The sequence below is a fragment of the Artibeus jamaicensis genome, unplaced genomic scaffold (assembly GCF_021234435.1).
Source record: "Artibeus jamaicensis isolate MK-2021 breed Jamaican fruit bat unplaced genomic scaffold, CSHL_Jam_final scaffold_1019, whole genome shotgun sequence".
Taxonomy (NCBI): Eukaryota; Metazoa; Chordata; class Mammalia; order Chiroptera; family Phyllostomidae; genus Artibeus; species Artibeus jamaicensis.
The window spans coordinates 26,431,419-26,503,507 of record NW_026522025.1 but is presented as its reverse complement, the minus strand read 5'-3'; positions in this window follow the sequence as shown (position 1 = coordinate 26,503,507).

The window sequence follows — 72,089 nt, the reverse complement described above, 5'->3', positions numbered from 1 at the left end:
GGTCCCTAGGACAGGGTACATGACAGGCAAGCACACACTGATGTTACTCTCCCTCTCTTTACCTCTCTAATACATAAACAAAATCTTTTTTTTTAAGAAATATGGTAGATATAGATAGTTAAGTTGAATATGCTGCTGAATAACAAAGTTAGTTTAAGTACGAACTTTTCAAAATTAATGTACTTTGAAAAGTACTAACTTTTCAAATTAATGTCATTAATTTGAAATTCAAGCGCCTTATTTTTATTGAAAGATTAAAGACAATTTTAGGTTAATATTTTCAAGTTATGTTTTAAAATTAAATTACTAAAAATAATAAAGAGATAACTCATGTATCCTTTATGCAATTTCTCCTAATGGTAACAACTTATCAACAACAGTAGACTATCACGGCCTGGATATCAATGACATTGATATAATCTACCAATGTTATTTAGATTTCTCTGGTTTTAGTTGCACTCGTGTATGTTTCTATTTAGCTCTATCCAGTTTTATAACATGCATGTTTCATGTATTCACCACCATAGGCAACATCTGGAGCAGTTCTATGACCTTGAGAGGCCCTCATGTCGCTTTTTGTACTCATCCCCCTGTCGCCATCTCTGACTCCTCACCCCTAATGCCTGGCAATTACTAGAGTCCTTCATGCATAAAGTATTGTTATTTTAGTGATTCATATAAATAAAATACATAGTATGGAACCTTCTGAGATTGCCTTTTTGGACTCAGAATAATCCTGGGCATATCTACCCAAGTTTTTGCCTGTTATTGACAGTTCTATTTTATTTATTTTTTGTTTTGCTGAAAAGCATTCCATGGTATGTACATTCCAGATCTCTTATTTCTAATAATAAAGTTTTATTTTAATTACTGTTTTGATATAAATAACTTTCCTCAGTTTATTTCAAATATTTCTAATTTTCTTTTTCCAAAGTTTTTTGGTCATTTGGTTTTAGTGTATGAGTTTTGTACTGGTACTTAGAATTTTCTTCTCATAGGTTGGAGTGAGGACAATTTTAAACCATATTGAATAGATTAAATCATAGATTTCTAAACGATAGAAGATGGAGAGCACTACTGTGGATATTGTTCAGTCCCCTTCTCTGTCCCTATTCCCATTTTTCCAACTAACTAAGGGTAAAGACTGCAATGTTAAATTTCCTTTCCCCTTTTAAAAGTAAGAGAGGGAGTATTTGTTACATAATAGATGTTTATACTATTTGTTATAAATATGAATAAAAGGTATATTAGTTAATATTATATGAAATGTGACCTCATCAAATAAAAAATTTAAATAGTGGTAGACATCTTAATCAGAATTTTCCCAAATGCAAAAATGAAGAGCTTACATACAGAGTCAGGGAAAAGTAACTTAATTGTTGTTAGTATGGAAAATAATATAAGAATGAATAAATAATAAAATAAATTGTGTTTCATATATTCTCAACTGTAAAACTACTTTTACCCCACCATGTGGTTAAAAATGAGGCAAAAACCAAGATGTTTCATCAAACGAAACATGCCAAACGAAACAAATGATTCTCAAGTATAACAGTTGTTATATCTTGTTCATTTTTTTCCTTCACATTATTTTTGGCATCATACATAATCTTCAGATAAAAATGAAAAGTTATAATTTATTGAGTTAATTCAGTGTCAGAAACTTTACTGATAGTTTTCACAAAATATGAGAAAGCAATTCTATGTTTATTTCTATAGATGTTACAGTACAAGTTCAGAACAGGTCTGGAACACAAATATAATTAGGTATATAGGTTTTAAAAAAAATTATACCTACCCAGATTAAAATTTAGTTTTTCTACTACTATTAGAACATATATAAGTTATATAAATTCTCTTGAACTCCAATTTTCATATCTGTATCATGGGGCTAACAATACTTGTCTATAATATTTGTCATATATAGGTTTTTATATATATGTGTAAATAAAAATAAACATATGTATGTGTATACACATAAACACAAAAATAAACATATGTATATACATATATATATATACACATAAGACACTCAAGATATTGCCTGAATGACTTCAGTTTCTAGAATTTAAAATAATTTTAAAAATCATAAATATTTTAAATTAAATTAATTAATAACATTTAAAAGATAATAGCTGGAAAATTGCAGAGAACTTCAAGTGTAGATCTACCTATATATCAGGCTGAGTTAGGTTTAGTTGCAGTCACAGCTTGCTCTAAATCTTGGTAGCTAGAAATAACAGGATTGTTTCCTCCTATTGCTGCATGTTTACCTTGGGTCAGCCTGTGTTTTCTGCTCATTGAAGTCACTTAGAAATATAGTTGAATGGCACTTCCAACATTTTGAATGTTACCAGTCACTATAGCACAGAATAAGTGATTTTAAGAAGTACTTATTGTCTATTATTACAGTCTACAAATGACTCTTCACTTTTGTTCATATTTTATTGGTAAAAACAAATTATATAACTACATCTGAAATCAAGAGACAGAGAAGAGCTATCTTATGATGTAGCCAGAATGTAAAAAAACACTGGTAATTTTGTTAATAGTCTTAATACCCTTTTTTCATTATACTGTAATAGCTTCACAAATTTTTCTATTTCTCTCTTTTTCAGCCTACTGGCAAAGATATAGAACATTACTAATTTCAATATGGTACATTTTGTGGACACTAAGAATGATGGGGAAGGTAATTTAAAAAAATGAAATTATATTTTCTTTCTTCACCTCACATATATGTATTTCTATATTCTTAAAACCAACATTGAGCCCCTAATATGAGCCCCTAGTAATCACTAGATCACTCAGCATTGTCATGTTGCAAGTCAGCGCAGTTAATATTAATTGCATCGCTCAGGTAAAAAAAAAGGGAGACAAAAAGTGAAATCCAATTTTTAGTGAAACAACAGGCAGAAAAATAGACAACAAAACCCCAAAATATATTTTTAAAATGTGATTATGCTTAGCCAACAAAAAGGATGTGAAATAAAAAACATTTTTCTTTAAATCACTCACTGTTGACTACCAGTTCAGTGTTGAAAATGACATTCTTGTCAGGCTACCTGACAATAAAAATCACAGTGTGTCTAAGTGAAATCTTACTGAAAACCCTGCAACTGAGAGCTAATTAGTGTGTTGGCAAAGTTGTCCACTAAGATATATGTATATAATTAGTGGGAAATAAATTTGGGTAGATTTTGAAAGTACATGAATACAATTTGACATCACACATACTCATATACATCTCCTTTAGCTCACACTTTTGAGGAACTATTAAAAGTTGTTGCTTTAATGCGCTGCTTTTACTTGATAAATGGAGACAAAAATATGTTCCTATAAAACAATTCATTCTTTTATTTAAATATATAATATATGCCTAGCTATAAGAACTAGCATAAGTAGGTACATTAAATTTGAAATCTATTCAGAACACAAAGGATGTGCTTGATTACTGTATCTCAAAGGACTTAACTAGGAGATTCAAATTCCTTGATTTGCAAAGGTGCTGAACACAAGCTGGAGAAGATGAAGCCTGTGGAGCCGAGAGTAATGGCAGGGATTTTCACTTGCTAGCTGAATGCCTTAGACTCCAGCACACACAATCACTAACAAATGCAAAAAGACCCTAGAGGTGCAACTGAGACCATTCTCTACTGACCTTTTAGTCACAAGTGCTTATTCAGTGATTACTGATAGCTTTTCACTTTAGATATATTTTTAATCAAAAAACTTTATGAAATAGTAATATCCCAGGTGTAAAGAAGAAGAACCGTAGAGAAGATAAGCAACTTATTCGAGATCTGAAGTGAGTAGTAATTTCAATTCAAGTTCCCACGCAGGCTTCAGCCATGCTGTTGTTTCAGGAACGCTCCCAGCCCTTTGATCCCTAGACTTAGAAACTTGATGAACTCTGAACAGGAAAATTCTTTTTTTTTTTTCCAATTTTCAGCTAAGCTGTAGCCATAATTATACTCATAAAAGTCTTGAAGATGGTTAGGGAAGCATAATGTGATAGAATAATGCTTCCCCCACCAAGATAGTCACATTGTATTTCTCAGAAACTGCAAATATATATATTACATGGCAAAAAGTGTTTTTGCAGATGTGTTAGGTTCAGGCTCTTTAGATGGTAGATTGCTATCCTGGTCAGCCCAGTGTAGCCATAAGTGTCCTTATACGGGGAAAGTGGGAAAGTCACAGAGAGGGGCGAGGGACAGTAGAAGTGGAGGTCGGAATGAGAAGCTTTCAAGATGGGGTTAGGCATGATTCGCTGTGTCTCGGGGGACCCCTGAAAGCTGGAAGCAGATTCTAAAGCTTCAGAAGGACTTCAGCTTTACTGGCACCTGGATTTTAACACGTAACAGGCATTTTGGAGTTTGACCTCTGGAACTGTTAAATGATACACTGTAGTGTTTTTAATGACTAGGTTTCTGGTAATCTGTTACATCAGCAATAGGAAACTAATACACGTAGCTCATCAAAATCTCAATTTATTCCATAAGCCATCCTCACAAAGGTCCTCATAAATAAAAATAGAATACAACACTGAGGTCAAGATTCAGAAGTGAGTTTTTGTGTAGTAAAAAAACAAAACAAAACAAAACGGGAAAGTCCTTGTAAGTGTGAATACAACCTTAATCTGAGACTGTTTTACCTATTTTCTCATGCCTTTCCCTTCTCCTACCTCAAATACCTATATGCTTTAGAAGACAAAAAAGTGCTTGATAAAATCAAAATATTTTAGCTATGAGTCCTTGTTCTTCCACTGTGAGAACCCTGTAGAAAAAGCTAAACCTGAAGTGATTTTTTAAAGTCTCATCTACAGATGATATCAGCACAGTAATAATTTCCTAAGAGAAGATAACAAAGGTCACCTAGGGGGCACCGAAGGCTTATACTACAACATCTGTAAAGGACACACTGACAAAACCCAGGGGGAGGGGATCAGGGGTGAGAGGCTGGGATAAGTGGGGTCCGGGGGAGTGGAGGGGGAGAATGGAAACAATTGTACTTGAACAACAATTTTTAAAAAGTGAAAAAAAAACACATTCCCAATATAAAATTTACTTCTTACTCATGTAATAATTAATTCTGTTGTATTTATTGAATTATAACCTGTCTATAAAAATAAAAAAGCATTACCATACAAATTATATTTGTATACCAATACGAAATTTAAATCTCTTAAATTTTAAGAATTTTCAGTACCCCTTTACATGTATTTTAACTGAAGGTTATTTATAAGTAACCTTTATTTTTTATTTTATTTTTATTTTTTAAATTTAATTATTGTTCTGTCTTTTACTCCCATCCCAGCCCACCCCACCAGTGCTCCCCACCTCCCTCCCGTTTCCAACCCCCTTAGTTGTTGTCCATGTGTCCTTTATACTTGTTCCTGTAAATCCCTCCCCTTTTCCCCTGAGATTCCCTCCCTTCTCCCCTGTGGTCCCTGTCAGCCTGTTCTCTATATCAGTGTCTTTGGTTATATTTTGTTTGCTTGTTTGTTTTGTCGTTTAGGGTTCTGTTAAAGGTGAGATTGTATGGTATTTGTCTTTCACCGCCTGGCTTATTTCACTCAGCATAATACTTAATCATTACAGTCAAATCTGTAGGCTCATTTTGCATTAGTGGTTAAGAACAAGGACTTTGGAATCAAGAAATCCTGAATTTAAATCTCATCTCTACCACCTAATAGACATGTGAACTTCTTAAAAAATATGTTATTAAATTATGATAAGTAACCTTTCCAGTATAAGTAACCTTTAAAGCATTATGGTAGATATTATCCCAAGCAAGCCACACCATAATTTAATAACATTTTTTAAAATTTTTATTTAGTTATTTTTCAAGTACAGTTTTTTGTCTATTTCTCCCATCCCAGCCCACCCCCACCCCGTGCTCCCCACCTCCCTCTCATTTCCCCCCCCCCCAGTCCTCATCCCTGTGTCTTTCATACTTGTTCCTCAAAATCCCTCCCCTTTTTCCCCCTTAACTTCCCTTCCCTCTCCCCTCTGGTCACTGTCCCCTTGTTCTCTATTTCAGTGTCTTTGTTTTTATTCTGCTTGCTCGTTTGTTTTGTTGTTTAGCTCCCTGTTAAAGGTGAGATCATATGGTATTTGTCTTTCAACACCTGGCCTATTTCACTCAGCATAATGCTTTCCAGTTCCATCCATGTTGTTGCAAAAGGTAGTAGCTCCTTCTTTCTCTCTGTTGCATAGAATCCATTGTGTATATGTACCACAATTTCTTGATCCATTCATTTACTGATGGGCACCTAGGTTGCTTCCAGCTCTTGGCTATTGTAAATTGTGCTGCTATGAACATTGTGGTGCATAGGTTCTTTGATATTGATGTTTTAGGATTCTTGGGATATAATCCTAGCAGTGGAATTGCTGGGTCAAAAGGCAGGTCGATTTTTATTTTTCTGAGAAAATTCCATATTGTTTTCCATAATGGTTGTACCAGTCTGCAATCCCACCAACAGTGAACTAAGGACCCCTTTTCCCCACACCCTCTCCAACATTTGTTATTTGTTGCTTTGTCTATTATAGCCATCCTGACTGGTGTAAAGTGGTATCTCATTGTGGTTTTAATTTGCATCTCTCTGATAGCTAACACTATTGAGCATCTCTTCATGTGTCTCTGGATGTTCTGTATGTCCTCCTTGGAGAAGTGTCTGTTCAAGTCCTTTTCCCATTTTTTAATTGGGTTAGATGTCTTCTTAGAGTGGAGTCTTGTAAGTTCTTTGTATATTTTGGAGATTAAACCTTTGTCTGAGGTATCATTGGCAAATATGTTTTCCCATACAGTTGGTGGTCTTTTTAATTTAATACTGTTTTCTTTAGCCACGCAGAAGCTTTTTATTGTGATGAGATCCCATTTGTTTATTCTTTCCTTTATATTCCTTGCTCTAGGGGACATATCGGTAAAAATGTTCCTGTGTGGAATGTGAGATTTTCTTGCCAATGTTCTCCTCTAGGACTTTAATGGTGCCACAGCTTATATTTAAGTCTTTTTTCCATCTTGAATTTATTTTGGTGTATGGTGTAAGTCGGTGCTCAAGTTTCATTTTTTTGCACGTAGCTGTCCAGTTCTCCCAACGCCATTTGTTAATAACATATTTTTTAAAGTTCACATGTCTATTAGGTGGTAGAGATGAGGTTTAAATTCAGAATTGCTTGATTCCAGTCCTTGTTCTTAACCACTAATGCAAAATGAGCCCACACATTTGATTGTAATGATTATGTAGAAATATCTTTTAAATGTTTGACAACAAAAATGCTCACAGTTCTCTCGCATTTTCACAAAAGAAAACCATAAGTTGAGGAACCTAATCATCAAAGGTAGGTTTCAGGCTGGTGTTCTCAAACTCTCTGTAGGAAAGAGTCAGGTTTTTGTTTTTCCAATCTGTTGCAAGACCAATGTTTTGTAAAACATTGTAAAAACAGAATATATTCAAAGTTTGGGCTTGCATCATTGTTGACTGGTAAAAAAATTATAAATGACACTGAACTACTCTTTCTGTACCACTGTTTTGGACAATATAACAACTCACATAACATGTATGTCAGTGTATCTATGTAACCAAGATTAACAGGTGTCTCTTACGGCTGACCCAATGTCTGAAGCATACTCAAAGAAACAGCACTTGATGCTAGAGCCCTTGCTGAATATTATGGATACCTACAACTTACTATGGGGCAGGGAGTGAGAGACACAATTGCTTAGAAGTCCACATGGAAAGTTTCCTAAAATTTCTGTTTAAACTTTTGTCCTACTCTTTATTTATTACAACTTACAGCAGCACCTAATATAACAGCCTCTGTCCATGTCACACTCCATTTATAACTTTTACATCACCTTGCATCACCCCTCTCCTATAGCACAATCACAAGAACTTGGTGATTCCATAGCTTCCAGTCCAGGGTCGTTTCTCTTTATTTCTCAGTTTCCTCATCTGGGAAAAAAAAAGGCATAAGAACTATGCTGTATTTGGCACAGGACAAATGCTATTTAAGTATTAGGTGGTAACATTTGTTATGAAGAGAAGCCAAAGTAATTTTCTGGGTTGGATAGATTATTTAAAACAAATTTTAAAAAGTTCTTACATTTTTACCTAATCTTATTTTTTTTTAATTTGTGGTATTTAGAGCACTTACTTACCTTTAATATAATTGTTAACGTGGTGGAGTTTAAATCTACCATATTGCTCTTCGTTCTTTAATTATCTCAGTTATCAGTTCCTCCTTTCGCTCATCATGCCCTCTTTGGCAGTTAGTATTTTTTTGATTCTTTTATTTCCTATGTTGGCTTACTCTTTGTTGTGATATTTTAATGGTTGCTTTAGGATAATCTATTTTCAAGTGATAATATAAAATTTACAATAGTGTAATGATATATTACAATGGTATATAAGGGGGGACTCTAAATGCCCAGAATGGCCTTGGCTGGTGTGGCTCAGTGGATTGAGTGCCAGCCTGCAAATCAAATTGTTGCCGATTTGATTCCCAGTCAGGGCACATGCCTGGGTTGCAGGCCAGGTCCCCAGTAAGGGGTGCACGAGAGGCAACCATACATTAATATTTCTCTCCTTTTCTCCTTCTCTTCCCCTCTGTCTAAAAATTAATTAATTAATTAAAAAACAAACCAGAGGCCCTGGCTGGTATAGCTCAGTGGATTGAGCGTGGGCCTGCAAACCAGACACTCGCGGTTCGATCCCCAGTCAGGGCACATGCTGGGGTTGCAGGCCGGTTCCCTGCAGGCCAGTTCCCAGCAGGGGACCCACAAAAGGCAACCATACATTGATGTTTCTCTCCCACTCTCCTTCCCTTCCGCTCTAAAGATAAATAAATAAAATCTTAAAAAAAAAACCAGAAAGTATTTATTAAAAATTGTATATATTTTTATATGTTTAAACTTTAGTCACCTTCAAAGTACTCTCCATTTGATGCAATACACCTATCAAGACATTTTTTTAACTTCTCAAAATAGCTTTTGAACTCATCTATTTTGATACCTTTTAGTGTTGCTTGTGTGTTTTGTTTTACCTCATCACATCAGCAAAACATTTCCCTTTGAGGACCTTTTCATCAGGGAAATAAACAAAAACATATGTCATTCAGGGTGACACTGAGTGAATAGGGAGGGTGGGACATGGGGGTCATGCTGTTTGGGGTCTAAAACTGCTGAACACAGTGTGGTGTGGGCAGGTGCGCTACTAAATCCAGGAATGGGCCAATACGTGGAGTCTTCTAAAAAGAATTCACTGAACCTGATGCAGCCTCTCACAACAATGCCAGCTGTTACACTGATACAAATGGATTCCTAAAACAGTCATTTAGCCAGAGAAGCCTGTGCTACGAGAAGCTCACCCTCCAGAAGATAATCCAGTTTTATGGGGTCCCCTCTTATTTTCATCTCTCCCTCCCAAATTTTGTGTTATTGCTATTAGGTAGTATATTTCTGCATATGTTTAAAACTGCAAGATACAATGTAAATATTTTTGCTATAAGTAATAAATAATTCTATAAAGATATTATAAAAACTAAGAAAAAAACTTTTGTACTAATCTTTATAAATATTATTCCAATGCTTTGTCAATCCAGACATCCCTTTGGGGTCATTTTCTGCTGCCTGATTAAATTTATTTAGCATTTCTGATAGTGCAGATCTGCTGGTGATAAAGTCCTGAAGATTGTGTATGTCTAAAATGTCTTTATTTTGCTTTTGTTTTTGAAATACATTATTGCTGAGTCTCAAAATGTAGCTTGACAGTAGATTTTGTACAGTGTGCACAGATGCGGCTGTACTGTCTCTGGCTTGCATTTTCTGAAAAGAAATCTGCTATCAGTCTAACTTTGTTCTCTGCCCAAATGTATTTTTCCTCTGGCTACTTTTAAAAACTTCTTTTGGTTATTGTCAATTTGAATATTCTTTGTCTTGTATAGTTTCTTCATGTTTGTTGTACTTGGATTTATTAAACATTTTAATTTGTGATTTATATTATTTATCAAATTTGGGAAAATGCAGGCATTATATTTTCAAATAATTATCTGACTCCTTTTCCACTCTCTTTTTAGAAAAATAATTACACATATATTGAAGTACTTGAAGTTGTCCCCCAAGTCAATGATACATTTAAAAATTTTTTTTAAATTCCCTTCTCTCTAATTTTTTATAAATACTTTCTGTTGCTGTGTCTCAAGTTCAGTATAATTTCTTCTGTGATATCTAATATGCTGTGAATATTCATCACAGGACAAGTTATATGTAATTGATAGGTAATTTATCTATTTCAGCCACTGTATTTTTCAACTCTAAAATTTTAATTTGTGTCTCTTTTATATCTTCTGTGTCTCTTAAATTTCTGAATATATGGAATACAAATATGATAACTATTTTAATGTTCTTTTCTGCTAACTCTTTAAAAAATATTTTTAAGTCTATTTTTAGACAGAGGGGAAGGGAGGGAGAAAAAGGAGGAGAGAAACATCAGTGGGTAGTTGCCTCTCATGCACCCCCTATGAGGGACCTGGCCCACAACCCAGGCATGTGCCCTGACTGGGAATTGAACTGGCAACCTTTTGGTTCTCAGACTGGTGCTCAATCCACTGAGCCACACCAGCCAGGGCCTTTTCTACTAATTCTAATAATGATACCTGTGTCTGAGTTTCTGTTGAATGATTTATTTCTTTTGTACGTTTTTTTAAATTTTTATTTTGTTGTATACCTGGAGAGTTTTAATGTGTTACCAGAACTTGAGAATTTCACCTTGTTGAGTACTGGATATTTTCAAATTCCAACAAATATTCTTGAACTTTGTCTTGGGATACAGTTAAAATACTTAGAGATATTTTGATTCTTCAGTGCTTGCTTTTAATCTTTGTTATACAAAGACAGAGCGGCATTTAGCTAATATCTAACTTGTCTCACTACAAGACTATCAGCTGATTTTTCAAAAGAAACTTTGTAGGCAAGAAGGGACTGGCAAAGAGTATTCAAAGTGATGAGAAGTAAGCACCTATATTCAAGATTACTCTATCCAGCAAAGCTATGATTTAGAATGGAAAGGGAGATAAAAGTGCTTCCCAGATAAGGTCAAGTTAAAGGAGTTCAGCATCACCAAGCCCTTATTACGTGAAATGTTAAAGAGAGTTATCTAAGAAAAAGAAGTAGATCAAAACTATGAACAGTAAAATGACAACAAACTCACAACTATCAACAATGGAACCTAAAAAAAGAACCAAACCAAACTAAACAAACAACTAGAACAGGAAGAGAATCATAGAAATCGAGATTACATGAAGGGTTACCAGTGGGGTAGGGAGACTAAGGAGAATGGGAGAAAAGGTACAGGGAGTAAGAAACATAAATGGTAGGAAGAAAATAGACAGGGGGAGGGTAAGAATAGTGTAGGAAATGGAGAAGCCAAAGAACTTATATGTATAGCCCATGGACATGAACTAAGTGCAGGAATTGCTGGAAGAAATTGGGATACTGGATGGAGGGGGGCAAAGGGGAAAACTGGGACAACTATAATAGCATAATCAAAAATATACTTAATTAAATTTTAATTTTAAAACTGAAATGTTTTTAAGTGTGATTGGAACCACTTGAGTTTCTGAATTTAATTTTTCTTGTGTGAATTTTATGAACTCTAAGTACATATTAATATAAAATTTATAGTACAAATTGAGATGTACTATAAGTTTTAAATGGATACCATATTTTAAATACTTTATAATGAAATATATTATTATAATTATTTTTTCACCTATTTCTTTTTCCTCTTTTTACTGTGGTTCCTGGAAAAAGTAAAATCACATAGGAGCCTTGTATTATATTTCTATTGGACTAGTGCTGACATATGTTTGATATGTACATAAGTATTCAATTTATTAATAGAGGCTTTGGAAAGTAAGCATAATTCTATGATTGGCAATAAGCTAAGGAAATTGAAACTATCAGAAACTCTCAAATACAAGGGAAGTCTTACATACTAAGAATTTACTGGAATTGCAGATCTGAAATCTGTCACTGAATTTTGATACTTATGCAGGAATTTTTAAGTGATGCATTATCACCATAAATCAAATAATTTAAAAAACATCAGACAACCTGTCTGTGCCTTGGAAAACAGAGAGAGAAGGGCCAAAGTATCATCAGTGCTCTAGACACTGCTAACCAACAGTTTAATGTTCAATCATTTATTCAGACTCTGAGTCCTTACATAATTTTACTAGGTGATAAACTACTTTCCACATTAATTCTATAAATATGAAAATAAATAAATCAGCAAATATACATTGAGTACCACCATGCGAAAAACATATTTTAAAATGTATGTTTAGGGAAGGAAGATTACACAAAACAAGTTGTGAACAAACACATTATATGTGACAAGAACTCCTTGAGGCACAATGAGATCGCCCAGAATTTGATGTTTTGGAAATGTGAAAAGGTAAAAGCGAAACTAATTTAACAAAGTAAATGAAACAAAAGTGTATGTCCTTTTTAAGTACTATCTGGCCTATCCAGGCTTGGGGTAGCAAGTACATACTACTAAATAATGCCATGTGGTGGCCAAGGCTAATTCTGTTTTTCTATGTGATCCCTTGTGTGTTGATTATGAATACATGGTTAAATCTAGATTGCTTGCAGTAACCATATGCTGGTTTGTGGTAAGAAGGAAAAATAAATCCAGGAAAAATAATTTATTTTTAAGCAAATCTCATGAAAGTTGCATATATTAAAATGCTCACATACCATGAATGAGAATTTGGTGAAAGTACCAGGAGCTACAAGGGAAGCTGGAAAAATCTGTTCCCAAGTGGGCAGTTATATGCTCAGCTAATTTTGTTATCTTCCAATAGTGGAAATAATGAGGCCTACCAGAAATCTAGAAAGTGGGCTCTGAATGATTATCTAAGAGCATGGACCTCTGTGCAAAGGTGCACGGTGATCACAACATTATGTAAGAATTCAGAATGCCTATTGAGAGTAAATCATTGTCAAATATTTATATGCAATGTGGCAAAACTTTAATAGCAAATGTAGATTTGCTAGTAATCTCTGTTTGAGAAGTTTAAGGAAGGTATAATTTATCCTGGGGAAGGTAATCTTCAGTGAAACCCAAGAATTGTGATAAATTCTAATCTTCTTCAATCTGCTTTCATCATTATTTGTAATTACACTACATTCACAGAGATATCTGAGGAAAATAAAAGGAGAATATACTTTGCAGAACAACATGCTTATTTTATTTCTGCCTCCTTTATTTCAGTTGTCTGATTTCAAGTGAGTTTCTTAGTCTGAGTCTCACTTTTCTTATATGTAAAAATAAAGTACATATTTCCAATACTTTTTGTTGAAGTTAAATGAGAAAATATGTGTGAAACTACCTGTGTTTGATATACACCATTAGTTATGTAGTTGAATAAATCTGGGTAAATGAGAATCTCTAGTTGGGTTTTACACTGTATATTACAATTACCATGAGTATATAGTGCATGAAGAACTTTGCTAAAGAGCCCTGGCTGGTGTAGCTCAATGGATTGAGTGCAGACCTGTGAAGAAAAGGATTGTGGTTCAATTCCCAGTCAGGGCACATGCCTGGGTTGCAGGCCAGTTTCCAGCAGGGGACGCACGAGAGGCAACCATACATTGATATTTCTCTCCCTCTCTCCTTCCCTTCCCCTCTAAAGATAAATAAATAAAAATTTAAAAAAAAGAACTTTGCCAAAGAGTGTTTTATTATTTATTTATAATTTTATTTTTTCATTGATTGATTATAGAAAGAGAGGAAGGGACAGACAGAAAGAACATTGATTGTTTTTTCACACATTTATGCACTCACAGATTGATTTACATTTATGCATTCATATGTGCACTGCCCAGGGACGGAACCTGCAAACTTGGCCTGTGAGGATAATACTCTAATCAAGGGAGCTACTTGGCCAGCATGTTGTAAAAGATCAGACCGTATGTCTTGCAGGTGATAATAAGAACTTTGGACTTTATCATTGGAGCAATAAAAAATTATCGAAGTGTTTAAAAGAATACAATTACAGGATTAAATTGTCATGTTTTACAAAAATTACTGTAGCTGCTATGCGTAGAAATTTAAAAATGTTCTGATCTAAATTGAATGTAAATACAATTTAGTGAAATTTGTAAGATGTATTGAAAGCAGTGCTTGAAGGAAAATTCATAGCATTACATGCATATATTACAAAATAAGAAAGGAGGTGTAGGATTGAAGGTGGGAGGTGGGCATGGCCGGCTAGAGGGGAGCAGTGGATGGGAAATGGAGACAACTGTACTTGAACAATAATGAAAAAATAGAAAAAAATACACAAGAAAAATTAACATACAAAAATTATTTCCTTTACATGATAAGCAAGCGATCTTATAACCCTAAAAATGGCATTATATTCCAGTTGAATTATAAAGGACTTTCATATGTATACCATCTGAATATAAAAAATTATTTTGGTTAAAGGGAATAAAATTAGACCCATTTTACTTGTGTTAGTAGCACCAAAAATTTTTTTGATTAATCTGAAGAGATGATCTTATGTTTGGGATAGTTACAAGATCTGTAGGCTATAGTTTCTGTGATTATGAACTTAGTAGTTATAATTATCTTTCTAATATGGTATTAAAACATGTATCATCTGTGATAATAACAGCACTTACATTTTGTCCACTATCTCATTTGAACCTTTCACAAAACTAGTGGAAAATGTATTATTGTCCCATTTTCTAATACAGATACTGCTATTTAAAAAAATAAAATCTAAAATTAATAATCAATGTTTCTACCTCACGAAACTAGAAAAAGTAGAGCATATTAAACCAAAAATTAACAGAATAAAATAAACAAAATAGTAAAATTAGAAGAAATCAATGAAAAAAAATCAGTGAAACCAAAAGATGTTTCTTTGAAAAAAAATTTTATTAGTTAGCCTGTCAAGGCTAACTAAGAAAGAAAAAGAGAGAACTTATGAATTACTAATATTAGAAATCAAGGAGAACCCGAGATGGCGGAAGAGTAAGTGGAAGCTCCACTAACCTCCTCCCAATACCAAGTGAAAGTACACCTAAATTAAAGAGAAATGGTCCTGAATAACCAACTGAACACTAGCTAGATAGCAGCCTTATAACCAAGGACTTAAGGAAGAAACCACTTCCCCACATCAAAACTAGTAGGGAGTGAGGAGGCGCAAGAAGGCAGGCTGGGCTGCCACAGGTAGCAGCGGAAGTGCTGGAGGGACGTGTCAGCAGCTGGGGAGTTTCCCCTGAGAAGTGTGGGGTCTAAAGAACAAGCCGGGCTCTTCAGCCCACAACACCACAGATAATATCCAGCTGTGAAAAGCAGCATGGTTTCTGTCTGCCAGGAAGAGAAAGCTTGAGATGCAGACAGCCTTAAAAGTTAAAAGGAACACCTGGCTGGTGTAGCTCCGTGGACTGAGCGCAGGCCTGCAAACCAGACAATCGCGGTTCGATTCCCAGTCAGGGCACATGCCTGGGTTGCAAACCAGTTCCCTGCAGGCCAGTTCCCAGTAGGGGACGCACGAAAGGCAACCATACATCGATGTTTCTCTCCCTCTCTCTTTACCTTCCCCTCTAAAGATAAATAAATAAAATATTAAAAAAAAAGTTAAAAGGAACAACACAAAACCTTTTGTTTAAGTTGCTTACCTTGGGTCTTGCAGAGATAATGGCGGAGTAGACTAGAGATGCATGAAAGGGTCTGGGTTTGTTGGTTCTGGGGAGGGAACTGAAGGAAGAGCTGCCAGGATCCCTGTGCTGAGTCATTCCCTAAACTGGAGAAGCCATCCTTGTCAACAGCCTGAAGGGAAATAATAACCTCACCCTCAGGAATCCCTCTTGCCCCACCCTGTGGAGCTTAAGCCAAGCTACTGAGTACAGCTGGAGGCTATTCCAATAATTAAGCTTAACAGCTAAATCCTATCTCCCTGAGCTCTAAGACTTTAGCTGACCCTCCCCCTGGGCCAGTGCTAATAAAAGCTTGGCCTTGGTGCACAGCCTGGTTCTTTCCACACAAACAGGGCCAGCAGAGGGAGCCACAGACTGTGGATTCCTGATAGCTCCAAACAGGTTGCCCAGGGCCTGTCACAGTGTCTGACATAGGTCTGCACCAGAGTCTTTGCAGATCTACTGCATACATAGAAACAAATACGAAGAGGCAACCAAAATGGAAAAACAAAGAAACAGACCCCAAATGAAGAACAAGGGAATTCTCCAGAAGAAAAACTAGATGGAATGTAGGTAAGCAATTTATCAGACAGAAAGTTTGGAGTAATGACTACAAGGATACTCAAAAGCATGAAATAACACACAGAAACCATAAAAAAGAACCAGTCAAAAATAAATACTTCAGTATCTGAAATAAATAATACACTGGAAGAATAAAACATAGGTTAGATGAAGAAGAAGATCGAATCAGTGATTTGAAAGGCAAAGTAGAAAAAAACACCCAAGCAGAGAGCAAAAAGAAAAAAGACTTTAAAAAAATGAGAAAAGTTTAAGAAAAATCTGGACAACATGAAGTATAACAACATCTGAATCATGGGAATAACAGAAGGAGAAGAGAGCAAGCAAGGTATTGAGAATCTATTTGAAGAAATAATAACCTCAAACTTCTCTAATCTAGTGAAGGGAAAAGACACACAAGTCCATGAAGCACAGTCTCAAACAAAATGGACCCGAGGAGGCCCACACCAAGACACATCATAATTAAAATGGCAAAGTTTAAAGACAAGGAGAGAATCCTAAAAGCTACAAGAGAAAATCAGGTAGTTACCTACCAGGGACCTCTAATTAGACTGCCATCTAATTTCTCAACAGAAACACTTCAGGCCAGAAGGGATTGGCAAAAAATGCTCAAGGTGATAAAAAGCAAGGGCCTACACTCAACACTATTTTACCTGGCACAGCTATCATTTAAAGTTTAAGGAGAAATAAAGGGCTCCCCAGACAAGAAAAAGCTAAAGGAGTTTGTTAACACTCAGTATTGCAACAATGTTACAGGTCTTGATTTAAGAAGAAGTAGAAGAAAAAGAAAAATAAACAGAGGAAAATAGTTAAAAATAAATGGCAATGAATATGTATCTATCAATAATCACCTTAAATGTAAATGCCTTAAGTGCTCCAACTAAAAGACATAGGATAGCTGAATGGATAAGAAAACAAGATGTACCTTACACTGAAAGATACACACAGACTGAAAGTAAAAAGATGGAAAAAGATATTTCATGCAAATGGAAGAGAAAAAAAGCCCAGGGTAGCAATAAGTATATCCAACAAAATAGACTTTAAAACTAAGGCTATAGTAAGTGACAAAGAAGACACTAACTAATGGTAAAGAAAACAACCCAACTAGAGGACATAATCCCAGTAAACATGTGTGCACCCAACATAGGAGCACCTAAATATATAAAGCAAATCTTGATGGACATAAAGGGAGAGAATGACAGAAATACAGTCATGGTAGAGTATTTTAACACCCCACTGACTTTAATAGCTAGACCTTCCAGACAGAAAATTAACAAGGAGACAGAAGTTTTGAACAAAACACTACATTAAAATTGATTTAATTAATATTTTCAGAGCATTTCATCCCATGTAGCAGAATATACATACTTTTCATATGCACATGGAACATTTTCTATAATAGACCACATGTCAGGACACAAAACACGTCTTAATAAATTTAAGAAGATTGAAAACATATCAAGTATTTTCTCTGACCACAGTGCTATGCAACTAGAAATGAATCACAAGAAAAACACTGAAAAATACACAGACATGGAAGCTAAATAACATGTTAAACAATAAATGGGTCAATGATGAGATAAAGAAAGAAATCTAAAGATAACTTGAAACAAATTAAAATGAGGGCACAACAATCCAAAATCTGTGAGACACTGGGAAAGCAATCCTAAGGGGGAGATGAAGAACATTACAGACTTATTTCAAAAAAATAAGGAAAAGTTCACATAAACATTCTAACTTTACACTTAAATGAACTTTAAAAAGACCAACACACAAAGCCTAATGTGAGTAGAAGAATGGAACTGATAAAGATCTGAGCAGAAATAAATGAAATAGAATCTTAAAGATGATTTTAAAAAGATCAATGAATCTAAGAGCTGGTTCTTTGAAAAGATAAACAAGATTGACAAACCTGAAATCAAACTCATCAAGAAAAAAAAGGGAGAGAAACCAAATTAAAGATAAAATTTAGAGAAATAACAACTGACAAGAAATACAAAAGATTATAAGAAAATATTGTTAACAACTATATGCCAAAATATTATGAAACCTATGAAATTAATAATTTCCTAGAAACATACAATTTTCCAAAACTAAATCAGGAAGAATCAGAGAGTTTGAATACACAAGTTACACCTAGTGAAATTGAAGCAGTAATCAAAAAACTTTCAACAAACAAAAACTCTGGACTGGATGGTTAAAGAGGTGAATTATACTAAACATCCTGAGAACTAACATCTCTCCTCAAACTATTTTTAAAAATTCAAGAGAATTTTACAAAGCCAGCATTATCCAAAACTAGATAAAGACATTACAAAGAAAGAAAATTATAGACCAATATCCCTGATGAACATAGATGTTAAAATTCTCAACAAAATATTAGCAAACTGAATACAGCAATACATCAAAAAAGATTATACACTATGATCAAATGGGATTGGTACAATATTCACAAATCAATAAATGTGATACATGACATAAACATACTTAATAGGCAAAAATTACAAGTGTTTCCCCTTAAGATTGAGAATAAGACAGTGATGTCCACTTTCATCTTTCTTATTCAGCATAGTACTGAAAGCCCAAGCCATAGCAATCAGACAAGAAAAAGAAATAAAAGTTACCCAAATTGGAAAGGAAGATATAAAACTCTATTTGTGGATGACATGGTACTATACATAGAAAACTCTAAAGGCTCCACCCAGAAACTAGAGAACTGATAAATAAATTCTCTAAAGTAGCAGGATACAAAGTTTTTATCCAAAAATTAGTTGTAGTTTTATATGCTAATATTAAACTGACAGAAAGGAAAACTAAGAAAATAATCCCATTCAGGAATATGTCTGAAGAAATTCAAAAAATCAATTTGAAAGAACATGAGTACCCCTGTGTTCACTGCAGCATTATTTATAATGGCCAAGATATGGAAGCAGCCCCGGTGTCCATCAGTACATGAGTGGAAAAAACAACTATGGTACATTTACACAATGGAATACTACTTGGCTTTTAAAAAGTTGAAAATTTTACCCTTTGCAATACCATGGATGGGCCTAAAAACATTATGCTAAGTGAAATAAACCAGTCAGAGAAAAACAATTAGCATATGATTTCACTCATATGCAGAATCTAATGAATAAACTGAACTAACAAGCAAAATAGAGAGTGAGTCAGAGACAGAGCAGGATGACAGGTCTACAGCTCTTGAAGGAGGGTGGGGGTGGAGAGATCAAGCAAAAAGAATAGGACTAATGGACAAGAATGATAGAGTGGTGATAGCAGGGGTGGGAGGGGTATAAGTGGGAAAAATGGTAATGAAAATTTTACAATAAAAATACACTTAAAATGAAAAAGAGTTATTGCTACAGATTTCATAAAAATTAATAATAAAGACATACTATGAACATCTCTATGTCCATATATATCAATCCTGGATGCAATGGACCATTCCTAAAAAAAACACAATCTGCCCAAACTCAAGCAGGAACAAATAAATGATCTGAGTTGGCTTATACATGTATTAAAGAAAATTAAGCAATACTTGCTAAACTCCTAAAACAGAAAAGATCAAGTGCAGATAGGTTTATTGATGAATTCTGCCAAATGCTTAAACAAGAATTTATAGAAATTTTCTATAATTTTGGGGGGAACAAGGATTTCTTATTTTTCTAGGATAGGAAGCAGAGGAAGCACTTTCTAACACATTGTATAAGGCCAGTATTGTCCTAATACCAAAACCAGGCAAAGACTGGTTCTACAACAAAGAAACTACAGGGCAATATTTCTCATGAATATTGGTGCAAAAACTCTCAGTAAAATATTAGCAAGTCACTGTGTCTACACCAGTCTGAATTCCCACCAACAGTGTACTTGGGTTCCCTTTTTCCACAACCTTAGCAGCACTTGATGTTTGTTCATTTATTAATGATAGCCATTCTGACAGGTGTGAGGTGATATCTCATTGTGGTTTTAATTTACATCTCTCTAGTGATGCTGAGCATCTTTTCATATGTCTATGGGCCATCTGTATGCCATACTTGGAGAAGTGTGTATTCAGATCCTTTGCCCATTCTTTAATTGGATTGTCTGTCTTCATTCTTTAATTGGTGTTCAGTCATATGAGTTCTTTAAATATTTTGGAGATCAAACCCTTATCAAATGTATCATTGGCAAATTGTTCTCCCATACAGTCACTTCCCTTATTGTTTTGTTGATGGTTTCCTTAGCCATGCAGAAGGTTTAGTTTGATGTAGTCCCATTTGTTTATTTTTTTATTTCCCTTGCCCCAGGAGATGTATCAGTTATGTGGGATATCTGAAATTTCCCTACGTTTTACTTTAGGATTTTTACGGTGTACTGATTTATATTTAAGTCTTTTATCCATTTTGAGTTTTTCTGGTGTATGGTGTAAGTGGGTGGTCTCCCTTCATTTGTTTGCATGTATCAGTCCGATTCTCCAAACATTATTTATTAAAGGGGCTATCTTTATTCCATTGTATGTTTCTGCCCCCTTTGTCAAATATTAATTGATCATAGAGACTTGGGTTTATTTCTGGGTTCTCTATTCTGTTCCATTGATCTATGTGTCTGTTTTTATGCCAGTACCAGACTGTTTTTATTATAGTGGCTTTGTGGTATCAATTGGTATTGGGTATTGTGATCCCTGCTACTCTGTTCTTCTTTCTCAAGATTGCTGAGGTTGTTCAAGGTCTTTGGGGGTTCCGTATATATTTTTGAAATATTTTTTTTAGGTTTGCGAAGTGTGACATTGATATTTTAATAGGAAAAACAAAACTGAAAATGGAACTGCCTTTTGACCCAGTGACTCTGCTGCTGGAACTATATGCTAAGAATCCAGAATCAACAGTTCAAAATAATTTATGGACTCCTATGTTCATAGTGGCGCTATTTATAATTAGCCAAGTGCTGGTAACAGCCTGAGTGCCAATCAGTAATGAGTAGTTGAAAAAACTGTGGTACATTTACACAATGTAATACTATGCAGCAGAAAGAAAGAACTGCTACCTTTTGTGACAATCTGGATGGAAATGGTGAATATCATGCTAAGTGAAATAAGCCAAATGAAAGATGCATACAATATGATCTCACCTACAAGAGGAATCTAATGAACAAAATAAACTAACAGACAAAATAGAACCAGAGGCATGGAAACATGGAATGGACTGAAAATGACCAGAGGGGAGAGGGAAGAGGGATAATGGTGGAAAGAAGGGGAAGGGACTGGACAAAGAACATGTATGAATGACCTATGGCCATGAATAATAGTGTGAGGATTGACTGTGGGAGCTGGGGTTGGGGCAGATGGAGGAGGGCAAAGGGGTAAAAATTGGGACAACTATAATCAAATAACAATAAAATTATTTAAAAAAAGAAAAAAATATTAGCAAATCAAATTTAACAATGATTAAAGAGAATTTTACACCATGAGCAAGTAGGGGTTGTCCTCGTTATGCAAGGCTGGTTTAATAATTGAAAATCAAATAATGTAATTCATTACATCAATAGTCTGAAAAATATAAATCACACAATCATATGAATAGCCGAAGAAAACGCATATGGTAACATCTTTTATCCATTCATAATAAAATTAGGGGAAATTTCCCTACTTAATAAACAATATCTACAAAAACTTAGAGCTAATATAGCACTTAATATTGAGAATCTTCCCCAGTAAGATCAGGAACAAAGCAAATTATCTCCTTTTACCACTCCTCTTCAGCATCATGATAAAAGTTCTAGCTAATAAAACAAGAGAGGAAAAGAAAAACAGATGCAGAGAAGGAAATAAAATTGCCTTTTTTTATAAGAGAAAGTAACATCTATGTAGGAACAGAATTGCCACAAAATCTTCTCAAACAAATAACAATTATAGCAAGCTTTCAGGGTATAACATAAACATACAAAAGTCAGTTACTTTTCTACATACCAGGAATAAACAAGTGGAATTAGAACATTATGCCAAGTGAAATAAGTCAGTCAGAGAACAGCAAATACCATATGATTTCACTCATATGTGGAATCTAATGAACAAACTGAACTAACAAGAAAAATGGGGACAGACTCATAGATGGAGAGCAGATGACAGCTAGTAGTTAGGGGGCAGTTAGGAACTCAGGAACATGGACTGCAGTGTGGTAATTGCTGGGGGAAGAAGGTATAAATGGACAAAAAAGTAATATAAAAATATAATGAAGATAAAAAAATAAAAAATTTAATATAAATAACATTACATTAGCACCACTACAAAATGAAATACCTAAGTATAAATTTAACAAAATATGTACAAGATCCATATGAGGAAAGCTATCAAACTCTTATGAACAAAATCAGAGAGCTAAATTAATAGAGCCATATTCCATATTCATGTATAAAAAGACTGAATATTGTCAGTGTCATTTCTTCCCAAGTTGATTTATTGATTCAATTAGAGCTTAATAAAAATTCTAAAAAGTTACTTTGTGGATATTTTCAAGATGATTCAAACATTTATATGAAGAGGCAAAGACATAGAACACTCAACATAACATAAAGGAGAAGAACAAAGTTGGAGGACTGACAGTACTCAATGTCAAGACACTGTAAAACCACAGTAATCAAAACGTGTTGTGTTGGTGAAAGACTAGACAGAACAATGTAACTGCTTAGAACTAGAACACCATAAACATAGTCTCTGGCAAAAGAGTAAAGGGGCTAAAATGGAGCAAAGATAGACTTCTCACCAAATGGTTCTGGAACAACTGGACATCCACATGAAAAAATATGAATCCAGACTTTACAACCTTAAAAGAAAATTACTCAAAGTAGATTATGGGCCTAAATGTAAAATGCAAAACTTTAAATCTAGAAAATAAAATAGTAGAAAACCTAGATGCACTTGACAGTGGTGATGACTTTTTAGTTACAAAAGGAAAGTCAGAATCCAAAAAATAAAAAAACTGATATGCCAGACTAATTAAAATCCAAAACTCATTTCCAAAAGATGACATCTAGAGACTGAGAAAACAGCCACAGATTGGGATAAAATATTTCACTAGACAATCTAATAGAGAACTGTTACACAAAATATGAAGGACTTAATATTTTTAAAAACATTTTACTTATTTTTTTTTAGAGAGAGGGGAAGGGAAGGAGAAAAAGGGAGGGAAACATTGATGAATATTGATAGGTTGCTTCTTGCAGGTCTCAAACTAGGGACCTGGCCCAGAGCATAGACAAGTACCCTGATTGGGAATCAAACTGGCAACCTTTCAGATCGAAAGCCAGTGCTCAACCCACTGAGCTACACCAGCCAGGACAGGACTCAATATTAAGAAATCAACCCAATTAAGAAATGGGCCAAAGACCTTAACTGACAGCTCTCCAAAGAAGATACATGGATGGCAAATAAGCATATAAAAAGATGCTCTGCATCGTATATTTTCAGGAAAGTATAAATTAAAACAACACTGAAATACCACTACATACCAATTAGAATGGCCAAAATTCAAAACACTTCAAATTCTGGTGAAGATGTGGAACAAGAATAACTCTCATACATTTCTGGATAAAATGCAAAGTGGTACAGTCACTTTGGAAAACAGTTTAACAGATTTCTTAGAAAACTAAACAAAGCCTTATCATACAATTCAAAAGTCATACTCTTTGGTATTTATTCAAAGAAGTTGAAAACTCATGTCAATACAACGACCTTAACACAGATGTTTGTAGCAGCTTTATTCATAATTGAATATACTTGGAAGCAACCAAGATGTCCTTCTGTAGGTGAATGGAAAATAAACATTACATTCAGACAGTGGAATATTATTCAGCACTCAAAATATATAAAACTTAAATACATATTACTAAGTGAAAAAATAATCTTGAAAAATCACACACCATATAAATCCCATTATATGATATTCTGGAAAAAGCAAAATTGAGGAGATGGTAAAAAGATCAGTGGTTGCTGTAGTTGGTGGTGGTTGGGATATAAGAAATGAGGAATGGACAGAGCACAAAGGATTTTTAAGACAGTAAAAATACTTGGTATTATAATATAGATACATGTTATTACATGTTACTACACATTTGTCCATGCACCCAGAGTGAACTGTAAACTATGGATTCTAGGTGGTGATGGTGTGTCAGTATTGGTTCACTGATTACAACGAATGTTCCACTCCGGTGAAGAATGTTGAGAGGGGGAAGACATGCATGCCTAGGTTCAAGGAGCACAGTGAAATCTTTGTATTTTCTTCTTAATTTTACCACAGATTTAAAATCACTCAAGTTTAAGTCTTTAAACACACACATAAACACACCATGCAATTCCATTTATATAAAGTTCAAAACTGCTCTATGGCATTGCAAAATGCTATTGGTTGCTTGTTGTAAGGACTGTGATGGTGGTTAGGAAGGGTCACAAGTGATTTTCCAGGGCACAGGTTATGTTTTAATTCTTGATCTTGTAGGGAGTTTCCTGAGCTTCTTCATTTGGTGATGATGGGGCTTTCCCTTTAGAATGCTTGCACTTCAATTTAAAAAACAGAGTAAAGAAGACCCTGCTCTTATTTTACTCTGTGTGGAAATTATTATTTAACCTCTCTTCATGATAATAACCTAAGAATTCATGCTTTAAACTGAGAGCATGTCTACATAGAGTGAAAGGCTGTGAATGAGCAATCCATGCAGAAATCAAGGTCCCAGTATATAAAAGAAAGAGAAATGAACCAAACGATTGTTATCTTGGGCCAAAAATCAATGCATACCTAGGAAAATGTACCTATTTTAATTTCCAGGGCCTCTGGAAAATGTGGCATCACAGGCAATTTAAGATTCACAGGATATTACTTACCACAGTCACAGTCCCACTACAATAATTTTTATTGAGAAACATGAGTTTATATCATTTCTTTTGGAAAAAGAGTCTAATTGTAATGAGACAAAATAATGTTAGTATTCATTTAAATGTGTGAACATTTAATAATGACCAAACAGAATTTTCAGTGGGGATTTCAAATGTGATATATTAGGAATTTTTAAGTGCAATAAATTTAATTAAATTTAATTAAATGAAGGTTCCTTGTTTTACTAGGAAGAACTAAGTTTTCTTTATCCTCACCACATACTTAGCAGTGTTAATGTTTTTTTCGTATGGCTACAAACAATCTTTATAAAATGCCTCATCATAGTCAGTCTAAAGCTGACACTTATGTAATTGATTATGGCTACATGCCTTTTAATGACTCATTTGATGGGAATAATCATTCTCTGAAACTTCCCAGAGAAAGTACAAAATCTGTGCAAGGCCTATTTTTTTAAAGCAGGGGAATAAAAGGACTCTTGAAATTTTTCACCTCTGAAGATGTTTATTTACTGTTTGACATCTTCCTGTCAGTAGGTAGTGAGATATAATGTGAAAACCTGACAGGTGATATGTGACATGGTTAATCTAAGTACCATTCAACCTGAGAAATGGGTTCAACCAAGTGCTTTGGTGGTCCCAAACTCATTATTCAGTTCCTGCACTAAAAATACATTGGCTTCAAGACTGGCCTTTAAAGACAGTGACTCAAGATGGCAGCCACTCTGGGCTGGAGAGTGAAACCCCTCATGGGGGAAGAATGTAAAGAAAACCAGAAAACAATAGAAGATGGCAAGGTTCATTGAGGTGTAGAAGATGACAGACAGGACAGAAGATGCACAGAGATGCCAACTAGTCCTTCAAGAAAAACCTATGACAACAGAATATGCAGCAGCTCCTCCGTAAGATTTATAACAATCGTTAATGTGGAGTTAATAGTTTTAATGAAGTGGAGAAATCAAGAGCCATATCAGTCCAAAAAGCAAAATTCATACAGCATCAAAGTAGCTCTACTAGCGATTCAGCACCTAATAGTGTGGAAAGAAAATATGAAACCCCTTGGCCACCTGAAGGACAGTGTTGGAGCAATTAAACAAAAAGAAAAAAATACCCACACAGACTCTCCCCTCTCCCTCTATTTGATTTAAGCTGTCTCCAACTTAAAGTAGTACATCTTATAGATGCATTACATAGACCTTAAAGTACTGGGAAAAAACTTTAATTTGAAGCAGTTTATCTTCAAATATTATAAATGAGACTCTTTGTCCATTTGAAATATATAACTTGTACTATAACAACTCTGTCACATATAATCCCTGTCCACTTAGTTGAACTTCTAGGAGTAAGAAAATATATTTAAATTGGTTTTTAAATCATAATTGGTGAGGGATATCTTACTTAAATGTAAAAAGACACATCACATAATCACCTTGCTGTTAATTATATGGACTGGGGTCTCTGCCTTCTCTTCCATCACCTGACCCTGCCTCTCTACCCTCACTCCCTCTTTTTGAAACAGCCTTCCAACTTGGGGCAGCTTTTATATATGCAGGTTTCAGTTTACAACCTGTGGGACTACTGTTGGGTGGGGGGTACTTTTCTGTCCCATTGGGTTCCTGTTACTTAAAACTTGCACTATGATTACCCCTGAAACTGTTGTCCTTTGCCCACTGTCCTCAGTACCACCCTTGGCTGTAGCCTCTATTGTAAATCCATCACTTCCCTTTGATACTGGCCTTTGGTGAGGGATTTGAGTCTTTTCCCCTATCTTCTCTCTCCTGTCTTTAGAGAGGAGTGCAGCATTTTCCTTCCTCCTTTTCAAGTTCCTTGTTTGCACTGTCACTACTCAACGCGTTTCGTGATACTTTCTCACTCTACCTGGAGGCCATCAGGTGAGGTTGGAAAGAGCCTCTGACTTCCCTCCTTTAGTTTTGGAACCGCATTTAATTACTCTCAGTTAGCCTGCAAGATAAATATCAGGTCATTAGCCCTGCCATGCTCTGCTGTCATCATTAGCTGAGACATTTTTGTTTTTAGCTCAGAGTTTGATATGGTGAAAAAACCAGGGTTACTCAGATGTGCCATCTCCCAAAGTTCTTAGTGGTTAAATTTGGGGAAAGGCCATGTGAACAAACTTATAAGCACAAACAATCCCTCAATGAATTATCTTTTCTTGTGATTTCTTTCACTTTTAAAAATTGAAGAAGTTTTAGGTGTTAAAGTCTTCTTAAGTTGAGAAGTTATAAGCAACATAGCTCTCATGTGGTCAGCCCTGAAATCCATTTGGGTCTAGTTCAGAATCTGACAACTGGAATAAAAAGAACTTTGAATTCAGTGTATGCTACTCTGTTCCTGACTTGCAGCCAGGATTAAAAAAAAAAACTGTGTGCAGGGCTGATCCTCAAAATTGGAGGGCTTGCCTGCCTTTCAGATTCCTCTGTTTTCCCACTTTTCTGATAAGCACCACTAACTGCCGACACTGTGGATACATACTGAAATAGAAGCAACTCATTGTGTTCTAATATACATACACACACATACATACATACATGAACATATGCACACCTGTATTACGTCTTCAGTTACTGGCACATATCTCCTAAAACCCTTATAATATCCTGAGTGATAAGGGAAATAGATTTTCTTTTATTCCAAGGAGGTGACTCTTGTCAGATCTCTACATATCTTCTGAATGAAGAATGGTCACCAGAAAAAAACAAGCCTTAATTAGAAGCTTAGAATTTTTAGTCCCACCCACCAGTCTCTGGGGAGGGAAGAGGGACCAGAGATTAGCTAATGATGTGAGCAGCTACTATTCCCATGTAATGAAACCTTCATAAAAATTCCTAAATGTTGGGGTTTGGGAGGTCCTAGACTGGCTAATACATCTGTGCACCAGGAGGATGGCTCACCTGAACACAGGAATAAAAGCATTTTCTCTGGGGTTCCCCCTGAACTTCGCCATATATAAGTTTTTATCTGACTGTTCTTTGATAAACTTTGTGATAAACTGATAAACATAAGAAAAGGGTCCTCCTGAATTCTTTGAACTTATTAACAAATTTTAAAACCTTGATTTATAGCTAGTCATTCAGAAGAACAGGAGACAAATACCTGCTATTGGCTTGTGAGGAGTGCAGTCTTAAGGGAATGAACCATAAACTGGTGGAGCCAGGCTAACTTCAGGTAATTACTGTTAGAACTGAAATACATTTAAGTAGACTGTGTAAGAGAATTGGAGAGTTGGAGAGTCACATTTGGCATCAGGAGGTAAAATAAAAAACCACAAATAAATGAATAAATAAATATTCCAGGCACACATTTATTCAAAAATCTTAATCTCTATGTGTTTATTTAATAAAAGGCACGTTTTTACCTTAAGCCTTGATTTTTAATACATCATGTTAAGACTAACATAACATTCAAAATTTAATACATCATGTTAAGACTAACATAACATTCAAAATTTAACAATGAATTTACTTAACAAGGAAAGAGTACATTAATATTAAGATATAACTATTAACAATTTAAAGGGTTCTGACTATTTGCACAGAATTACAAATATCTATGATCTTGCCTTTGCTGTGATTAGTTTATTGGGCAGGTTAAATGCTATCAAACAGTTATAATATTACACATAATTAATATAGCAAAGAAACTACAAAATGAAATGAGAACATGTGATACAGGCAACTTAATTCTAGTGGGGGAGGTAGCGCTTAACCATAGAAAAATTAATTAATTAATACAATTATATACAATGTTAGAAGATGTTATATGCTTTGGAAGAAAAGAAGAACAGTAAGCAAGACTTGCGACTTTAATTATTTTGTTTATAAGGAAGGTGTTATATGAGCAAAGGCCTGAAGGAAGAGCAAGAATCACCCAAGAAGTTATCTGGATGGAAAGGATTCCAGGGAGATGGAATAGCGGTGCAAATGCCCAGGGGCTAGAGCCCATGAGGGGTTTCGGAGGAACTGAGAGGAGGCCTGTGTCACTGTGAGACAGCACAGGGACTGGGCCTGGGAACAGAAAATATCAATACTGGACAGGGAGCCAAGTTAAGACCAGGTGCTTGGAAGGAACTTGGGCTAAACGTCACCACCTGTGGCAAACAAGACTGAAGTCATGTTTAGAGCATGTGTAGTAGAGCAACTTAAACAGGTGCCTATCAGAGCTGACATAAACAATACATACCTATAGGGACTGAGGAAAACATCATGTGCTTATTGAGACTGAGAAAAATATGTTTACAAGAGCCTGCAAAAACAACACAACTTTGCAACCAAGAGAAACATAAAAGCAGGAGCATTAGGGCAGTCTGCTGAGACAGCCAAGAGGAACAGAGCAGGGCCAGGCTGTTCCAATAAACTCTGCTCTAGCTGACTCCGAAGTGTCTTGGACTCTGCCCTGCAAGATACTGACTGCTTCTTCTCAGGCAGGGACTCTGATTTGCACTCTTGGGATTCAGGTTTGTTTTCCCTCAGTTCTCTCGTATGCTGTTATTGCTGATTATTTCTGTGGTTATTATCACTGTTGGGTTATTACAGATTTGGATTGAATCTGCATTAAGAAAAGCTGAGTGAGTAGCATAATCACCTATGCTGACCCACTGTTATTATTTTTTGGCTGGGTTACCTATAAGACTGGTGGCTTTCTATTCCTAAGGGCCAGGTCAGAGGACCCAAGAGGGGGTTGAGACCTAACTTACAGGAAAGACTATATTGTGAAACAATCACTGATGACACCTTCCACCTTCCACTATCTACTCAAAAACCATAGAGGCATCTGATTTTGTCTCCCTTCAAACTTTGTTCTAAAACTACTGACCTGCATTCACAGTTGATCAAGGTTTGACCACTATTTGACCTTTGTAAGGTGGTAGTGATGACGAGTTGGCCATCTTGCCCCCAGCTCAGGTACCAATGTAGTCACCAGGCTACCCAGCTGGAAAAAAATGTCACCTTGTCCTATAATAGAAAATTGCACAAGTCTGCCTTCTCCAAAAAGCCTGCTTTTTTGACACAGCCTACTTTGTTCCCAGTTTATGGAAGCAGCCAGCCAGAGCCAGTCCTGGAGCCAATTAGAAGGACAGTCCTTTCCTCAGTGTTACCTTCCTTGTGCTTAAGGTTTGCTTAAAAAAATTCCATCTGGAAATTTCTCTGGGGTTTTCTCTCAATTTCTATCATGGGGAACCCAAGAACCCCAAGGCTGGTAACAGCTGGTACAGAGTAAGCAAGGATGAGATCAGTGGAGATGATGTGAGAGAAGTGATGAAGAGATAGATCTTAAATCATTATAGAATCTGGCTTTTTCTCTACATGTAAGTTTCTTTCAGGGTATTCTGCAGAGGAGTGATAGACAGCTCTCTGGCAGAAACGTTGAAAATGAAGAGTAAAAGGGGTTCCAACAGGAAGGTCACTTAGAGGCAAGTGATTGGGAGGCAAGGGATGGTGATGACCGTCATGAGGGTTGTAGCCATTTGAGGTAGTGAGAAGTGAATGGATTCTGCGTATATTTTAAAGGTGAGAAAATTTTGGTAGATAGCCAAGTTTGTTGTGTATGTGTGCGTTCTTTAGTATTTCAGCACATTGATCATTGATGTGGAGGGAAACTGAAGCACATGCTATTTTCAAAGGGGTGGTGGGATGGTACAGGAATGGAAAAATGTGGCTATTGTTTGCTGAAAGGGATAGTTTGGGAGCCATCCCTGATGGACTTCCAGAAACAGAGTGAGAGACATTCTGAGAATGTAGAGGTGCTACAAGGTAAATAATTCAGGGGAAGTGTTGCTTCTGCATTCTATTCTCTGATAAGATTCACTTAATATACAGTATGTGTACAAAGGAATAAGGGAATTAGTCAGAGCAGTTACTAAACCAGTATAATAATGGCCAGATCATTTTTAACATTTAAACTAAAACTAACAAGATGGATACTTCAGAATTTGATATATGTATACTAAAAATATTTATTTTACATAATTTTCCAACTATATAATTTGTTTTTCATTGTTTATACTCTTTTTATTTGAAATGTTACATATGAAGATACTGTGTTTTAAAATTCATATAACTTATTTAATTTATTAGCATAAACAAAATTTTTGGCTGTACCTATCTTACTATAGTTTGTGACAATCATAAGTTTTTTAAATTCAAAATATGTCAGGACATATAATAGGTTTTGCATGAGTGATTAAAAAACATGATACATAGCAACCACTTGTACCCAATAGTACTTGGATAGTTAAATAGAATATATAAACCATATAAACTTTATGTCAGGTCTATAATTTATATAATCATCCTGTGTGTCTTTCAGTTTTTCACTTCTGACATTTCTGGGACTGGATATGTAGGGAGTTTTCCCACACCAAGCAATTCAGCCACACCAGTGGGTGTCCTACACCTCAACTCCATTCAGACACTAACTCCATTCAGACTCTAGTTATAGAGTGAGCACCAGATCCCACAAGTTAAGGGCTCAATTCCCCAAAACTGCCTCCACCCACCACTTTAGATGCCAACTTTAAATCCGGATTACCACCCATGCTTCTGACCAACTGGATCTAAATTGGAGGTTTTGATAGTCACTTTCTTAAATTCAATTATTTTCCTAGACTTGTTCGCTGAACTCAGGAAAACAGTTTACTTACCAGATTTCTGGTTGTATTCAAAAGGGATAATTCCATCAGGAACAACCAGATGGAAGGCATGCAACAGGGAAACATATGCACCCTCCAGGGCTGGGGTGTCAAATTCATTTTCACCAGGGCCACATCAGCCTCAAAGTTGCCTTCAAAGGGCCAAATGTAATTTTAGGACTGTATAAATGTAGCTGCTCCTTAACAGGTAAGTCAGAGCTCCAGTGTTGTGGCCAGGTTGAAACAAGGTGCCAACTGGATAAAACAAGTTGGAGGGCGGGATTCGGCCCGAGGGCCTTGGGTTTGCCACCTGTGCTCTAGGGCATGTCACTCTGCATCTGCCGGTGTTCACCAATGTGGTGCTCCCTGAACTCTGTCTTTTGAATTTTTATGAAGGCTTCATTAAATATGCAATACAGAGTAAATCATTGGTCACTGGTGATTAAGTCAATATTCAACCCCTCTCCCCTCCTTGGGGGGTGGTGAAGGCAGTTGAACTGAAAGTTCCAACCTTTAATATTTGCTTCCCCTATCAGGGTCTCTCATCCTTAGGAGATTTCCCACAGTCACTTTGTTAATAAAAAGTCAGGTGTGGTTCAGTGGGGTTTGCTATTGATAACAAAATACACCTTTATTACTGTTATTATTTAGGATATTTCAAAGATTTTCCTAAATTCCTAGTCCTATGGCAGGTACTGAGATAAAGACCTATATATATATATATATATATATATATAGGTCTTTATATACATACACAACTATACATACTTAATGCCAACTTTATAATTCCTATCAACGATTTATGACACATTCTTAAAACCAGAATTCTTCTACTTAGTGGTTTATTTTATGAATTCTTCAAAACCTTTTTTTGATATGGGAAACTTTTAAAGTTCTAGAACTACATACGTTTGTTAAATAATTTGAAATGCAGGAACTTTTTTTTTTGTATTTGACCTCCTAAATACACCAAATAAAATAATCCATTAATTTTACACTAAATAATATGAAATTGTACCTACAGGCCTCAAGGAAACTAGCATATACCAAATGCATGTAGAACATGTTTTAAAAACATTCCACAAAGGGAAAGGTGGTCAGTTCGATGCCCAGTCAGGGCACATTCCTAGGCTCCTGGTTCAGTCCATCTTAGGGGCTCATATGAGAGGAAAACCACTGATATTTCTCTCTTACATTAATGTTTCTCTTCTTTTTCTCCCTCTGTTCCCCTCTTCTACTTCCCTTGCCATTTCTCTAAAAGTAAATAAACATATATATTTTTAAATGTGGTGGCACCTCATTTTCAGTTCTAATACAAGGTGGTTTTCCGAGTGCCTGATACAACTGGCGAGCAAGAATAATGAGAGAAATAGAAGGAATTCTGGGGCTGTTCTTGAAATGTTTTCTACAAACTTTCAATTACACCCCTTTGTAAACAGCATATAACCAAAGGAAGCTATTGTTCATTTCACTTAAGGAAAGGCAGGTTTTTCCATGATTCAGATGTGCTAATGTTAGATAATCCAGAATTATTATCTCGAGGTGTGGTAGAAAAGAAATAAATTAATGCACAAACATGGTCAAAGACATCTGAAGGGTACAAATGGATAGAATGACCTGCATTTGGTATTGAATGTAAGGAAGAATGAAGTGAAAATAAATATAAAAAAGTACACTTTGGTGGCTGAAAAAGCTCTTGGAAATAAATGACACAAAATGTACTTTTGACCAAGCCATAGATAAATAAGTACAGCAAGGATAATCAAAAGGTATTAAAAGTGTAAATTGATATTTGTATAAGCTTTTACTAATTAGAGACTAAAATATATTTGGCAGTGAGAATGTTGGTCTTAAAAAGGACCAGCAGGAAATATGAACTTATAGCAGATGTAATCCATTGTAAAAAGGTAATGAGTTACAATGTCTTCAAATACATCAACAAAGATTCAGCTGATCAGTCAAACCCAATATTTAATATTTTGGGAATTTTATGGAAATTTTTTGGTTCCCAGGCCTGCACTCAATCCCCTGAGCTACACCAGCCAGGCCCTATGGAAATTTTTTGATAGTTTAAAAAATGAATTTTAAGTTTGGGGCATAGCTGAGATGCAAGAAAATTGTAGGTTTAATGATAGTGCTTCAAAATGTCCCTGAAGTTGTAGAAAACAAATAAAATGAGTTGTGGGAATATGCCCGACAAGCTATAAATAAGTAATTGTATTTTTCACATTTTGATCCACAAAAGTTTTGTTGTCCTTTTTCTCAGCCAGAGCACACTTTATAGCTTCTTGTATTTTATACTGACTTGAAGTAGTTTGTTCTGGTGAGTTTACACTTAAAAAAAATACATGTGCTCTACTCTTGGTTTTTCCATACCAATTAATCAACAAAATTCAAGTTAACGAGGGTCTACCGGTCATCCACATAAGGAGATAAAGTTGAAAACTTTGAGAAAACGTTCTGTGCCTGAAAGACTTCTCCTTCAGAACATCAATCATTTCACACACCCATTCTGATAGAAGACCTTTAGCGCCACTGACAATCAGCCCTTCCTGTAGCTCACCATTTGCAGGGCTTTACTTTCTTGTCAGAAGCAATCAGTGGCCTTCAGAACACAAACTCAGCAGTAGTGAAACAGAGGGAGGGGAGAAGGAATATTTTTTGGTCCAGTATGAACTTCAGTAAGTGACAGTTGAGGAATTTAAGCTGCTCGGTAGAACTGTACAAATGAGGTGTGTGAGAGAGGTTTTCATTACAATGAGTTGCACGTCACATGGGCTTATGTGTCCTTGTGTGTTCCCGACTCATTCATGGACTTGGCAAAGTGCAAAACTTCTGCATCGTTCTTCACACTCAGTCCCTATATGTTTGTTTATGTAACATGTGGACTGCACCAGGAAAACATCTTGAAAGAGTATTTGAACTGAAAAGTATATTCATAACATGAATTAAACAAGAGTTCTCTTTGATCTTTCCTTGAGAGAAGTGCATTTACATTTTCAGATGTGATCATTTATTAAAGTGCCGTAGTTTGCTTTAGACATTGCAGAGGAGATCATGCCGGCTTGTAGGGACACAGGCTTTGGCTACAAGTGAATGGATTTACAACTGAGTCTTAGGGTACATATTTATTATTCAGTGAATCTTTTAATTCTTTAAATGTTGTAATTACTAGAGACATGCTTGTGATGAATATCTCCAGGGCTTACAATAAAATAACTGAAAATTCATTATTTAGAAAGTCTAGATTAGTACTATCATCATGTTACTTGAATTATTTTCAATGGAATATCCATGATCAGATTCCTCCTGTGGCTTCCTTTGTTCTTGTTATTTCCAACACATTTGTATTACTCTTTGTAAATTAGCACATGTATCTGCGCAAGCTTTATTTACAACAGAAAATATGTTTAATGTATGGGTATTTAAATTTCAAGAAAATAAGCCTTATTAAGAGAAAAATAAAACTTAACAGAATTAATAGAAATGTTTTTATTGTGATAAATTAATAGAGCTTGTCATTTCATTTTGCTTAATGAAACAATTACTCTTGTATAGCTATTTTCATGTAAATGAACTCTTCCTGCCTTTTTAAAAATTCAATTTATGCAATAGAAAACTAAATGACACAGATTGCCATGACTTACCTTGGTGACTTTTACAAGCTAAAAGTTTTAGTCTGTGATTTATGTTTAATAATTTAACACATTAATAATATTTTAGATGTGGATTGCTGAACATAAGCATGCAGATTATTTAAATGAATATTTAATTTTTACTCACCTTGCCAGAAGACAGAACATGCATTTAATTGCCTGATAGAAAAAATAGAAAAAAAGATCAGTTAAAATGGTAATATATAAAAGTTTAAAATAAAATAAGTATATCACTTACTTTTGGGTCCACAAAATAATGATTGGCTTGACGTTTGATATTATATCATAAAAATGTAGTACAATTTCACCTTACCTTTAATAGGAGGCACATACTTAAACGTACCTTTTAATTTGAATCTAGTTTTTATTCTGAATATCTTAACATTATGACTACATTACGTAAGGACTTTAGCCTTGTGCATAGAATAGATATCTGATTAATAATACTTCCTTGTATTTTTCTTCTATGTTGATTGCAAAAAAATAAAAATAAAAGTACTCTAAAGAAAGCGATGGGTAAAGCAGGGTGGAACACTGCCCCCTGCCACCCCCAACCCTGCCTGCTGTCCTGCAGACAGTCAGGAAGTTGCTCTGTGCCACACCGTTGCAGACATGAATATTTTAATACTAATAAGGAAAGGATAAAATTTATGATAGAATTAAGTTCTAAAATACACAACCCTGATATTTTCTTATCTTCTTTGGAGTAAATCAGCTACTTAAGGAGCAATGTATACACACATACACACACAGAACTGTACTACAACTACATTCTAAAGACTCATATAGGGTGTTATAATAATTTACTTTGTCAGCCAAAATCTTTGACTATGAGACACATGCTAAATTCTATTCTCTTGCAAATGCTGTTGAAGGACCTTCAGTGCACTGAGAGTGCTTCGTGTGAGGGGCGGTGACTGGTGAGAGTTGTCGTGGGGACAGCTACTGGAGAACTTGCCAATCAAGCTGTAGCATCTCCTTCCATGTTCATTCTCACCAACCTTCTCAATTTTTTCCCACTCTGATTTTCTTTTTAGTTTTAAAAACCAAAATCGTGAGTGGTGGCATACTCAGGACTAAAGAATATTATTACCAGACAGCTACTTCCTTTGCCTGCCTGCCCCACACTGCACCCACCAATCTTGTCTTGCCCCCACTTCCAACTCCAGTCTTTTGTACATTTGACTTGATTTAAATTGGCCCAATTTTAAAGACACTGTATATTTAATGAACAAAAAGTCAGTCCTTCTATAGTAGGCTGTAATTTAATGGAAGAGAATAACACAATGCAAAATCTTTTTTTTTTGTATGTGGAAATGGGGATAAATTCCTTCAAATTATTGAGCTAGAATTATTCTTGTTATCTCATCTGCCATTTTCTCTGATTGGGGAGAATTATTTATATCTTATTTAGCTCAGCTACTAGCAAACTTACTCTCAAGAAATGAAATTTGAGAACATCGGAAGGTTTTAGGTGCTAACCTCTACATTTTACTGTCTTATGAATTACTTATATATTTAATAACAATGAACAGAACTGACTACATTCATAATAGAAGAAAATAAATCACTATCTAGTTACATAGTTTTAATGAACTCATTCTAGACATCTAGGACTTATTCTTTTAAATTGCACAATTTATTACTCTTCTATTTAAATGTAAAAGCCCTGATTTATTTTTCCTTCTTTTGTTTTTTTTCATAGTGCACACATCTCCATGGAAACAAACATACAGAAAAACTCCACATAATAGAAAGTCTATAAGCAGATGGAATGTAAGAATTTTTCCCAAGTCAAATGCAAGTTTCAAACTCCCTTGAAACACACAGTAATATGTCATGTAACATTTCAGTTAGCTCTTTGAGGCACTTACTGCCGAGAAACTTTTCCACTTAGAATTTACATATAAGTACACCAGAATATTTCTCATTTTTAGGAACTTCTTCAAAAATAAGAAATTGAATGTTTGGGGATTATCTCTCTTTTTAAAGAGAGAATTCAGGTTTTTCTGATGAGAGGCACTGTTGAGTATTTATTGTCAGATCGTCGGGTGTCATTTTTATTTTAAACAAGTATGCAAACTACCCGTTGATGAGCCGGGAGCATCTGAGTTCTCATCCCAGAGCTGTCATTAGTTTTCTCTGCTGAAATGGATGTGTCATCTGAACCCCGTCTGCCTCCGTTTTCTTATCAGTACTACCAGAATAAGACTGAGGTACTTACTGACTTCAGAAGAGTGAAATAGCAAGTATTTTAGTGTAAGATATTCACATTCTAAATGCCTGAAAACATTGCCATATATATACACATATATGAAATATGTTAGATATATTCATAATTTTTTAAAAAATAGAAGGTCTATTGTACTTACCGCAAAAGATAAAGGATGTATTTGTGGGCTAAAAAAAAAAAGAACTGAAACCTATTCTTTCTTTCAAGTTTTTTGGCTTCCAACACAAAGACTTTGGAAAGCAATCTGACTCCCACTGTATTAGATGATTCCTGATATTCCTGAGGTTTTCATTCCATAAAATAAATTGCCCCTGTCATGCTCAAATGTTTCTCTAAAATAGTAAGGTTTGGCTGGATTGAAGTACAAAAGCTGGCACTTAAAAATGTATTTCAATGCAAAGCAAGTTAATAATTTTTAAAAAGTTAATACAAGTAAGAAAAAATAACAGAAGGCAACACTTCTATCCATTAATTGCATAAGGGGCCTCCAAATTCATTAGGCTAGACCACTCTTTCTCTTCAAATGGGATTGGTCCTTCAGAAATGTACCTTATCCAATATCTGCTGCAATAACTCCTCTTAGGGATTATGAGAATTCAAGCTTTTCCTCCTGAGACATTCACTCCTTTATATCTTAGAGCCAAAGTGAATTAATTCTTCCCACACAAAGAAAATATTAAATTTCAAGGAACACAAGTTTAGTGTTTATATATAGTCATATGAAACACTCTTTGAATTAAAGATGTTTGCTAGATATAAAGAATCTCTTGCTTAAATCAAACATTTAACCCTTCATGGGTCACCCCTGAAACCTTAGGTTGGTTAAGTAACAAAAATTGACAGTAAAATTTGATGTTATTGACTTTGTTAAAGGATTCATGAGTCAGGCAGCATTTGATCTAGCAAGTAGAAAGGACCTCTGCCAAGCTGTCAAAAAAGAATGCTTTTTAAAGATGAAAAGGGGACAGGAAAAGAAAATCAGCAAAGAATGCATTGTTTCAGGCAAGGTTACCTTCCTAGTGGGAAGGGAAGTAGCCTACCCGGCAGGTTCTCTTCCTGGTGCTGACTAGGTTAATTGCAGGTTGACCTGGAAGAAATTGAGACTATAATTAGGTTCAATATTAAATTTGGGTTTGCTGACTTGGAGTTCAGCACACATGACTCTATTTTTGGTTGGTTGTTTCTTTTGAACAGGTCTATATTTGGTAAAAGAATATTTTAATATTTTTTCTCAGTAAAACTGATGTAACTGTGAATGAATCAAATGTCTTCGTCATTTGAAACTGGTCAGTTAATCACAGTGAACTAAAATCTGAAAGCCCCTTTATACATAAAGAATAAACATAGCATATTGATTGAGTTGGGTAAAGTTTTAAAGATGATCTGAATATTTTGTGGTTGTATAAATTAATTATTTTGTGAAATATTAAATCTGTACATGAAATATGTACTTTTATTAATATTTATGCATTTTAACATAAAGTGTGAATTAATGACAGAAATTGCTAAAAGGTAGGGACCTTGGCTTATTGACTCTCTTTTAGTTTTAGCACCAACTATTTTATGGAATTATTAGTTATCTATAATACTGTTGTTGAATGAATGAATAATTCATTTTAGATTATGTGTATCAGTTAATATTGGAAACTTTAAACTACATATGAATACAATATTGGTTCAATAAAACAAAGGAAGATCCCCAGTGATAATTCAGAAGCCTAAAATATATTAAAAATTCATATTCAAGAATAATTTCAACTTCCACAAAAATTAAACTTCCTCCAGAGCTGAAGATAGTTGCTTTTTAATAGAACAGAGCAAACTAAAAACACAAAGGGCCAGAAAACTTAAAATCCTAGTCTCTACTTTGTTTGTTACTTCTTACTGTGTGGCCTCAGGCAAGGCGCTGAACCTCACATTTTATTCAGTTGTGAAATAATAATATTTACTTGTATGGTTTTGTGTGTATTAAGTAAACAATGATTGCAAGGTTCTCTCAAGACTATAGAACATACGGTAAATACTAAACCAAATTCTCCCATTCAGTATCGTCATTGGGTTATAGACACAGAGAATTCCAAATCAATTGGAACCATGTGTGAGGAGGAACTAATAGAGAGACTTTGGAAGAATTCGGGGGGAGGAGGTGAGGCAGAATATTATGATGCAGTGAAGAAGGCGTTGTTTGCCCTGTATATCAGAACTAATGTTTTTCAGTTACTGAGACAAGTTATCAGCAAATGGCTATCAAAACCAGTTACATAGTCATCGACAAATGGTTTTGAAATCCAATTTAAATATTGTGTTTTATAGTAAAGGACCGATATATGTAGAATGCTTTTAACATGTGTATAATCATTATATTTATCAGATTCTTTTTTTTTTTCAGATTCTTGGTAAGTTAGAATTAGCATCAGTTGTGAGTTGCAGATAACTCCAAATTAGAGTATCTTAAATCTAATGATTACCTACAATAAAATGATTTATCCAGCTCCAACAATGACATTTCTTTTTTGGGCAGGAAGAAAAAGAAAAGCATAAAGAACCAATAGAAAGAATATACAGCAGTAGAATCTTTTAAAAAAATTATAGAAGCTACCATAAGATTGCTTATATCCCATTGAACATACCCACTTAGTCAAATGACTGCACCTAATGTTGGAATTCAGGACATGCTACCCCCAAATATGGCATTTTGGTATATTAAATATCCTAAGCTGAAGGAATATTAAAAATGCAAAAGCAGGAAGGTCACTCTGACCCCTCACTTTTCTCTGAAACAAGCCATAAAACTCCCCTATGAAAGATGCCATCACTGTATTAAAAGGAAGACTCCCTCATCACTAGAGACAGGGAATGTGGAGCCAAGAAACTGATACAAGCAAACCTTGTTACACCAACCCTTACCTTCCCAGTATCTTCTTCACCATTTACTGCCCTGGCCCAAACCCCTTTGTCATGATAATTTTTCAGAAACTTATTTTTCCCTCATCCAAAAGATATAAAAGCTATCTCTACTAGTCACTTCTTCAGGTATTTGTTCTCTTGTGAAGACTACTGTGCACATGCAAAAATTTAATAAAATGTATATGTTTTTTCTCCTGTTAATCTGCCTTTGTCCGTTTTAATTATCAGACCTAGCCATGGACCCTAAGAGAATCAAGGAAAACTTTTTCCTCACTCTTAGTAGCTACAAAACAAGATGAAAAATTATATATATATATATATTTTTTGCTTGAGCACAATGTGGCAAATTACAACCTTTTTTGCTATTGCTCCAAGAAAATAGATATTATGGTACAACTAACAGTCTTGTGGTGTAGCCTTCAACAGGGAATTTCAGATTATTAAAATACAGAGTCACATCTGGAACTATAAAAAGCCTCAGAATAACTACAAAAATTTCCTTTGTAGGGTTAAAGTTTTTAATACAGTGAATAATATATGTCCCATGCCATATTAAAACAATATATTAGTAACTAATTAAATAGTAAAACTAGTTTGTTAATTCTTACTGAATCACTTATCCAAAAGAGGGCTGTGGCCCTGGAAAGATGAAGGTAGGGGTGTACATTGGAAATGTACTTAAAGGGGAATAATTATTTATTATTTATTTTTCCTTTTATTCAATGTATTGGGGTGATATTGGTCAGTAAGGTTATGTAGGTTTCAAGTGTACAATTCTGTAATACATAATCTTCATACTGCCCTGTGTGCCCACCACCGAGAGTCAGACTGTCTTCTGTCACCATGTATTCAACTGCCTTTATTCTTTGTTAGAATAAAGAATACCCTCTTCCCTGTGGTAACCAGCACACAGTTGTCCGTGTATGAGTTTTGTTTTTCTTGTGTGTTCATTTGGTGCTTTCAGTTTTATACTCCATGTATGAGTGAAATCATAGGATCCTTAACTATTTTTGTCTGACTTACTTCCCTTAGCATGATATTCTCAAGGTTTATCCATGTTGTCTCAAATGGCAGTATTTCATATTTTTATGGCTAAATAGTATTCCTTTGTATATATGCAGCACATCTTCTTTATTTAATCATCTCCATCTCACAATTGTCACAATGGCCGTTATCAACAAGAGAAGTATAACAAGTGTTGGAGAGGTTGTGAAGAAAAGAAACCCTCATTCACTGCTGGTGGAAATAAACTGGGACAGCCACTATGGAAAACAGTATGGAGGTTCCTCAAAAGATTTGCAACAGAGTTACCATATGGCCCAGCCACCCCTCTTCTGGATGTCTCCCCAAAGCATTTGAAAACGTTTATCCGCGAGACATATGCACCCGTAGTTCCTTACAGCATTAGTCATAGTGATTAAGAGATATAGTCAACCAGTGTCCTTTCCTAGATGACTGAGAATCATAATTTAAATTCACTACAATGCTTATATTGGACAGTTTTTTGGATCTGATATGTTTTGATCTGATCTGTTATGTTTTGGATCTGATATGATGGTTTTGAGAAGAAGTAGATGTATACCTCTTATGTCAAAAGACTAGCCGAAACAGCTTCCATGTTTCAGGGAAAAGTTTATTGCCTCCGCTGGAAAAAGTGCTCTGAGTCTTATCGAAATTAAGTAAATGCAGATCAAGAGGAAAACCATCTAATATTTATTGAGACGTTATCATGGGACTTACATGCTGGAAATCTTTTCACATATTGCCCATTTATTCAGGGCAACATACTTAGGAGATAGATAGTATAATATTCATTTTCCAGCTAAATACTGGGAATTACAGAAGGCTTTCATTATCCGGTTAAAATCTGACAGTTTGTTGAATCACAAACCCAGCATTCAAAGACAGATGCACTGGAACCCTAGGTGAACATTTCTTGTACCACCATGATACATCAGCAAAGGGGCCCAGAGGTGCCGTGACACTGCCTTCATATATGAAGACACCTGTAAATGTTGACCAGTAGCATACACATTTTGCAAATTGAAATTTTAAAAAGTTATGTTCTGTGTTATAATTATCCATATATTATTAGTTAACATTAGTACAAAAATAATCCATTTCTTTTATCAAAAGTATATAATTATTTCAGCATTGTATTTAGGCTGAATAGAATGGTTCTCTAAATAGGAAATAAATAAAAGGAGGTGTTAAATATTAGTGGAAATATTTATACTCAAGCATATGTTAAGCAGTGTTGTATAAACTGCTATGTATAATATGTAAAATTGTGAACTATTTATTTGAAAAAATATATATACTCTGGTTTGGAGAAAGTGCCTTAAAGTAGACCCTACCATATCATTAGTGGAAGAGTAAGTTGGTTTTATCTTTTGGGAAGAAAAATTATCAGTGTAGCAAGAGTATTCAAAACTTCCCCACTCTCTGATCATGCCTTAGCATTATATTCTAAAAATTCACTATATAACAAATAAATATTAGGACACAGATTTATATACAGAAATGCTCATTGCAGGAATATTTAAATTATTAAATAGGATCAAACTTAAAAATAAAAAAGGTAAACCTATCTAAACCATAGCATAGTAATATTTTAAGATATTATGTTATTAAAGTTGTTTTAGTACTGTTTGATAACATTGTGAAATATGGTACAGCAAATTAGAGAATAAGACATGGTTTTACAAATAATATGGGGGGGCACATTTTACAATGCCAACAAAAAATTACACGATAAGACAGAAAATCATACAAGAAAATGAAATTTCTATGTTCTCTTATTTTACTTCAACTAAAGTAACTGAGTAACTAAGAAACAAATTCCTTTTTTCTCCCTGTAAAAAAATCTGGATGCTATCAGGTAAAAAGGTCTTTACTATAACTTAGTGATTTTTTTCACTTGAAAAGATTTTGGCTACTAAAGAATTTTGTTCCATTTATTCTATTGCTGTAATAAGGGTTTTGCCAAGAGATTGGACTTTATAAAATCATGGCTTATACATTTTGCAGTTATCTTTTTAAAATAACTAGACTAGATAATTTCCTCTTTCCCTGTGCCTCGGTTTCCACATTAATAAGACAAAGACATCAATGAAAAACTAGCTCCTAGGGGTGTTTTTGAGCATTAGTTAATGTTTGCAAAGCCTCCACAGAGAGCAAGGGATGAATAATGAAATAGACTCTCAAAGTAGTAGTATCGCTTTCGTCTTTCTCATTAGTCTCTAAGAGGCTTCATGCCAACTGTTAGCATTCTGCTACCAGAATGAGGGGTTTCTATTTTAATTTTGCCTAGAAAAGTAACGTTCCTGAACATCTGGGGTTCACCTTGGCATAATTCCAATAATGCTTCATGAAATAAGCTATGTGAAGTGTGATGACCAGTACCACAAAGGAATTCATATCTATTTTAGGCCTGCTGCTTAAACTTATAATTTAGCTTACCCTTTAAACCTATTAGTAAAAGCAGTATCTAAGTAACGCATTGGAGATTTATTTGAAGTTTTTATGAGAAAAAATTTTGCTTTGAGTTAAAGTCCATAAAAACCCTCTCTACAGGGAGTGGGCGAGATAAATGGGATTAGGATTTTGGCCAGCTTCTTTCACCTTATTTTTTTCTATATACATTTGCATCATGGTCAAAACATGAAAAAAATACAAATGGAAACAATCTTTTTTCTTATTCAAAAATATGTCTTAGAGTTTCTTATTTTGTGTGAAATATTGCTAGGAATCCAGCGGGCTACAAAACTAACAAAAATTCTGCCCCCACGGAGGACATGATCTCGCAGCATATATGATTCAGGATGACCTTACTGTGGTTTCATTCTTGGTGTCTGTCATGCTGCCTGTCATGAGGTGCAAGTTGATGGAATAAAGAATGAATGAAAGACTCAAGCACACCAAGATTGTATACACACAGTCAATAATTTTATTTGCATTAATGCATTTCTGGTGACTTATTGGCACTAGACTATATAGGCCAATCAGAATTAAATATTTAATTGATTTTATAAGGTAGTCATTGATTTTAAGATTAAGGTGCTTGCATTAATATAATAAATGTAAGAGTCATAAATATTGATTAATGAGCATAGCTGAGTTTTTCTCAGAATTCAGAAAATTTTCATGAGTGATAATAAAGGAACATAAAAGGAAATAAAGTAAAATTAAATCACAATATATTAATTCAAAGAATATAGACAATGGTCAGAGTATCTATGACTCAAATTACTTTTTTAGTGTAACACTATTGAAATTACACCAAATTCTAGGATGTATTAAAGTCATGGATGATGCTATGCAATAGGACTTTCTGTAATGATGGCAATTTTATCTGTCTCTACTCTCCAGTGTGGTAGCTCCTGGCCCCATGCAGCTATATCGATCACTTGAAATATAGCTAGTGCGAAGGAAAAACTGAATTTTTAAGTCTAATTAATTTTATTTAAATAAAAACATATGGCTGTGGCTACTATATTGGACAATGCAGCTCTAGAAGAAAAAATAGTGAGTACTAAAAGGACTGTTTTCCTAAAATTTCTCTGTGACAGTGGGAGCACATGTATAAGATTATGGTGGCAATGACTGTGGAAGTGATGGATCCTAATCTGGTAGCTGGGAATGGGGAAGGTAGAGAACGGGGACAGCCTGTGGTTCACAACTCCAGCTAAGAAATGAGGCAGGCGTGGGTTTAAATACAGATTTCAAAACTTTTAGCAGTGAGATTTTGGGCAAATTATCATGCGTAAGCTCAAATGTGAAATCACAGCCCTATACATAACAAGATTTTCATGAGAATTAAGTTAGAGAAAGCAAGTATAATGCCTGGTATTCTGTAAGTGTGGAGTGTGTGATTGCAATTGTTATTATACTATTATTCAATCTGATGTCTTCTCAGATGATATGGATATAGAAAGAATACATGATAAAAATGATCTGTTACTTGCTCTGATATTCATTCATCCTGGATGCATATGAACCTTCTTCCTAGTGAAGTTTTATTTCATTGAGTCTAAAACAACATGCCCTGAAGGTTTACTTGGAAACAGTAGGAAAAATAAGGCAATCTTCTTTTTTTTTTTGAGACAGGGGAGAGAGTGGTGCACACATGCTACCTTGTGGCACTTTGTTCATATTCTTTCCATTATTTAGGATATTTTTTATTCTTGTTCAATTATAACTGTCCCAATTTCCCCCCATTGCTCTCCCCTGCCCTACCCATTACCCTCTCCTGACTCCCACAGTCAGTCTTCTTCCTGTTGTCTATGTCCATTGGTCCTTTATACATGTTCCTTGACTAGACCCTTCCTCTTATTCCTCCCATTATTCCACTCTCCCTCCCCTCTGGTCACTGTCAGTTCATTCCTTATTTCCATGTCTCTGGTTCTACTTTGCTCATTTGTTTGTTTTGCTCATTAGCTTCCACTTACAGATGAGATCATGGTATTTGTCTTTCACCTCCTGGTTTATTTCTTAGTATAATACTCTCCAGTTCCATCCATGCTGTCACGAAAGGTAGGAGTCCCTTCTTTCTGCTGCATAGTATTTCATTGTGTAAATATATCACAGTTTTTTGATCCATTCATTTATTGGTGGGCACTTGGGCTGTTTCCAGAACTTGGCTATTATAAATAATGCTGCTATGAACATAGGGATGCATAGGTTCTTTTGAATTGGTGTTTTGAGATTCTTTGGGTATAGTCCCAGCAATGGGTATAGAGTTGCTGGGTCAAAAGGCATTTCCATTTTTAGTTTTTTGAGGAAATTCCATACTGTTTCCCACAGTGGCTGTACCAGTTTGCATTTCCACTGTGCACTAGGGTTCCCTTTCCTCCATGTCCTCACCAGCATTTGTTTGTTGATTTGTTAATGATGGCTGTTCTGACAGTTGTGAAAGGGTATCTTACTGTGGTTTTAATTTGCATCTCTTTGATGGCTAATTATATTGAGCATCTTTTCATATGTCTCTGGGCCCTCTGTTTGTCCTCCTTAGAGAAGTGTCTATTCAAGTCTTTTGCCCATTTTTAACTGGACCTTTTTATCTTGCTGGTGTTGAATTTATACATTCTTTAAGTATTTGGGCAATCAAACCCTTGTCCAAGGTGTCATTGGCAAATACGTTTTTCTATATGGTTGGTTCCCTTTTCATTTTGAGGATGGTTTCTTTAGCCATGCAAAAACCTTTTAATTTGATGTAGTCTCATTTGTTTATTCTTTCCTTTATATCCCTTGTCCTAGAAGATATGTCAGTGAAAATATTGCTTTGTGGGATATTTGAAACTTCCCTGCCCATGTTCTCCTCTAGGACTTTCATGGTGTCATGACTTCTATTTGTCTTTTATCCGTCTTGAGTTTATTTTGGTGTAGGGTATAAGTTGGTGGTCTCATTTCATATTTTTGCATGTAGCTGTTCAGATCTCCCAATGCCATTTATTGAAGAGGCTATTTTTACTCCATTTGATGCTCCTTTCCCCTTTGACAAATATTAATTGACCATAGAGTCATTGTTTATTTCTGTTTCACTGATCTATGTGTCTGTTCCTATGCCAGTACCAGACTGTTTTGATTACATTCCTTATAGTACAGTTTGATATCAGATATTGTGGTCCCTCCTACATTGTTCTTTCCCAAAATTGCTATGGCTATTCAGGGTTGTTTATGGTTCTGTATAAATTTTTCAAATACTTGTTGCAGATCTGTGAAATATGTCATTGGTATTTTGATAGGGATTGTGTTGAATCTACAGATTGCTTTAGGTTTTTAGATGGTTAAATTCTGTATCATTTTACTCCTATTTTGTAAACAGGAAATAAAGGTTTAGAGGATAGTTCTTCATTCCAGAACTATTACTATTTTAGCTATTGTCATTAGCCCATTGTAGATAGAGCACAATAAAGAAATTTCACATTCCAATTCATAAATATGAAACACTCTAGTTTGTCCTACATTTGGTGGTGCCACAGCCACATTATGACATCCCAGAGCAGTTATTCAGGCAATGCCATGTCTGCACATTTAGCAGACAGCCAGGGTACCAATGCAGGGCACTGGGCAGTATACTGCAGAGAGTCAATATTTTAAGAAGTCAGATGCCCAGAGTGAGCCACCTTGGAGACAAGCATGGCGAAATAAATTCAGTAGTCTGTAACCAGAATTTTACAAATAATATTTAAAGTAACTATGAGTACATTATACAAATAAAGATTTCACAAAACTTTTGTTTCTATTATATAAGCATATATGCATAAATATATTTGAGTCTATGTTAAGCCATGATTCTAAAATATTTCTTATTTGGGTCACAATAAAAAAAATAGTTTTAAGGCTTACCCTTGAGGATGCCATGTCCCAAACTGTACTTTTAGGAAATATGTGGCAAAGAGAGAATGCAGGCTCAGATGAGTATGCTGAGAATATAAGATGATAGATGGTATTTAAGGGCCATGCACTCGTGTTTGCTGCATAGAGGTTCAGAGCAATTAATTTATTAAGAATATGAAAAGAAAACTAGAAATAAATCAGGGTCCATAAGAAGGAAGAAAGAAAAAAAAAGAAAGACAGTCAGTCAGTTTAATAAAAAGAGAGACAGTTTCCAGTAAGTTAAAAATATAGTAAGTAGACTTAAAATTTTACTGAGAGAATCCGAGTTTCTGAAGAAGTAGATGTATTATTTTGCCTCCTGGTACCAAGAGTTTACTTCCCGCCCCCCAATCCCACTCTGTCTTCCCACCCTGTCTCTCTGGAAGCTATGTCCCATACTTAGAAATTTCTCACTCCCAGAGAAGCTGCTGTCATTCTATGTGACATTCCCCCAGAAACCCCGACTGCTCCAGAGTTGGGCATGTGGCAAAACCAAGTGGAATTTTTTAATTGAAGCTGAGAGTTACTCTCTAGTGATGTTTTTTTTCTAAGATGTAAAATCAATGTTCGGCATCTGTTCTGTGCAGACACAATACATCTGACACCCAGATCGAAGCAAAGAAGGGAGTTAGGGACAGAACCCCGATGGACTTGGAGTCATGGGCGCCATTTGTTCTTGAGGCCTGGCTGTCTCTCTCCCCTTCCCGAAGTTTCCCTGTCTAGTCTTGTGTGGGGCTGAGATCCAATGAATTCCTCTTCAAGTCTAAAGTGAGAGAGGAGATTGTTTACTTAACTAATACAATTGTTATGGGAAATGCCACTGATAAGTGCAAAAAAGGAAGACCTCATAAGACCCAAGAAAAGAGCAGGAAAGATCAGCACAGAGTAAGGCACACAAAAACAAGGAAATCAGAAACAGTATCACTAGGTTAATAGTATCCATACTCGAGGGGGAAAGACCGGTGGTCACTATGAGAAATAAACCTGCACAGGCATTTTTAATTGCTTTATATATGTAGAAAAGTAGATATACACATAAGACACATAATTATTTTGTTCATAATGTTTTGACTATGAATACTATATGATTAGCAACTCCTTTTCATCCAGTCTCCAAACTATGCTACATTTTCTAGTCCTTTTTATAGTTTGGGGTTGCTATATGATTGAGTTTTGACCTGTGGAATATGAACATTGTGAATCCAGGCCTTTAGAAACCTCTCAAGTGATTCTCACTCTCTTTTCCACCCATTAACTGAATATAGGGGATTTTGATGATGGACTAAAAGGGAGAAACACAATGTGAAATGTGCCTGGCTCACTAAATTACCACATGGAAGGCTATCCAAGCAGACAAGTACATGGGCTCCAAAAGCTCCAAATACTCCAAAGAGTATCAATCTACTGACATAGCAGAGGAGGATTTATCTGTCCTTGAAGTTAGTGGTACCTTAAAGAGCATAATATTTGTTGTTTAAGTATTGAAACATTTCATTTGTATATACCGTTTAATTAAAAGATTAAACATTAAGGTACTGTTAGGCTAGCAATAGCTGAATGACTACATTCTACCATTAGCAAGAGAATGGCAATGAATGATGTACACGAATTTGACACTGTTTACATGCTTGCTTCAGTTTGTTGAATTTCAGTACACTACAAAGAATAACCTTATTCTCAAATGGCTGCAGAAAAAGGGAAGTCTGATATTTTTCCATACCTGCAAGGAAGTTCTAATACACTCCACATATGTAACATGATTCCATTGATTCTCATATATCTTGTTATTGGCAAACAAAGATACCTAAGGGACCGTTTCAGTGTGACAGTGCCAAACATCGATGGCTGTGTGAGAGCAGCTGAGAATTTCAAGTTGAAACTTAAACAGATATGAGCATGACCTGAGAGTGTCGTGCTTTTTAGTAAAATTATCTGTACAGGTGAAAAAAAAGCAGCCTGTTACTTTCAAATTTATTCATTAAAATTGTGGGGTTTTGAGACAGTTTTTAAAAGCAAATGAGTAATTTAGGAAGTATACTTGGGCACCAATATATTTTATTGTATAATTCATTAATTCAAAAGTAGTTCAGTAGTTCACTAAGATTAGAGCGGGGGTTCTCAATGGATAGCAGTTTTGTACCCCTGCACCCCAAGGTACATATGGCAATGTCTGGAGACATTATTTTTTAACTGTAGAAAGGTGCTACTAGTATTTAGTGTGTAGAAGCCAGACAGGAGGTTAAACACCCATTCACAGGACAGCTTCCCACAGCAAAGATGTGTCTAACCCAAGACAACAGTAGTACTGACGTGAGAAGCCCTGGACTAGAAGAATGGGCACATAGGAAGAGCGGTGGAGTCTACGGATAAGAATTTCAAAAAAGCCTGATGGATAATTATAAAGATGCTATATTATGGCGGCTCTCTAAACTCTGTTTTATTAACCCCCCAAGGTTCCAGAACATTTATCATTTGATAACTGGTATATTAACAGTCTACTATTCAACTCTGATAGTGTCTTCACTCTGTTCTGGAAAACTTTCCATTTTCTTCAGAAATCTACTTTCCTTAGTCACTGAAACTAGCCTTATAAACCATTTAAGGTAAACAATTCTCTGCCCAGATGTGCCAATTCATGTCCCTCTCAGGCCTCAGGCCATATTTCAAAACCCCTTTCTCCACTACACATCTCCCCCCGCTCAAGTCACTGCAGTGTGTGTGCATAGTGGACCTGCGCCTGTCCCTCCAGCAGCGGCCACCTCCCCTCTTGGGGTTCCACTTCCTTGCTTTCTGTTAGACTCGGAAAAACAAAAGAAGTAGAGTCTTTTTCATACAATTCTGTTTGTCTTTTTTGGTAATGGAAGGCACAAAGAAAGAGAGGGAGGAAGGTATGTGAAAGGATCAGAGTAAACAATCACTTTGAAGGTTTCAGCTTTTTAGTAAAAATGTTTCTCTAAAAACACACTGCTGTATGACTAAAGGAATTCAGCAGCGTGTAGATAACAGGGACAACAAAACATCGTTTGTTGCTTTTTCAGAAGAAAATCAAAGTATTGCTGAGGGTCTTCTACTTCCTGCTGATTTTGTTTTTCTAAAAATGTGTATTGATTTCTTCCACCTCAGAGATTCATAAATGTTATTAAAAATGAATGGCAGGTCTGATTTAAATTAAATGTCAGGTGGTTGATAGGTTTCATAATACTTTTTTAAAATTTTAATGGCATTCTTACTTGATTTTGCATTAGAGGCACGCAAAATAGAGAATACCAAAACCCACAGTAGTTGCACTAAATGAATGCATGAATAATGAAGCCCTTGGCTTTTTTTTTTAAGTAAAAAAGGAACAGTAGTTCGTCTGTATTTGTTACTTATTCAGAAGCCACCAAGGCTAAAAAATAAAAATAAAAACAAAAAACAAAACAAGTTTCTACTCACTAGATAAAGACAGAAACTCCACCTTTGGCTTCTTTGCTCCTATTCTTGTCTCTCGAGCACAATAATTATGTGAGCATTATCACATTCCTTGCTGATTTGAAAAGCACTGCCAGATATCAGGATGTAAAAAGTAGGGCGAGGGGTTGCATTTTATTATAGTCTATTATAATCTCTTTGGGTGAATGTCAACCTTTCAAAATGCCACATTGTATAAAGCTCTGAATTTTTTCTTTTATTTGCTCAAAATGGCTTGCCATATGTTTTAAAGGTCTAGAAGAGTAAAAATATGCTTTCTTTCTATATGAAGATAGTTTCTTTTCCACTCTTTTGCCCAAGTTGAGTGTTCACTGGCCAAACTACTTAGATATTATACATTTTCAAATGTTTTATCCTCAAACACTTGATTGCTATAAACACAACCCCTGCACTGAATCACCCCACCTGAAAGACTTCAATTGACCAGAAGGAAGAAATGAGAATGTTCTGAAACCACTACTCCAGGAACCTGACTAGTTTACCACAGGTAGACAATTTGTGTTATTTTCTCTCTTTGTGGAGTTCACCCCATGCTGCTCCTTACAATCTGAAGTAGCATTTTCATTTTTTCTGATAGTGCTCCCTGATGGATGCTGAAACACTCCGCCACCTCCACTTTCCTGATGTGTGGATTTTGCACCCCCCTGTGAATTACCTCTGTTGAATTTTATTTTGCTTTTTTAAGGCTCCTGCTGACAAAACCTGCAGACAGCAATGTACATCCTTAGCAGACAGAGCACCCTGCTCCCAGCAGGGCAGCCTGACTTCGCAGCTCATACACGCTGTTTATCAGGTGCTCCGTAGAGAGAGCCGTGTGTGTCCCCGGCAGAAGGTGAAAAACCTTCCAGGTTCTCAGAGGACCCACATGCTCACTTCTGCCTATTTTTTCAAAGTGGGAAAGAAAGCATAAAATCCGTGATATTATAATATAAAGGTCTATTCAGAGACTTTGATTCTTTAGGATAAAATAATTTGTGTTTTAGGGTCAGGCACTGAGAACTAAAAAGGCTTAATACAGTGTAAATTTGAGTTCTTACCTAATTGCAACCCCACTCTACCATTCATTTGACAAGTATTTTTGAATCCCTACCTTCTGTCAGGTGCTCTTTACACACCTAATCTGTCTTTAAAGTTTGTCCTGTCTTTTATTTTTAAACATGTTAATTTTCTTTCCTGCTTTACTATACACAGCCCCAGAAAAACAAATGTAATTGATCACATGTGATATTTGTTGTGGTGTGGTACCTCCGAGAAGCTAACCTTGAACTCTCTGACTTTTTCAGCAGAAGTATTCAAATCAAGAGTCCTACATAGTGCTGAGTGGATTCACTGTAAATACCCATGACCCACTGCAATTTAGTTTAGGGTCTCTTCAACTCAACAGTCTACTTAAATGATTCAGGAATTATCTAATAGACCTTACAGAAACAGAAATAACTCGTAATGAGTCCAAAGATTGTTTATATAGATTTATTTAAATATTGTGTTTTAAAGCAAAAATAATTCTTATGTTGGCAAACATTATGAATGCAATTCACTATTCTGCTTGTTATTGAAAGCTTAGTTCAATGCTAGGATTGTTTACCACTGCACATTTTTTATATGTCCTCTCTGTTTAGCATAATGGGTCTGTTTGCATAACACCAAAACCACCTATTAACTCATTGGGAAAAAGAAAAACAAGTAAAACATTTTTTTCCTATGGCACTTCTTTCAGAAGAGCTATTCGAACTGTTTTGATTTCAAATGGAAAATTGAAAAATCTACTAATACTATAGCAAAAGACCCAGGTTACAACACAGTAAGACAATGTAGAGTAGCCTTTCAATATTGCAGAAAAACTCAGATTTTTGACTTGGAAATCACACAGAACTGCTGGAGTACAAATCCCAGTCCAAGAAGGTATTAAATCCATTGCTTTAATCTATCACACTACTTGTCCTTGCTTTCCTGTATATTTATTTAATGTATCCCCTGCTATGTTGCGTGAGGTTTTAAATGAGATGATATGGTGAAAGGAAAAGAGCCACAGGTCCAGCTACACCACAGGAACTAGAAAACATTGTTTTTATGACCTCATTTAAGGAATAAAATAGTTTGTACTTTTATGCGTTTAATTGCTCTCCCTTCCCACTCCACTATGAGTTTTGTGGTAATAACGTCTGTCTGTGTCTGCCATAAAGTGCAGTAGGACATTAGTTTTCCCAGAAATCTTGTATAGGAGGAAGTGAAGGTATTGTAATTTCTATTTTCACAGATGAAGGAAACCAAAGGCTAAGAAAATGACATCTTTAAGACTGTGTAGCCAGCATTGAAACTCAGATTCAAGCTGCCTAATATCTTTCTTAACCATTTCATGAATTCAGTTTGGTAAAATTGTACCTTTAATCGCTTTCCAAATTTGCTGCTTTTAAATATTGAAATCATTTATTCAAGGATGATTGAGCACATCTATTTCTTACTTTACTCATATCATCTTAGTGAAAACTCAATTTATGTTTTGTGATTGAACTGATGATAAAATTAAATCTCAAACAAGACAAGTTGGTTCTTTTTCATTTGTTAGGAAGAGCCAAAGCCTTTGTGTGAAAGTATATATCCTACACCACAGAACAAAATGAGGAGTTTGCATCTTTATGGATTCGATCAGAGATGGAAAAAATATATATTTCATCTGTATTAACTCCAGTCATTATCTGTTTTGTTACTAGGTGGCAAGCATGTTGTCAGATACTCTGCTAGCTACTGGGAGAGTACTACTAATAAAATGGTCCTATTATCTATTCAGTAAACAGAAATATCTGTGATGGTAAAGTTCATTATTTACTCCCTAGATGGTTGAAACATCATAAGATGGCATCTGTGATAACTAAAATATGCTTCAGGCTAAACTGAATGCAACAAAAATATTTAGGATAAATTCATGAATTTAATACAATTATGTTTTAATAAGCTACATTCTTCAGCTATGATGATTACCAAAAAAAAGAGAAAATATCTCTTTAAACTTACTGTGAGAAATTGGCTGGCAAGTCATTTGCATTCAAGGGGACCTTTAATTATTTATACAGAAGCATTGAAGAATATTTCCAACAGGCAGAAATATTCAGCCTAAGTATTTGATCTACATGTATGTTTTTTCCTTCAAGGATTAATCAATAGATTTAACAATTAAAAGGTTAACCTTAAACAATATAAAATTACCTAAAATTAAGGCAAATTCTCAGATGTGAGGCTGCTCTGTTTAACTATCTTGAGCATTGGTTTAGAATCACTTGAAGGAGATGTCATTAATATCAGTTGTGGTGGCAGAGTCAGGTGCTTGGAATCACCATAATATTAAAATGGAAAGTAGTACCACGTGTTGAATTGGATAGCATTTGTATCCTTCACATTGAGAAAGATAGTATTAAATTAGAAAGATTGAGAGAGATTGTGAATTCATGTGACATGAACATTAATTGAAGGAATTAGAGATTATTTGACCCTGAATTAAAAAAAAAAAGCATGGTTAGAGATGGCAATTGAATTGAAAGATTTAAAAGTCTATGATGAGGAAGGAGTAAATATGATGAGTGGTTCCAAAAGATGATGGGTAAACATTATGAAGAAGGCAGATTTGGGGTCAACATAAGAACAACCTTTGAATGAAACCTTTTCAATCAATGATATGGGATTCCTGGTATTTTTACATACAAAGGTAGTTTCATGGTATCACTAATGAAACTACGTTTCACTCCTCTGGACATTACCAATTTAAAGGGCCCAAAGTTAATTTTTTTTACTTCTAATTGTATATTTGTTACTTCAGATTTGTTATTCAAATATTGATGTTTCAGGTTCAACAAAACTTGAATCATTCTCTACTTGGGTGACAGTGAGTTCTTCATATTCTGTATCATCTTGTCCAACTGTAAGTAAATTTTAAAATTATGCTACTACTTTTTTTTATTGATTTGTTTTATTCTCAATCATGCATTGATCAGACACTATTACACATGGAATTTTAAGAATCAGCACAATTAGTATATTTTGCCTCCATTGCACTGTAGGCCATGCACCCTAACAGAGAACACTGGAGAAAGAGGCTGAAAAGGAGCACAAAAGCAGAATTTGACAGCTTTCCCCTCAAACAGTATCTCCCCAAGTATGCACAAATAATGATGAGAATCACATTTAGTTTAATCTAGACTTAATAAAAAATTTTAGACAACTATGAACATAGTGAAGACTAAAACAGTAGATTCTCTAGGGCTTGAGTATAATCACAGATGCATTTGCATTGTTGGCATACGGACATAAAAGGGAACAATGATGTTCTGTATGTTTTCATTAATTTTAATGTATTAGATGACTTCATTTTACATCTGCTATAATTTTAGAAAGAAAAAATTGACAAATATTAAAACACAAATTATATTTGTTTTCTTTTTGGCATATTATTATTATTATTTAAAATATATTTTATTGATTATGTCATTACAGTTGTCCCATTTCCCCCTTCATTCCCCTCAACCCTGCACACCCCTCCCACCTACATTCCCCCCTTTATTCATGTTCATGTGTCATAAGTTTTTTAGCTTCTACATTTCCCACACTACTCTTGTTCTCCCCCTGTTTATTTTCTCCCCACCGTCTATGCTACTTATTTTCTGTACCTTCTTCCCCCCTCTCCTCCTTCCACTCCCCTGTTGCTAACCCTCCATGTGATCTCCATTTCTTCGGCTCCATTCCTGATCTAGCTGTCCACTTAGTTTGTTTTTGTTTTAGGTGTGGTTGTTAATAACAGTGAGTTTTCTGTCCTTTCATTGTTCATATTTTTATCTTCTTTTTCTTAGATAAGTCCCTTTAACATTTCATATAATAAGGGCTTGTTTTCTAAATAACACTAAGTCTTCCTAATGTTAACAAAGAAGTACACCAATGTACTTTAGAAATTAAAGAGCAAAGGGAGAGCTGTTAAATATGTTGAAGGAGTCTGATGACTAATTCATTAAATTTAGATATAATTTAGAGATGGAGAGAGTGGCAAGTTGAGATCATCACCACATAGCATAAGAAATCAATATAGAAAATTAGTAACTTAAACTTAAATGTGCTATTGAGGAATAGAGAAGTAAAAAATAAGGAAATGTTATTGGGGAAGTTTTATTTTTATATTGCTTTACAGTATAAAAAACAGCTTTATAAATGGTATTCGAAACAAAGACTAACTAGAGTGCATTTGATTTGTGAACTGAAATTTTAAAACTTTTCTTGCCATAAACTTCCAAGTAATAGACCAGCAGACTCTGTATATGGATGAGGTGAACATGTCAAGTCTGCATTAGACCCATGTAATAAATAAATTGGCACCAATAAGGGATAGGGCAACCAACTTTAGTTTGTATTAATGCGTGGTTGGAAGCAATGGATAACGTGGTTCTGCCAAGCAATGTTTTGAACAAATAATGGAATATCCATGAAAATGGAATATACAAAAACATTTCTAGTGAGATAAAAGTATGATGTAAATGATTAAGAGGTATAAGTGAATATGATAATAGAAATTAAAGGTAAAGCTTAATCTATTTTTATATTTATTTTAATGTATTTTTCCCCTTACCAATTGTCCCCCTTACACCTTGTTCCACCTTCATCCACCCTCCACTGCAATCACTACACTGTGGTCCATGTTTGTGAGTCTATTTCTTACTGCACAATCCCTCCACCCCTTACCCCCGACCCCCAGAGCTGTCAGCCTGTTCCCTTTGAGTCTGTTCCTATTTTGCTTGTTAGTTCAGTTTGTTCATTAGATTCCGCATATGAGTGAAATCTTATGATATTTGTCTTTTTCTGACTGGCTTATTTCACTTAACATAATGTTCTTCAGGCCCATCCATATTTCTGCAAAGGGTAAAATTTTCTTCTTTTTATGGCCGAGTAGTATTCCATTGTATAAATACCCCACAGTTGTTTTATCTACTCATCTACTAATGTCTTTATAGTCCATTAATATTTGACAAAGGAAGCAAGCACATGCAATGGAGTAACAATAGGTTATTCAATAAAAGGTGCTGGGGGAAATTGAACAGATATGTGCAGAACAATAAAACTAGACCACCTTCTATGTCACACACAAGAATAAATTCAAAATCAATTAATAACTTAAATGTTAGACCCCAAACTATAAGAATTCTAAAAGAGCCCTGGCTGGTGTAGTTCAGTGGAACCATGTGATCACTGTTCGATTCCCAGTCAGGGGACATGCCTGGGTTGCAGGCCAGGTCCCAGCAGGGGACGCACAGAGACAACCACACATTGATATTTCTCTCCCTCTTTCCTTCCCTTCCCCTCTAAAGATAAATAAACAAAATCTTTTAAAAAATTCTAAAAGAAAGCATGAGCAATAAACTCTTGGATATTGTTCATTGCAATATTTTTTCTGATACAGCCCTTCAGGCAAGGAAAACAAAGGAAAAAAATAAACAAATGGGAAAGCTAAATGTATTAATGAGAAAGAATGCTTTTCACAGCAGGTATTTAATATTTATGAAATAGGGAGTAAAAGTTCATGAAGGACAAAATTTCTCATTGAAAAATGCCAGGATCTAATATTCAAAGACATCTTTGAAGGAGTTCTGATAAATTAAATCAATAATAAAAGTTTTCAAGACAGCTGACCCTATTTTGAATGCATTTTAGAAGTATTTATAAAATTCAATGCACCTATTATTGTCACAAAAAATTTACTTGCAAATAAACACATTTTATTTCATCCTATAGAGAAAATTTCTTTTAAAGCAACCACTTATGATAGAACTGTCATATGAAGTGCTTAGTTTCACAGATTTCAAGATGTTTTAGAGGGCTATGCACTGTGTTTGATTTTACAAATTTCTTGTGATGACCAGTGTAGTGAAAATTTTACACCCTAAACTTAAGGCATAATGCCATGTGCTACCTTGACAGGAGGTAAAATGAATAGGATTGTGCTTGTTTGCCTGCAAGTTTTGCTCCCTACTCTGCTCCCACAGATATGGTCCTAGAGCCAAACTACCCTTTTATCAAGGGGAACTTCATAGCTGTTTTTACCCCTGAGTAATTGGGTTATAGTTTCTTGCCAGCCCCATGAGTTGCTGAGACAGGCCAATTAGGTCTTCCCTCAGGAACCAGGGTGTTAACTGACTATTTTGATACTCTAAAACCTGCTTGCCACACCTCCTGGTTGTTTACTCTGTTCCCAAGTACAATCACTTTGTGGCCCTTTATGATTTTCAGTGTCCTCCTCTGTGGCTTGTGTGTGGATGTGAGTAATAAGCTGCTGTCAATTTCATCTATTTTTCAAGTGTCATGTGTTTGGCCATCTCCATATCCCTAGGGTAGAAATCATTCCTTACCAATGGGGTGAAAAAAAGTCTATAAAAACGAGTAAGAAAAATAGAAGTTATTATTTTTATTATATGAATCTTATTTTAAGGTATAGAGGCTCAGTTAATAACATTATGTATATAGGATAAGATTTCAGCTTATTTTGTAATTTGTAATCATTCTCTAGAAACTATTAGACTCTAGGGCGTGGGATGCATTTTATAAATGGAAGTACTGAGGCACAGTTAATATATGAGATCAAGTCACTTACAAAGTAAATTACAGAGAAGGACATAGATAACAGGTCTCCTTACTTCAAAGTTTGTTTTCTGTCTATCATACTGAATTGTCAGAGTATTATACCGACCTAATATAAGAATCTATATTTGATAATAATTCAAATCCAAAAGTGTGTTCCACATATTCCTCTTATGTTTTATTAAAATCCTTCTTTTGAATCTTCTCAACATTATTCATGGCAACTTCAACTGCAGTTTTGTTTCATTTCTTAAATTTCTATTTATTTATTTTTAGAGAGAGGGGAAGGGAGGGTAAAAGACTGGTAGAAAAACATTGATGTGAGAGAGTAACATTGATCAGTTGCCTTGGATATGTGCCTCAGTCAGGGAACGAACCTTCAACCCAGGCATGTGTCCTCACTGGGAATTGATCCAATGACCTTTTGCTTAGCGGGACAATGCCCAGCCGAGCCACACTGGCCAGGACCAGTTGCAGTTTTGTTTTAGTCAGGAATGTCTGCTACACAGGATTTTCTTTAGACAAAGAGTCAGATGGGATCTTGGTATAGCTACGCTCTTCTTTCCACCATCTCTCTGTTATGGCTTCACAACAGTAGCTGTGGTTACTTTCCAAGTATTCAACCAAGATATACATAGAACAGTCATTGTCAAGTGCAAACAACTCCTAATCCTAACTCTGTTTCCATGCTTTTTCAGTATCTCAGAATCCACTTACCTGAAGGGCAGAAACTAGAAATGTAGCTTCTATTCATGACACACACACAAAATGTGGAGTGGCAAACCAAGTGTACTAGTTACCTCCTCTAAACAAAAAGTTTGAGATATCTTAAGTTATCACTCAAATGGAGCACTTGATTTCTGCTTTCTTTGATATTGATGTTACCTGAATACTGCTGTGAAAGTCAGGGTAGAAAAAAAGAGCAATGAGAAAAAGACACAATTAAGCAAAATGCAACTATTTTTTGCTTTCTCTATTAAGAAAAAAACTTGTGGCTTTATGATTGGATAACATTATGGACTCTTGCATGTATGTCTTTCTGAAATAATATATATTTTTATGAGTGCCAATAGATCACTTGGTTATGACATTAGAACTTTAATAAGTATTCGTGTGCTACATAATAATTTATTCACAATGTTATTAACTAGTCTAAAATTAATATTTATTGATGTATTATATTCAATGTTTAATTATTTATGCCTGATAATCCGAATAAAATTATAGTTACCTAAAAGTATAGTTTATATATCCAGTTCTGATTATGGAGTTCCACGTATGTTTAGGTTGTAGTTGTATTATTCTTTTTTATAGTTGCAATGGAAAACTCATTATATCTCCTTTAAGTATTTCTAGCATAAAGTTATTAGAGCTATTCCTAAAATAGGAGTCTTTGGTTGTTAAATGTCCATTCACCAGTGTGTTAGATTGGACCCAGAGCCATTATCGGAAGCAAGTTTCTACATGCTCATGTGAATGCTATGTGTACCTGCTTGTACAAAATGTTGGATGCTTTCTAGTGAGGCACCTGTTCTAGTTAGTGTTCTCTTCAATCACAAAGTGACACCTCACCCAGCTGTCAAGCAGTTATTTGGTTAAAGAGAAATTGTAGACTACAGGTGCTTAGATGATATAATCTTGACTTCTCTGCTCTTTAACTTTTTCTTTTCAAAAATTTTTTTGTGAGTAATAACATTCATGGAGTTTTCCAAAGTCACATGTACTTTATCCACTCTTTTATTCATAATATTTATCCTAAATCATGTCAATTCTTCAGAGATTTTGCATATTTAGAATAAATTATTTTGAATTTTTAAGAAATGTTATTTACTATATAATCATAGGGCTATGGTATGTTGATGAAAATGTAATGATTTATATAATACATGCCCTCATAAAAATCAAACACTTAAAAAATTGTTTGCTTTTCTTGTGAATGTGATTTTTTTTTAAACACTGCACATACTTGCTTATATTCTGTCCTCTTAATTATGCACCCACAGAGTTGAGTTTTGCCTGCTCTCCTGACTGTGTTGACTAGCTCCTGTACTCCATTTTGATATATTAGTCACACCCTCCCTATGAGGTCTAACATGTCCTTGTGTTGGTCATGTTGTTGGGACTTACCCTTAGTTATTGACCAAGGGCTCAGTGAGGAGCTAGTAGGTGTGTCTTGTGAATGTTCTAGCAAATGCATTGGTACCTTATGCCTGGGGCTATACATGTTCCCCTCACCAGCAATGATGGATTTTTTTTCCCCTTGGTTACCAGCCAGATGGCAGACTATTTCCTATATCCCATTCCATCATCTCCATTCTCAGACCATGATTGACACCCACTGTTTCAGTTGGGTCTCTGGAAGCAGCTAGAGATTAGAAAACAGGAAGGTATTAGGGAATTACTCCTAATTGGTTCCACTGAAATCTAGGAGAAATGTACCTGATCATCCTGTTTAAACCATCATACTATACATCATCATGTTTATAAACCTTTTTATGATTATCGGCCATTCAGGTTCCTTTTTCTATAAAGTATAGTTTAGATTTTTTGCACATTTTGAACTAGTTTCTTTTTTTCATGTTGAATTGTAGGAATATATACTGTCTCTACATAGTCTCTGCAGTTTTTATGCATTACATGTCAATTCTGATTCTGTGTCTGGTTTCTCACTTTGACTATGTTAATTCATGAAACAGTTTACAGAATTTTTATTCTATATCTATTAATTCAACTATCTAAAAATCCTTAGGAGCTGAATTCTCTTATAGTTCTGTTGAATAGCATTTATTGTGACATATTTACTAAAATGTTTTATAATTTGGGACTTTGAATGTAGTTTGGTAGTCTTTTTCTATGAAAATCACATGGGACCATAGTTTGGGCTATATTTTAAAAGATAATATTTTAAAACACATGGCCCTTGGAACTGTCTGTCCTTAATTCATAATTATATTAATTTAGCTGCATACTTTTCTTCAAAGTACATAGAGTAAATTTGATCATCAAAACCCTGATGTGAGAGCAAGGTTCTATTTATGAATTTTTGCTAACTTTTTTCTACCATAGCACAGGCCAAGCCAGATAAGTAGACTTGTCATGTTTATTTATTGTCTTTTCTTCTTAAAAAATCTTTCTCAAGTTATATAGCTCTTCCCTGGTCTGGGAAATGGGGTTATGGGGATGTTTTAATTTCAACATCTTGCCTCTCCACCTCACATTCCAATTGCATGGGCCAAAGTTCATGCCTCTTTTCCCCATTAACCTTTGATTTCTGACATCGATAGAGATAGAGCTTTTAGCTTACTGATCTAGCTTTCACCTTTCTCTTTTATTTGGAACCTTAGACTTTTTTATTAAATTAAGGTTGGATTGGGCTTAACTATGCACCTATACATTTAAAATAATGTTTATTATATGTTGTCCAGGATTTCTAGCTGTGCTATAGTGAGATATTTTCAAGATATTTATCTTGCCATAGTGCCAGAAATGTCAGCATGCAGTCCAAGTCATGTTCTCCTTTCTTTATGTGCTGTAGTCACACTTTACATCTTTCAGTAACTACAAAATCCTTATTACTTTCCAACTCACACTGTTTTAGTTAGGGTAACATTAACCACACTACAGCTGTGAAAACAGACTCCCAAGTTTTAATGGCTTTAAAAGAATTGGTGCTTCTTGTTTACTCATCTAACAATCTAAGTTGGGCATCTCTTGTAGACTAGTGACTTCTTCATGTGCTACTTCATGTATCCAGCTCCTTTCATCCTGGGGCTCAGTGAGGGAGGAGGAATAACACACATCACTTCCATCTAAACTTCTTGAATGAAAATTAGTTACATAGTCACCTGTTGATGCAGGAGGAGGATAAGAAACAATCCTCATCTGGTCACAGCTACCCCTGGTGAAGATGGCACATTACAATGGAGGAAGCTTTCCGTGTTGGTGTACAGATGCTATGTCTGTCGCAGATGCTTCTAGGTACGATCTTCCCTGCACCTGGACATTTTCCTTTACTTGACCCTCTTTAATTCATAGCCTCCTGCACATTTGCACTCAATCTTAATCTGGGAAAGCCTTCCTAAACAAAGTCAGGGCCTGGTTTTATAAGAATGACCTAGTAAATCTTTCACTCTTTAGTACTTACAAAGTTGTAATGGATTTAATATCTGTGCAATTGTTTTCTCAGTCTCTAATTTCCACACTAAAACATTAACTCTGTAAGGGAAGAGCTCATCTCTCTTCCTTTCTCCATGATATTTCTAGTTTCCAAGTGTCTGTCAAATGGTGAACACAATCAATATTTTTATTGAATAATAAAAAAGAAGTATCTATAAAAGAATCATCAAATTTATACTAGAAACCATAGCATTTAGTATCATCAAACCATCAAATGCAGAGCTTGTTGAAATAAGCTAATCAATCAGCAAGGTATTTATGAACATTCACTCAACAGAGCAGGTTTTGAGCAGGTTTTGTAATACAGTCAAATACCTATATTTTAGGTATTTAATACCTAATTGGGGGTGAGGAGCAGAGAGGCATCACCAAGCTGGAGCTAAAACTCTTTTGTAAAAAAAAAGTAAAATTAGTAAATTGTAAATTATGTTTATGCCAAGATATGCTAGTCTTGGTGTTGCCACCAATGATTATTTTAGCTTTCCTATTGGACACTCTGAATATAAGATCCCTGAGGGTAGACTCTATCCCCTAAAGAGCGTTTATTCAACAAATTACTCAACAGTTTGCTGAATAAATGACATACTCTTGGAATACACTTTTACTGTGTACCTTAAGACAGCAGGGAGTTGTCCAATGTTAAAAAATTAACCATAGCTGCAGCCATACGTTTCCTCTTCTTTCATAGAGTGATCGCTGAGGTCAGTGCTGCTAAAGCCACAGGTCAGAGATTCATACCGTGAAAAATCTAGTAGCCATCAGTGAGCCAGAAGGAACCTATGCTTAATAAATATCTGGTGGCATTATCAGTAATATCACAAATATGATGTTAGATATTATGACAGTGGTGAGACTCACATATCAGTGACAGCTAGTTAGAAACAAGTTAACTTTAACAGTTTGGTAACAGGTGGCTAATATGGGGCTGGTTGGGAGGGAGGGGAGAGTCGATATCCTCCCTGGCTTTCATTTTCACTGTTGTGCTGTCATTATGCCATCTGAGAGGAGTGAACACTTCATAGGACTTAGTTGTCAAAGGAAATTGGACACACTTCTTATTTATACATGAATTTTCTTGAAGACATTTCAGAGGAAGACTGATACTAATATCCTAATGCTAAATCATTGTAAGATAAATTTAGGTACTGGACATACATGTTTGTTTGTTGATTTTTACCTGCTTACTCTGAGAACATATTTCTTGTCTTATTTAAAGATTAAAACTTATTTCATCTAGACATCCTGCACAAGATATATAATACAATTAACTAGGTACTTGTTCCCACAGTCATTATCTAAAATCATTCAGTTGAGAATTTTTATTTGCCCATTGCTTCTAATTTTAAGTATTAAGATCTAAATATTTCCTCTAAAGTAAAATAAAATGAAATTTCATATACTTAAAGCAAATTAAATAAATGTTGAAACATGTTGTTTTATTAGAGATAGTAATATTTTTGTTGGCTTTTATTTTTGACTTTCTCAACTTTTTCTTTCAGTCATTTCTTTTTTAAATAGGTCCCTTGGCCTCTCCAAGGAGCTCCTTGAGTTCATGCTGCTATACTCCAGACCAGATAAAAAAGAGGCAATAAACTAATTTAAACTCTCATGGTAAAAAGTTAATGTCGTTTGTTAGTTGAAATATAAAAGCACATGCTGTCTTGATGCTTTACATGCATTAACCACTGCTTACCAGTCTTGTCTCCACCTTAAACTAGTCATTGCATTAGTAAATGCATGTTCATTGCTGCTTCAGTTTTTCACCTGTGTGGTTCTGCTTCAAATGCTTTCTCTCTTGCCTTTTTTTGCTTTAATCATTCAAATTGTGCTCAAATTATATTAGGATGGCAGCCTTTTAATATCAAGGTCAACAGGAATCTCTAGTTCTAATAAGTCATGTAAAGCCTTTGCTGCATGCCATTCCAGAGAACAGAGTGGGAGCTGTTTTATTGACCATCCTTTCCTAAGGGGGCCTTGTAGCATTTGCAATTTTTGCCCTAGGGGGCTGGTAGAGGAGACCTCTGCTGCTCTTTTAATCAGTACCAGAATCAGCAATTAACCTATAACTGTAGCAGGTGTCCTAGAAATGAGGCAACGTAATCTTTTCTCATTATTTCTTACAGGAAAATTGCTTTTGACATATGTACTTTAAGGTTGCTCACACTTTTCAAGAAATATCCCTTTAGCCTACATCAATCAGTACACATATTACCTCTTCCATATATGGTCACGCTTCAGCTTTACCTGATCTGAACTTACCTGCATTATAATTTTCCTTTATGCTTCCAAGGGCACCCTGTGCATATTTCTATCATAATACTTAGCACAGTGTTTTATAGTCATCATTTTACTCCATTGCCTGTAAATCTTCTGAGATTAGAGAGCATTTATCTTGATAAACTCACTTCCTAGTAAAAGTGACTGATTCTTCATTGATAATGGCATTTCAGATCAACCTTAGCACCCAAGATAGTCTCTCTGCACAATGAAAAGTATCTAGCATAGAGTAATCACTCAATAAATATTTCTTGAATAAGTTTATCAATAATGACACCTAACACACGACACTTCTTTTATGGTAGGCGGAGTTCTAACTTTACATATATTAACTCATATATTCCTCAAAATCAGTCTAACAAGTGTGGCTGGTATTTTACTTATTTTAAAGATGCCTAACTGAATCAGGAGAGTGTGAGTAAATTTCCAAAAAGTGGTGGTGCCATGACTCAAATCTAGTCAAAACAGCATGGCTGCCAGGTTCATTTTCCTGACATTACTGTAGGAAAAAGTCAGTCCGAGAAGAAAGAAGTGACTTATTAATGAAACTTCTTCACATGTAAGAGAAAAAGATATTTGCACTTATACAAAAGACTAACACTAAATGTAAATAAATTCTCTTATAGGTTATAGGAGAGGAAAAGACAAATTAGTTATTTGTATTTATACATAATTTTATGTAGCAAAATATGTCATTTTCTAGAGAAGTTTATGAATAAAATGAAGTCTTTTTTATGTTTTATTTGGAATTAAAAGACCCAGTATATAATTAGAAGTGATAAGACTTTCAATTCTTAATTTTGAATTATGAAATTTTGGTAGTGTCTAAATTAATATTACTTTTATAATAAAATACTATGACTATAAAGATATGCATTATCAATATTTTCTTATTAATAAGTAGTATTTTAAGTTCTCATACCAGTAAAAGGGAATTAGAATAATGATACATCCAGATATAGTTAGTCAGTTTACTCTCATAGTAAGAGATCTATATAATGGGAGTTCATGTCATGTTTTATATTTCATTTGAACACTTTCTATTGTTAGAATTCCTTGAAGTATCTTCAGTTACATTAGGAAACATTTACAAAATTTACTTTAAAATTTAACTTAAAATTTATAATGCACCTCAAAATACTGTAACAACAACAAAAAAGAACAAATCTTGTAGATGTACCTAAAAATTGGGTTTGGATAGAATATGCAAATCTGACATGTGCATGTTTTGGTTTGTATTAAATGTATTCTGGTTAAAAATGATTGACTGTATAAGTGCATTCTCTTTATAGAATTCTAAGGAAAAAATTCCTCTTTAAATTTGGTTTTGGAAATCATTGCAAGTGATTTCACCTTGAAGTTAAAATAAGTATTTTGTTCTTCCACTGAAATTTAAATTTTTGTGTTCAATAAAATGAATTTCCTAAATTTTAAAGATAAAACTACTCTAAGTTGAAACTAATTCTTAATGTTACACATGGCTTTTGGTTTGTTTTTAAATTTGGCTAAAATAGCTATTTATATTACATTACCTCATTTTATTTTTTAGATAAACAAATACTTACAGATATATACACAATTAAGATAATTCATCTGTTCAGATGTGACATATCCTTCAGTCTTTCCCCAACACTGGCCAGCTTCAAATGATCCTCTATTTTTGTTTGTATTGTTTTGAGCTTTTATTTTGGACTGATGAGATTTTGCATCAAATTAATTGGATAATATGTTTTTAGTTATGGGTTTTTTTGTTTTATTTGTGTATGTGTGTACATATGTACTTGATTTTAAACTACAAAGATTGAGTCCAATGGTACCACTAACCCCACCATTTTTAGATTTCACTTTGAATTACATATCCAAAGAGTTTCAAGTGAGAACTAAGCTATGTCTCCTTTCCTAATAATTATCAACTCTGGATGTTTCCATAGAGATTTTTTTTATTTAGCATTTTGAGATATCATGGGCCCTGAAATCCCTAATATTATGTTCTATAATTACTGGACATTTCTGGGTCATTGCACCTTTTAGATAGGTTTTGCAGGCTTTTCATAGATTAGCATGAAAAAAATAGAGATTCTTTGATCTGACCATTATGGGTAAGAAATGCTACTTTTTAGAAATATAAGAATAAATTACAATCTCTTTTATACCCTGTTCATTTTCTTAACTCCTATACTTTTATTTCCTTTAAGCAAGGTATAACTGTATCCTTTACTCCTGAAAATTCAGTTTCTCCTGTGATGACATTCTTGGAACTTCCTCCCATAGAATCTCTCACAGTCTTTAAGGATATCATTATTACTGGCCCACCAGAATGCTTTAAAGTCTTATCTTTATGGAAATTGTGTGGATTAAGCACAAATACCAAAAGTTCACACTGTCTAAAATGAATACAGAAAAAAATTGTATGGCATGGCTTGGGGGCATGTGATAATGCTCCACAGATAAAAACAAGAGTAATTCCTAGAATCATGCATCTAAATATTAGTAGCTCATTGAGATTATTTAGAAACAAAATAACTTAATCAGAATGTTCTCTCAGTAGTAGCAAAGGTAATGCTTTTGTACATAATCTGAGTCAGTTATTAAATTCAATTAAACTCAATACACTATATCATGTTTTTATTCTAAAATGCTCAAAATTGCAGAGAATAAACAGATAAAAGTGAAATGTATCTGTGTGTTCTTTGAACATTTTTGTAGATTTGAGAATATAAAATAAAAATTTAATTAGTACCATAATTACTTTAGGTTAATATAAGCACTTTAGTAATAACAAGTAAAATTTACAATGGATTAGAATTTAAGAGTATGGGGTTAAATACCTCATAACTACTTAGTAATTATGTAACTTTCACCAAAACATATCGATGTTTTCATCTTGTTCTGCTTATTTTTAAAATGAAAATTATACTATCTACTTCATGGGATTTTTCTAAAATTCAAATAGCAATAATAAGAAAATCGTGAATATTAAATAAAAGTAATGTATATAAATTACTAAGCAGAGTGTCATTTGGTATAGGCTCAATAATTATTTGTTGTTATGATGATTTCCATATACATTTATAATACATCAGGTATATATAATTTACATTATTGAATTATCTCTTTTTAAAAAGATTTTATTTATTTATTTTTAGAGGAGGGAAGGAAGGAAGAAAGGGAGAGAAACATCAATGTGTGGTTGCCTCTCATGTGCCCCTTCCTGAGCACCTGGCCCACAAACCAGACATGTGCCCTAGACTGAGAATCTGACCTGTGACCCTTTGGTTTGCAGGCCAGCAGTCAATCCACTGAGCACACCAGCCAGGGCTGATTTCCCTTAACAACGAGTTTGGTAGCACACACATTTTATTTATTAGATGGTGTAAGAAACTGAGTTTCAGAAAGTTAGGTCAATTGTATTATATCACATGATAAAACTGTGATTTCAACCCATTTTCTTAGTTTAAGAATCATGCTGAGACAAATAAATTAAATAAATTGTTCATTTAAAAATGTAGCCCAAAGAATACATTATAAAATAATCTTATAACATAAAAAAATCTCAATTTGTTTTCTTTTAAAAGTTATCTCCTTCAGAATCACATATAAAAATTATAAATTATCTTAGATATTGATGTCCAGTTTATTCCCATTATATTCTGTTGTCTTGACAAATTTCTGAGAGCTTTCTCTTGGTATGTTTTGGCTCCTCACAGACCTGGTTTTGAATCCTGGCTCTCCGATGTGTGCTGGGGATACTTAGAGAATGAGGTAAAGCATGGTCACTGCTCTCATGGGACTTCATAGTGTCTTTCACAGAGTAAGAGACTAGAAGGTACAATTACCACTATGATTGGAATATTTCAGTTGTTGAGCAGGAGTCATTAATTTTATCTAGGTTTCTAAGTCACTTTGCAATTGCATTTTTGTAATGTAAATAACAAATGGCTGAGATTATCTAACTCAGACTCTAGCACTTTAAAATTTTTAAATCTTAAGGCTGGGAACCATCCCAGTGACTCAGAGCAAACTCACTGACTCCTTCTTTCAATCGATGGTGCTTTCTGCTTAGAACTAAATGGGTATCCCCATAGGTTTCCTAGAATATTTACACAAAATGTGTCTATTCCTTCTTTAACTTTCTATTTTCTAAGGTAAATGTCCTTAGTTTCTTCAATTATTTTTCATGTGACCTCTTTTGAGAACCACCACATTCTGCCTACTCTTTGGTTCACAGTGCTTCAGTTTGTCTGTAAGATTTTCACTCTCAGTTACCAGCTGCTGAGCCAAGGGGCAGCTGTGACTGACACTGGATGTAGACTCTTGACATTTTCTGATTTCTAAGTAGTAGTAGCATTTTCTGACTTCAGAATACAATTTTAAAAGGCATGACTTAAATGCTAGTAGTATCCCTGGCTTTTCATTTCCAGTCTGACCATTGACTTGATAAACCTTTAAGTTCTTGAAAGGCCTCCCTTTTTTTCACTGAACCCTGAATTACCGAGTTGTTAATTTTTATAGTGTCCAAACATTAATGTTTAGCATTTAGTACATTAATTGTGAGACTTTGGTAAGTTTAGTTTCACTTAATTCCCTTTGACAAGCATCCCTATTATAAATCACTAAAAAAATATTGGAAGTGCATTTCTAATATGTTTGATCAGAAAAAAAGTTTAAGAATGCCATCATCTCATATATAAATTTATTTCAAAATATTTATTGAAGACTTATTATGTTCTGTAAATTGTGAACCTGATGGTTAGCAAAATAGGAACAGTTCACTTTTCAATAGTACTTTTCATTTCAGTTGGATCATGTGCTCTACAGAAACTGAAATAAGTGATTTAGGGACCCATTTTTCCTTTCTGATCAGGATTATATTGCTCTTGAAAAATCTAATGAAACTCGTTGACTTTAAAAGAATATCCAAGTGTCTTTTTGTCTGTCCAGTCACTGAATTAGGATAAGATAAGATATCCTTCCTATTCTAGATGTTGCCAAACCCTATCATACAGGCATCCAGGAGCACTGAAGAAAACAATTTGTTTTGGTAGCCCAACACATCCATAATTTTATATGTAACAACTACACACATGGAGAGATGCTCAATATCGTTAGCTATCAGAGAGATGCAAATTAAAACCACAATGAGACACCACTTTACACAGGTCAGGATGGCTATCATAAACAAAGCAACAAACAACAAATGTTGGAGAGGTTGTGGGGAAAAGGGGTCCTTAGTTCACTGTTGGTGGGATTGCAGACTGATACAACCACTGTGGAAAACAGTATGGAATTTTCTCAGAAAAATAAAAATGGACCTGCCTTTTGACCCAGCAATTCCATTGCTGGGATTATATCCTAAGAATCCTAAAACACCAATCCAAAAGAACTTATGTAACCCAATATTCATAGCAGCACAATTTACAATAGCCAAGAGCTGGTAACAATCTAGGTGCCCGTCAGTAAATGAATGGATCAAAAAATTGTGGTACATATACACAATGGAATTCTATGCTGCAGAGAGAAAGAAGGAGCTACTACCCTTTGCAACAACATGGATGGAACTGGAAAGCATTATGCTGAGTGAAATAGGCCAGGTGTTGAAAGACAAATACCATATGATCTCACATTTCACAGGAAGCTAAACAACAAAACAAACAAGCAAGCAGAATAAAAATCAAGACACTGAAATAGAGAACAAGGGGACAGAGACCAGAGGGGAGAGGGAAGGGAATTTAAGGGGGAAAAAGGGGAGGGATTTTGAAGAACAAGTATGAAGGACACAGGGATGAGGGCTAGGGGGGTAGGAAATGGGAGGGAGGTGGGGAGCACAGGGCAGGGGGGCTGGGGTGGGAGAAATAGACAAAAACTGTACTTGAAAAATAACTAAATAAAATTAAAAAAAAACAAATGTAAAGATGACTTTTTTATGTTTTAATGACCTTTCATTGCCTCTTCTTAATATGCATATCGCTTAGCACTATCTATGATGCTACCTCAGACTTCCTGATCAAAGTTTCATGGTTTTTCTATTCTAGTGTTTCTTTGGGAGCCAAACACACTCATATTCATTCTCCTCCCCCATCTCCTGTTCTAGTGGAGCAACAACGCCTGTTGTCTTGGAAACTGCTAAACGGCTAGAGCTTTTTCTCCCTTTTCCCTCAACCAAGTGCACACATCTCCTTAACCTTCAGTTAATATCTGTGCTCTTTTTTAGGATCAAAGAGAATCTGGTTTTCTAAACACTTGGGGCGCATGGTTCATGTGCATACAAGATGACATACTTAGAGTTCAGTCCCACTTGGAGATATTTCACATTTAAAGTTAAATCAGCTTTTGTGACCTGGCCTCAGGGCCAATGACATTTTTGCCTTTACTTTTATGGACGATTTGTTTTCAAATTAAAAACAAACAAACAAGAGAACCAAGACACCATTTAAAAGTGAAAACGTTTGGATTTGACTAATTTTTTAATTGGATATTACAAGTGTGCCCAAAATACTTCTTTTTGAGTTTTACAGAGGTTAAGTGGTTGAACCTATTTCTGTAGTCTATGGTTCCAAGTAAAACTCTCTC